The 72,089-nt window shown below is 42.8% G+C and overlaps 1 protein-coding gene across 1 annotated transcript; it reads right to left on the reverse strand.

The window, feature by feature from the left end:
* Window positions 1-27,838: 27,838 nt before the first annotated feature.
* Window positions 27,839-53,482, reverse strand: EPYC (epiphycan). The gene is made up of 6 exons (XM_056847089.1): window positions 53,315-53,482; window positions 35,056-35,209; window positions 32,581-32,739; window positions 32,106-32,308; window positions 29,692-29,787; window positions 27,839-28,099 (listed from the first exon to the last, which is right to left on the reverse strand). Exons 1-6 carry the CDS (start codon window positions 53,480-53,482, stop codon window positions 27,929-27,931), a joined length of 951 nt encoding a protein of 316 aa, XP_056703067.1. The 3' UTR covers window positions 27,839-27,928.
* Window positions 53,483-72,089: the final 18,607 nt, after the last annotated feature.

Genomic DNA, 72,089 nt, shown 5'->3' on the forward strand with positions numbered 1-72,089 from the left:
GCATAAGTAATGCAGTAGTTATAAGGACCAGGTGTGTATGTATGTAAAGTGCTGTCAAGTTGCAGCCACTTATGGAGACCCCTTATGGGGTTTTCAAGGCAAGAGGTGGTTTGCCATTGCCTTCCTCTGCATAGCAACCCTGGACTTCCTTGGTGGTCTCCCACCCAAATACTAACCAGGGCTGACCCTGCTTAGCTTCTGAGATCTGATGAGATCTGATGGCTAGCCTGGGCCATCCGGGTCAGAGCAAGGACCAGGTAGGGCTGAAATATTTCATTATTAGGTGTATAGTAAACATGGAAATTGTATACACATAAAAGACACTACCATACAGCCCCAATGGAGCCATTAAATTCCCCTGAGATCAGCTTATGAGCAAATTGTACAGTTAACTTTTTATGCTGAAATATCAATTAAATACTATCTTCCCAAAGACGGTGCTGTATGGGCAATGCAATCTCATCTGATAAGTTTAGAAACAAGTGCAAATATTTTCAGTTTTTTCATGATATCCATGTGAGGGGGATCTCTGCTTTCCCCTGCAGGATCTTCCATTTCCCCTGAAAAGTCCACACAGATTTGAGTTTGTGATTATTGTAGTTATTCTATGTGAATTATCCTTTTTAAACCTGCAGACACCTTCAGAATGCTGACAACCTGACCTCACCCACTTTCTAAAAATCCTTGGTGGGAGGCAAGAAAGATGCCAGTGGGTGCCATGGCTTCATGGGCAACACTTTGGGGGATCCCTGTTCTAGAAAATAAAGGGGAAAATGATATATAACTCATGGTGCCACTGAAATTTACACCCAATGTGGTTGCAATATGATCTTCAACTTCTTCTACCACTTGCCTGTTGTGTGCAATGCCTCCCCCCCCCCCGAAATATTCTCTGGCTCAGATAATATATCTATGCCCGCCCACATCTCTTTAAAAACTCATGGGTTGTTCTCTCTCTTTCTCTCTCTCTCTCTCTCCTCCCCCCCCCCCCCGTCATGGTGTGTTGCATATGAAGTAAACAGAGTTACTTCATGTACTTGGTAGTGATGTTCACAGTGGACACTGGGAAATGAAGTTTCCCAGCATGCCTATAGGTAAGGGGTGCCTCAGTCAGTGATGGAACAGGTAAGGTGCCAGGGCAGGAAGAAAAAGGCAGGGAAGGCCTTCAAGCTGACTCACCAACCTGCACACCGCCACAGCAGGTACACTGGGTTAGGGATGGAGAAAGCTTTAAGGAAAGCTTGGAGCTCCCTGTGACAACATCAGGAGCCCTATGGGGTCCCAAGCTCCTCCAACCACCCAGTGCTAATAATAAATGTCAGAATAAACAGCTTGGTTTTGTTCTGAGTTTATTTCTGAGGAGAGCTTGAATGGGGGAAGGTGTCTTCTACTGGCTTTAGATAGGGCTGGGCAAAGATGAAAGTTCAGGGATGTCCAGGTAAGTGTCATGATCTATCTGCATCAGCTGCACATGCATGTTTCCTTTGCTACACTATGTGCACTTACAAAAATTGAATGAAGCCATGATTAAATTTGTATAACCTTCTCCATGGAATTTTATCTCTGTTCTACAGAATGAGAATTGTCCAGCAGCAACTGTTACACTAACCCTGTGTCCTGACTCCCTTGTGGGAAGACTGCATGCCATTTTTATTGTTATTTGAAAAGCAGACGTTTGGCAGGTATACCAGTTACAGTGCTGCAGCGATAGAAGTAAGTCTCTCCTGTGCCACACAACTATTTAAACAGAGAAGCCGTCTTTGAGTCAAGAACTGTTGACCTAGCCTTGTTGAGGTTTGACCTCGGTACGCTACATTCCCTTCTCAAGCATCTTCAAGTATTAATTGTTTTTGAAATTTCAAGTTCAGTTCAGGTAATATTCAAATCAATGCATGTTTTGCAAATGACTCCAGCACCCTTAGCTGCTTAACAAGCTTCTTGAGAAAGTTCAGCAATGACTCAGATTTCATTTTGTTCACTTGACATCAATCATGGGGAAAAGATCAAGTTGTTTGTGTACAAGGAGAAAAAGGTGATAGGCAGGATAATCATGTGACCCTAGCTACTATGTCTGGGTTAATGCCAGTGCAATGTAGCTGTGGTTCTTCATTTGCCAGACAACGAAGAAAACAATAGAGGCACAAACAAAAACTAGCATAGCAACATCAGCTTGGAGTCCCAAAGCATTCTTTACCATTCTGCTGTGAACCCCAAGTAAGATGTTGCATACTAATGCCCCCATGTTACCTGTAAATAGAAGTCATAAGTCACTGCATACAACCAAGCAAATGGATAAGACTACAGCACCTCTCCCAGGGCTAGGGTTGCCAACCTCCAGGTAGTAGATGGAGATCTGCCACTATTACAGATGATCTCCAGACAATAGAGATCAGTTCACCTGGAGAATATGGCCGCTTTGGCAATTGGACTCTATGGCATCGAAGTCCCTCCCCATACCAAACCCTGACCACCTCAAGCTCTGCCCCCAAAATTGCCAGGTATTTCCCAACCCAGAGCTGGCAACCCTACCCATGGCACTGTGGGTACAAGGCCTGCTCAGAGAGTTCCCAGGAGAAATATTCAGTCCTGCTGTGGGAACAATATTTCCTTGTATTTTATGGGGCTTCTTGAGGCATTTATGGATGAGGAGAGATTTCCTTTCATGGTCTTGTGAAGCCAGGGGGCTGGGGAACAGACTCCCTTGAGCCAAACCCATAGCTTTTAAGAGGCATGTTGTGGATGGGATGAGGTTTAACACCACTCAGCACACAGCCGGAAGTAGTGGGGTCGTCCAAAAATGCTGATACCTAGGATGGGCTGCATGCTAAGGTCACATTTTGATGCTTTGTGTGGGGGCAATGCTCATCTGCTATAGGAAGTTGATTTGGAATTCTGTGTTACTCTGTGTGAACTTGCTTCATGTCCTGAAAGGAACAATGAGTCATAAGAGTTTTTCCAGCACTACTGGTCAGTGGACTGCTTTGTAGTCCCTCAAATAGGTGGCTGTGCCTTTGCTTAACAGTTACAAGGCAGGAGAAAGTGTGAGTTGCCAGCTAGCCAGTTCCCTGCTCAGGGTCTGTACTCCATCAGAAAAGACACTGGGTTTACTTCTGCTTCCAAACAAAAAAAGAAAACCTCAGTTTCCTTGGGACCAAGATTGGTATTAACAAGCTCTTAATACTATTTAAGGACCAAGATAAGCACAGAACACACACACAAGTCTGCATGTGTACTTACTATTCTCCAATTCAGCTGTTCCTTCTTAAAGCTGTTTCAACCAGACAAGGAAACATACACATTAAACTTGTGAGATTCAGTAGGAACAAGCCACATTATTTTCAATTAACAAGGTTATGGCATTAATAGAAAAACTAGAATTTCAGATAACTGTGTGTTACCCATTCATTGAATGACATTTCAGCCAAATGTGACATGAAACATTTAAGAAATAAGAGGCAACATTTAAGAAATAGGTTGTATCTTTTTTCTGTTGTGCTGGAAGGTTAATTATACATGTGTGGAAAGACACCTGTGCCGCTGTTATAAAAAGCAGATGTGGAAATGAATGGCATTTCATAGTTTAATTGCCTTTTTATAATGTAAATAGCCATGAGGTGGGAGCCAAGTCTGTTGTCTGCCTCAGAGGTGTTGACTGATAAACATCAAGGTGTGTGAGGATTAGAGTTGCCAACTTCCATGGAGAACCTGGAGTTCTAGAATTACAACTGATCTCCGGACTACTGAGATCAGTTCCCTGGGGAAAAAATGACAGTTTTGGAGGGTGGACTCTAGGTCAGGGGAAATCCTTCCCCAAATTCACCTCTCCACAGGAACCAAAATCTCCAGGAATTTCCCAGGCCAGAGCTGGCAACTCTAGGAGAATTCACCATTCATCTAGGAAGAAATAGCATGAAATTACATAGCCTGCAAGAGCGGGAAAACAGAAGGAACCCTGCCAGAAGTAATGCAAGGGAAAGTGTCAGTACCTTACTTAGATACCCCCTCTTTGATAACTTAGATCCAGGGCCTAATTTTTTTGACTCTGTATAGGGTTGCCAGGTCACTCAGCCAGCTCAGGAGCGGGGATTATACGCACACACCGACATAATTACATTACTTCCAGTTTACACCCAGAAGCGCCACATCGCAACAGGCCGCTTTAGGGAGTTTGAGTGGTAAAGCGGTCCATTGCGATGCAGCACTTTCAGGTGTAAACCAGAAGTGATGTAATCACATTGGTGCAGGCATGATACCCGCCCCAGCTCCGGCCAAAAACCTCCCGCCAGAGGGGGGACCTGGCAACCCTAACTCCATATCTAAAATCTCACTATTGTGGCTTCATATCTTAAAAATAAATGCTTAAAAAAAAAAAAAAAGAACTGAGGCATGACTGCCCAAATGGACTCAGCCACAAGTCATACAGGTACAGAGCAACAAAATTCCCTGTGTGTTTTCTAAGGTGAAAACTCAGGCCAACTCAGACATCTCTTCAGATTTAATAATCTTTTCCCCTTTTCATTCTTGAGGAGGAAGAATTGTGGCAATCAAGCCCCCATCTGGAATGCCCACACCCTAAACATTTTGTGGTACATGTGATAGAAGGTACATGTGGCACTCTTTCACCGTGCAAGAACAATAGCTACCTGGCAAGGGCAGGGTTTCACATTTAAACTTTCACTTAATAATTCCAGAGGGATAATTGTGTAATACTGTTGCAAAGACAAATAAACAGGAGTCCTGTGGCAACTTATTTGGATTTTATGTAATTACATGTCACCCTGTATCCCCTACATTTCATGGCTCTCTGACCCGGCTATTGGTTGGCTTGTTTTTCATACTCCTACATAAAATGAATGCATAGTGACTGAATCTGAGGAAGTAGGCTCTAGTTAACCAAAGTTTATATGGGAATAAAATTTTGTTGCTCTTTCAGGTGCCACAAGACTCCAGTTTATTTTCTCTGACTTAAATATGCACACATATTTTAAACTCAGACACTTGAGTATGTGAGTGAGACTCCATTGCTCTGCTTATGGTTGCCAGGTCACCCCTGGCCACCAGCAGGGGGTGCAGAGTAGAGTTGCGAGATCCAACTTGGGAAATTCCTGGAGATTTGGGGATGGAGTCTGTGGAAGACAGGATCTCAGTGGGGTATAATGCCATAGAGTCCACCCTCCAAAACACCCATTCTCTCCAGGGGAATTGATCTCTGCAGTCTGGAGATCCCCAGGTCTAGGGTCGCCAGGTCCCTCTTCACCACAGGTGGGAGGTTTTTCGGGTGGGGCCTGAGGAAGGTGGGGTCAGCAGGAGATCTCCAGCGACTGCCTGGAGGTTGGCAACCCTACCCAGGTCCCACCTGGAGGCTGGCATCCCTAGCTCAGCTCCTCAAATATTCTTAGCTTCCCTAAAGCCCCGGTCACTCAGTGGGCTTCCTAAGCTTTTCAGGGAACAGAAAGTTGGCTGTTCACAGTGCCCATTTCCTTCTTATGCAGAAGTGAATGGCATCTGATCACTTCCATGCAAGAAAATGAGAAGGCCAGGTTGGCAAGACTGCAGAAGGAAGGACGATTGTTGGGTACAATCTCTCACCCTTTTCACCGCGCTGATGGGTATTTAATTAGTTTTGAATTGAAATACATTTTCAATTAAAATGCAGATATTTTACAAGATTCATTATTGAACTCTAAATGTCATACTTCAAAAACTCAAATGCTAAATATCCGTTAACACATCTGACTATTCCCTGGAGTTATATGCCAAGCCTAAGTGTGTAGTGTGCCTATTTATTTATTTTTTAAAGCTTTGGTTATACACTGCAGCTCTCATTGCTAAAAAGAGGTGCCGGATGTAAGCCTCTCACAGAATGATTTGTAGGCATTCAGTTTTAAGGAACACGTACTGCCCACATGATCTGAATCATTATCTAAAATCCTAAAAGCACCCCCCCCCCAGGAGTAAAGCCCACTGGATAAAATGGGGCTTGCTTTTAAGTCATCCTACTTAGGATTGCTGTCATTGTTGATTATTTCACAGGTTCTGGAGCTGTGTGCAAAAATGTAAAACCAGTATCGTGGCTAAGCTCTGGCTGAAGTTAAGCCTGAAGTGTAACGTATTTGTATTTTCCATTCTGGTTTTGCTTTAGTACACACTTTGATGTGGTCTATCTTTCTCTTTGGACAGTGCATATTTATATATACCTGATACATTCTCTGTCCACTTTATGCATGTAATGGAATGTTGCTAATTACTCTTGAACATGCACAGCACGGCGATAGATTCAGACTAATACTTCCATGGGCACAAGGAGTTCCACTAGGGTTGCCAACCTCCAGGTACTAGCTGCAGATCTCCTGATATTACAACTGATCTCCAGCTGATAGAGATCAGTTCACCTGGAGAAAATGGATGCTTTGGCCATTGGATTCTATGGCATCGAAGTCCCTCCCCTCCTCAAACCCTGCCCTCCTCAGGCTCTGCCCCCCAAATCTCAGGTATTTCCCAACCCGGAGCTGGCAACCATAAGTTCCACTCATGGAGTGTGATTCCCTCCCTCCAGGAACAGGATTTGGGAGGCATTTCAGGCTGCTGCAGGGGTGGGTAGGAGGGAAAATCATACCCCATGGATAGAAATCATGGCACCCACAGAAACATTTGACTGGATCCAAGCCACTGTTTATATATTTTAGCAGCTACAGATTAACAATGTCTACACTTTTGAAATTTTTGTTTGTGTATAATCTGCCCTCTTTGCCATTCTTTCTGCAACCATGGCATGAGCTCTTCAAATTCCGGGAAGGACTCTTTTTTTTTTTTAAAGGTAAATTTTAAAACGTTTTCCTTTGTACCTCACTTATTTTTTATGATCAGTTGTAAAAGTCTCTAGAGTCTTATACAAAACATGTTGACAGATTGAAACCAGCCAAACCTAATTCTCTATTCTGGAGGACTCATTACAGTCAGCATTCTTAGTGATTGTTAATGGAGACAGAAAGAGCTAATTTAGGCCACAATTACATTCACACTTACCTGGGAGTAAATTCTTTTGAACTCAATGGGATTTACTTTTGACTGGATCTTTTAAGGATTCCTCCCTCAGCAAATTTATGAACTATATCATGTTATATAGCTAAGTGGTTCTTGACTGAAAATTATTATTTAGATGAAAATTACTTGAGTTAATCAGAAGTGGCCAAGTAGTTGCCATTACAGGGCAAGAAATAAGTTGAGGAGAGTTAAAGGGATGTGACGAATTATGACTGGAAGCCCAAATGTCCTCTGATGAACATAACATTCTTCCCTTCGCAGACAGAGATTTTCTTGCTCCACACTCATTTATATTGCATGCTTCTGTGCATGGGTCGCTGCCCTTCAAGAGTGGTTCTTGGGGGATGATGATGAAAAAGAAAAGTTGGTTTTTATATGCTGCTTGTATCTATCTTTAAGGAGTCTCAAAGCAGCTTATAATCGCCTTCCCTTCTTCTCCCCACAACAGACACCTTGTGAGGTAGGTGGGACTGAGAGAGTTCTGAGAGAACTGTGACTAGCCCAAGGTCACCCAGCAGGCTTCAAGTGTAGGAATGGGGAAAGAAACCTGGTTCACCAGATTAGAGTCCACCACTCATGTGGAGGAGTGGGGAATCAAACCCAGTTCTCTAGATAAGAGTCTATTGCTCTTAACCACTACATTACGCTGGATGTGAAGATTCCCAGTGTGGGCAAGGGAGAAAGTCCCCATATCCATTCAGAAGTCCCATGCATGGCCTTTTGTATTCCAGGCTATATAAATTTTAAGTGGTGTTGCTCATTAAGTAGGATATTTGTATTTAAACAGGATTTATAGAAATCAGATTATAAATTTCCCAGTCAGGCAGCATTCCAGAGTTTTAAGGAATAAAGGGCTTCTATTGAAGCAATCAGTACCTGCCCTGCTGAGAGCTGGTTTAGTGGAATTTTCCATCTCTATACTGGACTCAGCTAATTTGAAATTAAAAACAGCGAATTATTTGAAAATAATCACCCTAATGCTTGTGAGCTCTTAAGATCTAACACAAACTTATTCTATCAACCAGGAATAAAGTATATAAGCACATTGTTAGCCTTCCATGTAAGATTAACAGAAATGATTTTCTTTCTTTGAAAAAAACTTTTTAAGATCCTGAACAATTGATGTTACGAACTTCTAGCATTAACACAGTGGGGGGGGGGGAATCTTTTCTTACTGTTTGATTTAAAATGGAAAACTTAGTTACTTAACATGACTCAAATTCTGTGTTGGATCCAGCCAGCTTTTTCACTCAATCCTGCCTAATTCCCCTCTTTACCCATCCCGCTTGACTTTTGTCCGTAGCAGTTCCAACCCTACATTGTGTGCGTGCATGTGTTTATTGTGGTCTCAAGTCACAGCTGACTTATGGCGACCCCGGCAAGGGGCTTGCAAGGCAAGTGAGAAGCAGAGGTGGTTTGCCATTGCCTTCATATACAGAGTCTTCCTTGGAGGGCTTCCTTCCAAGTACTGACCCTACTTAGCTTCTGAGATCTGACGAGATAGGTTATATCATGCTGCCTTCCCTCCCCATCCATACATTAGCTATTGCTAATGCCGGCATACATATTTTTTGTTGTTGCTTGATTTATGTACTTATAGCTTTTCTCCCCTACTGGAATCCAAACTGGTTTACAATAGAATCTTCCTTATAAAAGATTATCTCCCTTACAACAGATTCTTCATAACAACAACCCTGTGAATTAGGTTAGTCTGAGGAAGAGTGACATACCCAAGGGTCACCCAAAAACCATCCATGGCTGAGTCGGGATTCACAACTGGGTCTTCTAGATCCTAGGGCTGTCAATTCGGTTCGGCCCGAACTGAAAATCAGCCGAATTTCCCTTGATTCGGCGGTTTTTAGTTTGGACGGATCCGAACTCAAAACTGGCGGGCAACCGGGGGGGCCGAATTCAGCGAGTTTGGGAGTTCGGCGAATAAATTCGGCCAATTCGGCCGTCAGTAAGCAGCATAACCGTCAGTAAGCAGCATTCTCCTCCCCCGGCCAATCGGTGGCCAAGCTGGGTCTTCTTCTGGCCAATCAGTCAGGATTGAGTGCTGGAGGAATCAGCTGATGTGCGGCCGGCCGGGGAAAGAGAGAGAGAGAGGGAAATCCTCATGTGTGTGTGAGGGGGTGCTTGTGCACATTCGCTCCTTTCCGTGGCTGCAGGGGGCGCATTTTTTGGGGTACCGACCCCAAACTTTCAGGGGATATTCAGACAGGTTTTTTTAAGAGACCACCCAAGTTTTGTAAACATTGGGTCAGGGGGTCCCGAGATATGGGCTCCCCCCCTTTTTTCTTTCCATGGCTGCAGAGGGCGCATTTTTGGGTGTGCCGACCCCAAACGTTCAGCGGAGCATCAGACTAGGCTTCTTAAGATACCCCCCAAGTTTTGTAAACATTGGGTCAGGGCCCCCCGAGATATGGGCTCCACCCCTTTTTCCTCTCCCCCCTTTTCCATTTTCGTGGCTGCAGGGGGCGCTTTTTTGGGGGTTCAGCCCCCAAACTTTTGTCATAGCTTCAGAGAATCCCTCTTAAGAGACCACCCAAGTTTTGTAAAGATGGGTTCAGTGGGGGCTGAAATATTGGCTCCCCCCCCTTTTCTCTTTCCATGGCTGCAGGGGGCGCATTTTTGGGTGTGCCGATCCCAGACTTTCGGCGGAGCTTCAGTCAAGGCTTTTTAAGAGACCACCCAAGTTTTGTAAACATTGGGTCAGGGCCCCCCGAGATATGGGCTTTCCCCTTTCCCCTATTGGGATGAATGGATCACCCTCGAGAGATGCATACATATGGATCTTATATTGGATACAAATGGAATCATATTGGATTACCCAGCCTCCCAGCCCCTCCTGCTGGAACAGAAGACAGCCACAGTAAGACCCCTTTGGGGGCTTTAATCTATATTTTTTCTTTTCTGTGTGTGTGTGGGGGGGAAAGCAGAGTCTGTGTGTGTGTGTGGGGAGGGAGCAGTTTCTGTGGGTGGGGGGGGGAAGCCAAAGGGGGCTTTTGCCGGTTCTGCCTGGGGTGTGTGTTCCCCCTCCAGTCTCTCTCTCCCTGGTTTGAGGGGGGGGCTTCATTTTTATTCTTCAGGTTTTTCCTCATTCATAAGATCAGTTAGGTTATTGATGCTTGCTCAAAACTGGTTTTCAAATGGTGACTTAAAGAATGCATCTGCCTGGTCCCAAGTCCAATGCAAAAGGAGACATTCCACCCCCTCCTGCTCATTATGCATAGCTAGCTGCCTCTGTCCCTTTCCATGGTATGCAAACTCCCAGGTGTCAGGTGTTGCTATGCACTGTTGCAAAGGTTTTGCATTGCGTGCTTGTGTTGCTTTGCAGTTGTATTGTTTTGCAAAATTCTTCACACCTGCCCCGCCCTTTGCATATTTGCAAAGGGGTTGCTCTGCAGTTGTGTTGCTTTGCAAAGTTCTTAGCACCTGCCCCGCCCTTGCTCTCATCAGCTGTTTGTCGGGCCGGGAACTTTGTGCGTGGGCGGCAAGCTCTGCGGAGAGATCCACATTAAGGGTGGGGGGGACCCCTTTCAGGGCCCATATCTCAGCCCCCCCTGACCCAATCTTTACAAAACTTGGGGAGTCTTTCAATATACGTCCTTTGAAGCTCTGCTGAAAGTTTGGGACCTCTAAGCCCAAAAATGCCCCCCCCAGAGCCGCGGAAAGGCGCGGTTGTGTTTTTAATGGCTTTATTCGGCCGAATTTCTTTCCCGAACTTTGAATTCCCGCCGAATTGAACGGATCCGAAGTGGGGGAGTTCGGACTTCGGCACGTACCGAACCCACAAGGGCCAAATTCGGCCGAATCCGAACTGTACCGAATTTTTTTTTTTTGACAGCCCTACTAGATCCTAATCTGACACTCTAACCGCTACACTTCACTGGCTTTATTAGAATAAATAGAGAGAATTAGGCGCCTCAAAAATGCACAGTTGATATCTGTGAAGCTTAGACAATGCAGCACAGGATGCCTTAGAAGGAAGGGCTGTGGCTCAGTGGTAGAGTATCTTCATGGTATGCAGAAGGTTCCAGGTTCAATTCCCAGCATTTCCAGTTAAAGGGACTAGGCAAGTAGGTGGTGCAAAAGACCTTTCTCTGCCTGAGACCCTGGAGAGCCTCTGCCTGTCTGAGTAGACAATACTGACTTTGATGGACCAAGGGTCTGATTCAGTATAAGGCAGCTTCATGTGTTCATGTGTTAAAGTCACATAGAGAAAAGCTGGATTGTTAAAACAACAAAATGATGCCTTTGGTCTGTCCCTGCTCCAGAATGTTTGGTGGGGATATCTGGCCCTAGAACAAAGGTACCTGGCTTTTTAATCTTTCTAATAACTAAGCCAGGGATAGGAATGCTGGAAAGAAGGAATTAATAAGACCTTTTTCCTTTGTATCTCCTCCACATATTGTAGAGCTGTCTCATCCTGTGGCTTCATACCACTTGAGTCCCTCCCCTTCATCAGGTTCCATTCTTAATGAGTGAGTTGGCAATAAGAATTAGTTATGAACTCTCTGCTAATAATATAATTTAGGGTTTCTAGCTCTGGTATGGGAAATTCCTGGAGATTTGGAGGTTGGGTCTGGAAATGATGGGATTTACAGAAGAGTTCAGCAGGGTATAATGCCATAGAGTCCACCTTCCAAAGCAGGCATCCCCCCACGGAGAACTAATCAGTAGACTGGATAGGGTTGCCAACCTCCTGGTGCTGGCTGGAGATCTCCCAGAATTACAACTGATCTCTAGGCAACAGAGATCAGTTCCCCTGGAAGAAATGGCAGCTTTGGAGGATGGACTCTATGGCATCATACCCCAATGAAGTCCCTCCCCTCCCCAAATTCTGCCTTCTCCAGGCTCCTCTCTCAAACCTTCAGGAATTTCCCAAGTCAGAGCTGGCATTCAGGGTTTGGTACACCATTAAAAGAAAAGTGATGTTAATGTGTTATTCTACTACTGAACAGTGGGTTTCTTCCATGCCATATTTTTAAAGAAATACTTCATCCATCTGACAGCCCAAATCTACAAAACCTTCTTTCCAGGCATCACAGGATTCTTCCTTTGTTTTTGGTGCAACAGACTAAAGGAGCCAGCCGAAGGAGTTCTATTTGGGAATAAGTCCCATTTTATTCAGTGGGGCTTATTCCAAAGAAAAGTGTTCTTAGGATTGCACCTCATAGAGCTATCCCACTGGAACCATTTGTAGGTTTGGTTTAAAGACATTACTGTTTCTCTTTGAGTTTAATTGCCGGAAGCATCCCCAGATTGTAGTAGGTCCTTACCATTCTATCACAAAGGATGTATATGTGGCAGTGAAACTCCTCTGTTGAGCCTTCCTAGCCACATATCCATGTTTCAAATGGTTTAGTGCATTTAGCTTGTATTATCTTAGTTGATATCTCCTTAAACTTTCTAATATTTGTACAATTTATTCAAACATTTCTGATATTTGCTATGACACGTCTTCCTACCAGATAAAAATGGCTGTGTGAATCTATATTATTTAAAGAATTATCTTTGGGGATGGAAAAAAATCTACCTTGTTAAATTATTGAAGTATGAAATGAATTGCCTTCACTTCATATTATTTTGAAATTATTTTAGAATTGCACTCCTAATCCTACCCTCTCACTTAAATTTCACCTAATCCCTTCTTTCTGTAGCCCATGAGAGAACCCCCCTTTTTAGAACAGCTTACACAGATGCTGAGCTCTTGCAGGAATTCTGAACAGAGAGTCAGATCCTCTATAACTTGTTTTCAACTAAGTTAAATATCATAATCCTGCATTCAAAGCCAGGCACTTTTAAATTCATTTCTGCATTTAAATCATTCATGAAATGATGGCACATGCCTTTCTGAATACAGAGGCAACATGCAATACTATTGCTGCAACTATGCTTCATTAATACATGAACATTGGTCCCCAAACCCTGGAAAAATAGAGGCTGTATGTGTTTGCAACAATTCTATCCTTCTTCTGATAGAAAAATCATAAATTCTTTGCCACGTATGATTCTTGCATGAAAATGTAGAACCATTTCACAGCAGTATAAGTGACAAAGAAGCAAGGCATTTTATCAGGCCCTTTCTGGAGTCTATCTTCCTGGAGCTCCAGTTAGTGTGATGCAGGTATGACCTTCCTTCCCTCCAACCTCTGCCTTTCCCCCCTGAAGACCAGAAATTTCTTGTGTCCATTTGACCTAGGTTTAATGTTTCAACACCAAGACACTGCAGATACTCTGGCCTGGCTCAGGGGAATTGTCAGAGAAAGGGAGGAGGAGAAGTAGAGGTGACAAAGAAGGGACAATTGATGGGGTGAGGGCAAAAGAGGGGGGAGAAAAAAGATATAAAGAGGAGAGAAAGAAAGGGGTAGATTGCCAGAGAAGTTGAGAGGGGAGAAATAGAGAGGGAAATTGATAGAGACTGAGAGGCTGAGAAAGCGGGGAAGAGAGAAGGAAACAAAGGTGGGGGAATATGATACACCCCCACACAAGAGAAAGTGGCAAGAGAAAGTGCTTCATCATAACATCAAAGCCCTACATTTGTCAGCTTTGGTTTATTCAGATGGTCTGGTTCAAAGAGTCCTTGCAGAAACTAGAAAGCCTTTGACTAGGAAATTGTACTTAGGAAAAAAATGAACAGTTTTTGTAATTGGACACTTCAGAAGAATATTAACCCTAATCCTGTTCTTTGGGTTCAGCAGTTGTGTATTTTTTATCCCTGGGAAATATTGAATTGGCTACCACTTCAACTCATATAGCCAGTGAAGTATAACCTCTTCAGTATGATCCACTATACCTAAAGTTTCTCAGAGACAAAGTAGTTTTACGAACCCTTTTAAGATCCCCACCCCCTAAATTTCAAGCCCATCAAGACCTTGCTTTATTGGTACTTTCCCTTGAACATAACGACAATAAGGACAATTTTACACACATTAGATATTAGGAGATCATCACTGTTTTATCTAAGTAGAACAGCTGAGCTTAGAAAAAAAATCCACACCTGTTCCTTTGTTAGAGAGGGAAACAGAAGGGGACACAGGGCTTCAGTATAGTTCCTTTCCTGTTGGATCATTCTCCTTAAGATTTGCTGTGAACCAATAAAAGTAGATTTCTGGCTGTTACGTTCCCATTTGACCAGGGGGCACAAGCATCCCTGTCTGCCTTTCATCCTTGAAACTGATTGTTAGTTGGGAGTGGAGGGATAACTCTTTCAAGTGTCATTTTTTGCATTCTCAATTGTCTGCTGTACCATTATTATCCTTAGAGCTAAACAATACCAGAATAACACAAATGCAGTAGCAGGGACAGTTCCAGGTTTTGAAGGGCCCTGGGCAGAAAGTGCTCAGGGCCCTTCTCCTCTCTGCCCACCATCATCCCCCCCACTCATACCTCCCTTCTTCCCACATGCTCCCCACCTGCCTCCTCATTCTCCCACCCACCACCTGCACTTACTGCTACCCTCTCTGCCTGCAGCTGGGAATTCTGGTGGCAAAGGGACTGCAAGCGAGAGGGTGGAGAAGGGTTAGGCTTACCAGGTCCTCCCTCTGCTCCAATGGGAGGTTTTTGGGGTGGAGGTGAGGTGAGATCGTGTGCGTGGCTGCGCCAACACGATCGCGTCACTTCTGGTTTACACCCAGAAATGCCGTGTTGCAAGGGGCCTTTGCCACTCAAACTGGAAGAGCCACAAACTGGAAGTGCCACATCACAAGGGGCCTTTGCCACTCAAACTACCACTCAAACTCCCAGTTTGTGTGGTAAAAGGCCCCTTGCGATGCATTTACCCTCGGAAGTGCCACATTGCAACAGGCATTTTACCACTCAAACTGGGAGTTTGAGTGGTAAATGGTACCGTGTGATGTGGCGCTTCCGGGTGTAAACGGGAAGTGACGTGGCACCCAGGGCAGGCGGGCATGCATGCGTTGCCTGCCAACCCTCAGTGGTCGGCTGGCAGCCAGGTGGTGTGGAAGGGTTTTGCCCGCCACCCCCTGGCACTTGGCAACCCTAGGAAGGGTGCACAGGAAGGTGGCATGGGAGGCACACTGGAATTGAGGCAGTGGTAGTGGGCCTCACCAGAAGCCCTGGACCCTGGCAGCTGTCCCACATCAGGGTATAGGGTTGCCAACCTCCAGGAACTAACTGGAGTTCTGCTATTACAACTGATCTCCAGTCAATAGAGATCAGTTTCCCTGGAGAAAATGGTGCTTTGGCAATTGGACTCTATGGCTCCACCCCAAAAACCTGCCGGTGGTGAAGAGGGACCTGGCAACCCTATCAGGGTATGATGATACCAGCCCTGTGTAGTAATATTTAAAAAAAAAACATTTTCTAGCAACTTCAGGGGGTAATCAATACTGTGGAAATGGCACAGGCTCCCCCTGTGCTATGGTTGTGATCAAACGTTGTCATCCTGTGGGCTGCTATAACTATTTAAAAACGGGGAGGAGCAGACATGGCTGTCTTGTGTTTTTTAGTTCTTAGACAACCATGTTAATTATCCCAAAGTTTTCAAGGACACATTGTATGACAATTCCCCATTACCACCACTGTTTTAGACCAATGAAAAAGTTCTTTTGCTGAAATGTACCACTTCACTCTTAGACTGCAGATATTCATCTAATCTGTCCGAGGTATACAAAGAACTGTTTGTAAAGTTATATCTAAATTGAGCAGTCTGACTTATTTATTCTTTGAAAATAGTGCCACCAAGTGGTTGAGTTCATACTATATGCATTGGGTGCATACTAAATAGCATTGTGAATATTCCTCTATGTGAATTAAGAATATACATTATTCTTATTCTAGCAATACATGTCGTTTTATATGAACACTGTCAATGTAATAGAATCCAGAGATTAATTTCTTTATCATTTATATGAAAAAGATGTTATATTATGTACTGGTAGTATGAATTCCAAAACAGCCCGAACAGCAACAGATACCACATCATCATAGTGTGAATAACAGAAGTCTGGCCCAAATGAGGAGAATGAAAAGTGACCAAACTCTGGGGAAACATATGTAAATTGGCAAGAAGGGACACAAACAAAGAATGTGAGAAAAATATTGCTAAAACCACTAAGACAAACAACAAAAATGTAAATGACTATATCAGAAACAAACAACCCCCCACCCTCAAAAAAAACCTGACAGTAGGTCAAAGCCTGTCTTGTGGTTTTCACAAAAAACTGACAAGAAGTTTATCACATGACATATGAATGAAAGGATTACTTAATAGAAGATACAAAGACTGCAAAGCAGCCAAAGGAATTCTGTCCATCACTGCAGAAGATTCAAGTCCATGTCTGAACTGCTCCTTTTTTCAAGGAAGCCATTTCAGATTGCAAAGTGCATGCTGTTGGAACTTGAAAAGGTTTTTACCCCTCAGAGTCCCTTATGTTATTATACCAAATTGCCAGATATAGTACAAACTTCAATAGGTTTTGATGATGGTACCATAATGATAATAATAGAACCCTCATCAATCATTCCAATTTACCTGAATGGGCACCAGTTCAGAGTTTCTACAGCCCCCCTAGGGTCAGCTGAAAGTGTGGGACAGAGCTGAAAGCTTCTGCATATTGGTGACAACACAGTCCAAATTTTGAAACTATTACCTTTTTTCAGTAAATAACTGATAGAAGAAGAAGAGTTGGTTTTTATATGCCAACTTTCTCTACCACTTAAGGAAGAAACAAACCGGCTTACAATCACCTTCCTCTCCCCACAATAGACACCCTGTGAGGTAGGTGGGGCTGAGAGAGAGTGACTAGCCCAAGGTCACCCAGCTGGCTTCATGTGTAGGAGTGGGGAAACGAACCCAGTTCACCAGATTAGTGTCCGCCACTCATGTGGAGGAGTGGGGAATCAAACCCAGTGCTCCAGATCAGAGTCCACTGCTCCAATCCACCGCTCTTAAACACTACACCATCTTCTCACGGTCATGCTTTCAACATATTTGTTCAATTTTAAGACCTTTACTTTTTTATCTTACATTTTTATCACATATCTGGAATGAGAAACATGAAAGATTAGGAAATTATAGGCTGCTCTAGATGTCTAAAATTACTGCTCAGCATCTATGACACCACCTTGGAAAATAACAGTGGATACCTTTGGTGATCAGGCAAAGTTAATTTGACGTGCTGAAAATTTTTACAGGTCTTGCTCAGCAGCTGTCATGAAAATGATTCTTGGGTGAGAATTCCAATCTAGCCTCTGGAGAGACTTTGAATTTTTTTGAATATAATAAGAAGGATTCTAATTTACTAAAAGTGTCACTTTCCTAACAGTTCAATTTGGATCTGTTTCACTATTTATATTTTCCGTGAAGGACTTGGGAAAAAAAACTTATCTGTTTTCCAAACATTGTCTTCTAGCGCAAGTGTTTGCCCTCATCATCACATCTTGATTCACTGGCCTGGGAAGGACTCTCCTTCTATATAATCAGGGGCACTGCTCTTCTGAGGTATTTTAGTTATTGGGCATGAGATGGAAGGAGCACATGTGTACCCACTACACAAGGGAGAATTTTAATGGTCTGGACATGCTCCCTCTTGTCTGCCTTCACTCTGAGAGGGATGCTTCTTCGTTTGAGGAATGCAAACCGTGAGAATTGCAGCCCAGTTAGAAGTAGGGTTGTCAGGTCATCCCTGGCCACTTGCAGGGGATGGGGGGGGGTACGGTTGCCAGATCCAGGTTGGGAAACCCCTCGAGATTTGGGGATGGACCCTGGGGAGAACAGGAACCTCAGTGGGGTACAATTTCACAGACTCCCCTCTCCAAAGCATCCATGATCTCCAGGGGAACTTATCTCTGTAGTCTGGAAATGAGCTGTAATTCCAAGGAATGACCAGGTCCCATCTAGAGGCTGGCATCCCTAGTTTGAAGAGGGAAAAGGTTAGGACTGGAAATTGTGTTAATATCAAGTACTCTTTGGTTAATTTTTAAAAAATGTATTTACTTTATTTATATCCCACCTTTCTTCCCTAACGGGGACTCAAAGCAATTTACATCATTCTCCTCTCCTCCACTTTATCCTCACAGCAACCCTGAGGGGTAGGTTAAGCTGAGTGGTTGGCCCAAGGTCACATAGTAAGCATCCCTGGCAGAGTGAGGATTTGAACCTGGGTCTCCCAGATCCTAGTGCAACACTCTAATCACTACACTATGCTGGCTCTCAGTTTGGCAGGCTCCTTTGAGTGGAGGGTACAATCCCTGAGAATTTCAGGTTTTATGTGTATAGATGCTGTACAGAAAACCCTATGTATAAGCCTTGTAAAATATTTATTATTAGAATCTTTCTGGCCTGTCTTCCGCTGACCCAGGAACACTGCCTTCTAGAGGAAGGTGACTTCTACACAGGCTGGTGGAGGGGTTGCTTAGCCACAGGAGAGAAAGGCAGGGTTAGATTTGCCTGGGACAACAAATGGTTTCCTTCGGTCACAGAAGTATGAGGCATACATTCTGCAAGTAGTGGAGAATTAGGGGTGAAAGAAGGCATTCTAGGGAAGGAAACCCCTTTGGAAGAAGGAGAATAGTGACAGAGGAGGAGTTATTTTCTGGTGTGGGCTTGAGATTTACCATGTTCATGGGACTTCTGTTGTGAAAGAAAAATAACAATTTTTAAAGTCCACAGAGAAGGGAGATTTTTTTCAGACCTCTCCTGGGCTTTGTGAGTCAGAGCCAGAGAAGAGAAAAAGGAAATTGTGAGTTAGAAGGGAAGGAATAGTGCGGAGAAGAAAATGAGATGCCCCCTCAAGCCCTTGTGGGTTCCCCTTTTGCTCAGTATATTCTACTATTCACCTGCTTTGTTGAAACTTCCAGTTCTCCAACCTTTGTTTACCTGCTTTTTAAGTAAAAACTATTTGTTTCGGTGCAGTTCGGGTTCTTCAAAGGTGAGCATCCAAACCCTGCGATGACTTACCGGGACTTTTTGTTGAGATAGATTACGATAAATTGTGATCTTGTGGATCATAAATTAGACACACGCACACAAAGTTCAAGACACATTGCTTTCTTTCAGTAAATATAGAGGTTTACTATATCAAAAAGAGGATCAACTTGGAATATAAATTAATAACTCATATCTACAATTCGTTTCCTAAACTCTTGCCAGCACGTGGCTAACAGGGTCTAAGGCTTAAAACACAGTAAAGAATATAGTTAGCATTATCTACTCGAAGAAGAAGTGAAAAGAAGTAAGTCTCTTCTTAACCAAAACGGCAGTTCAACTGAAGCTTCCAGGATCACACCAGAACATCACGTGACCAATAGCTCTTGATCTGACCAATCAACACTTGCCAATTGGCTAGCCCCATCCCCCTGTGTCAACGTAAATGAAACGCAAACATTTAACTCTTTTTGTAATCCTGGCAGAGACAAAACTCGTATACTAATTCCCAACATTTTTAAAGTCTAAAAGTATTATAAATGTATGGAGCGCAGTTTGGTTGGACCGGCCATTATAGCCACTGAAGAATTTTCTGGAGGGCTGATGGCCTGCACCCCCCCCCCTGTGGGGTAGTCCAGCCCAGGGAAGAGGGGCTGCACCCAACCAGGGGATGGCAGCTCCTGATCTGTTCAAGCCATGTGCAGATGCACCCTGTCCAGAAAAGCCAGGCGCAGCATATACATGGCTGCAGGAGGTGCCCACAGAATAAAGTGCAGGGCTGGCTGGCTGGCCCTCCCTCCTTTGATTCCTCCTTTGTGGGGTGTGTGGCCTGGGGGCCTGGTGGGCAGGGCCCTTATCTAGGGCCATATTTCTTCCCAGTCTGCCCTAGGAGGTCAGGGTTTCAAACAAGGGGCAAAATCCTTTTTTCCCCATCCATATCTTCTTGAGTGTACACAGATTTATTGTCTGACTGTGATCCTAAGCACTTTGAACAGGATGTCACTTCCATTGACATGGTAAACTCCTAAACTAAAGCTTGAGGATGCAATCAATAACACTGCTTTCGAGTAAATGCCCCAAAGATTGCCATAATCCATTTTCTGTAATGAAAAACAGGAAATGGAGATCGATTTTCTATTTGTAGAAACGTTACTGAATACAAAAGCTATAACTCTTCTACATGGAGCTATTTATTCTCTTTTACATTTTATTTTCCTTGTGGATTCCAGACTTAAATTCTTCAAGCCAATGTGAAATTAAGATACATTGATCAGTCTGACGACGAGTGAAAATGAGACAGTGAGTTAGGTGGGTGAATGAAGCTTGTACAGTAGCTCAGGCTAAAATATCTTTGAAGTATTTTATCACTAATGGTTCAACTAATTGTAGTTCCCTCTTTCAGGGAAAAACTAAATAAAAATTCCATCATCTATTATGGTCTATGGTTTTTTGTTTTTGTTTTTTTGTAGACAGAGCAAAGCCACATGAGATTATTGTTACCCAAGGCTAAGGAGGACAAGATAGCACAGCAATGGGAGAACTTTAATACCTCACCTCCAGCATGGCGCCTAATGCGGTCAGCACATAGATGGATGCTGCTAAGAGATCCTATAGATCATACCTATCAAGTCCCATATGGCATCATAGATCATAGAATCATCGAGTTGGAAGGGACCACCAGGGTCATCTAGTCCAACCCCCAAAATAATCGAAGTATTTAAAGAACTGCTCTCCTATAGTCCTGTCCTGACACTTTGCTCATCATAAAAAGTTCTTCGTGTCCCTCCATCTTCAGAGATAAAGGTGGCCACAAAGAGTAAGGCCATTTAAGTGGCTGCCTCTCCTACTCATCCACTGACTTTACCTGAATCAGTGGATATCTTCCAGCATCAGGCCAATCCTTTTTGATTGCAGCTGATTTCCCCTGGATTATGTTTTCCCTCGTTGTACTTTATTAGTTCTGTCTGATTTGAGTAGGGTTGGCAACATCCAGGTGGGACCTGGAGTTCTCCCCGAATTATTCTGATCTCCAGATCCATTCTCTAGGTAGAAATGGCAGCTTTAGCAGGTGGACTCTAAAGCATCACATCCCTGCTGAACTCCCTCCCCAACCTCTGCCCTGCCTAGACACTGCTCCCAAATCTCCAGGAATCTCCCAAGTTGGAGCTGGATACCCAAGTTTTGAGATGCAATTGTTTTAGTGGACTTCCATGCTTATTACTGGCTAATTACGGGATTGTTTTTAGTTATTTTACTATATTGTAAATCACCACAGGAGTCATGTAAACATAAATTAATAAGTATGAGGAAGACATTTCCCCCATACCACTTAGTCATCTTTTACTCTTCCAATGTTTGTGTTGATAGTAGGATGGAGTATGCATTCCCCAGTGACTGCAGTGGCTCCAGACTGTGTGTTTGTGTGACTGGGATGGGGTAGTAGGTTTAAAGAGCTACACTGCAACCCTATGGGAATAAATGCCACTGTTCACAATAGAAATCCTGAGGGAATATGCCCAGCATTAATCTCATAATCAGAAATAAAACTTTCAGGAATGATTGCTCTCTATGGAGCTTAAGCATACAGAGCTTTCTCCAGATTGTTCCCCAAATCAATTGTCCCTATTTAACTAAATTTAGCCATGTTACAGTCTCAATGAAATTTCAATGGAACTTCAGCAGGACTAACTTTAGATGGCCAATTTGTGCACAATAGCACTTAATTCACTTTGTAAATCAGTTCAGTGACCCTGAATAATATCTTCCTGAGAATGTCAACAAGTGAATTACTAGCCAGCCAGGAGACTTAGATGTGAGAGCAGAAAACACATTTATTTAAGGATCTGGACATCAAAGTATATCCTAAAGCACTGATGAATCCAAACGTTGGATTTCTGTGTGGTCCTGACTTCTATAGTTCTTATATATGTATTGCTCACATGAAATGTTATGGTGACATTCTGGATCAACATGCTCACTGGTTTGGCTTCTCCAGCTGCTCTCACCTTCTCTGACCTCATCATCACCTGTGAAAATACCCCTTTCTGGGGTCATAGCAGAAATGGTGGCCATACAACTGGTACTTGCAGCTTCAATATCACAATAATTATGTTCTATGGATAGCTGCTGCTCTGATTTATCTTTATCTCTTCTTTTTGCAGCTGCTTTCTTCTCTTCCTGGCGCATGTCCTGATAGACTTGATGGATGATGAACTGTGTGGTGTTCCTAGGGGCACGCATTCCTGGTGCTCTCCAGCCACACAGATTCATGGGGCGCAGCCTTCCCTTGATAGCCGCACACATAAATGCCAGCAATCGCTGTCTCCTGAAGAACCGCTTCCGGCTAGAGTAGCAGCGGTGGCGGCATTGCCAGGTCCCACGGCATCTATGGAACCCCTGGCGATGTCCAGTACACCAACACTTGGTCTGCTTCTTCCTGTGTGATCTCTTCCAGAAGCCTCTCTTTTTCTTCCACTGTTTCACAGAGTGGTGAGTTTGGGGCTGCTGCACTTTAGTATTACTATGCCAGCCATGAGACATTCTGTTTCTTCCTACATTTGGGACCATCAGAGGCCATTGACTGTTATAACCTTGTTGCCTACAAAGCTGCTGATAACATAGTAATCCCTGTCTCCACATCTCAGTGAGCAATAACTGGGAATCCTGTTTTGCAAACGACTTTCTCCCTTGGTACTTACAGCCTTCCCAGGTGTTTTCCCTAATGCAACAGCCACAGCCTTTGCTTTTCACTTCGTGTAATGTGGTTTGCTCCAGCTGTCTCTAACTAGATGGGCACCTCCTCTTGATCTTCTAGAGAGCTTTTCCTCTTCTGCAATTATTCACTCCTCCCTTGTGGCTGTGGTGCCTATTCACTGCCACTGTTAGTAACACAATGAGGCCCTCGGTGTGAGATGCTGTTTGGACCCAGATTCAATAGGTCATACCACCGGAGGTGGTGACATCCGTTTCTCTTGGGAGTCCTGTACACATTGAATAAAGCATCACAGTCACCCAGGGCAACAAAGAACCAATCATAAAGAAATGGGCGGGGCTGTGACTGGACATTCTACTGGACATTTTCATACTTGAGTTGGTCTGTGTTCTCTTGGGGAGAGGTTATTAAATCAACTGTACTCTTTCCCTTAGGCCCTACACACCTACCATAGTTGCCACAGAGGTGAACACGGTTCATCTAGAGATAGCTTAAGCCAAATACTAGCTTCAGATAGGCCAACCCAGTGTAATCACTGAAATCCTAAGCTATGCCCCAGGAATCCGTTATGACTTCTGCCCGAGGCACTGTCAAAGCTACGTGATGGAGCCATGACCCCTCCTTCTAGCATATAAAACCCAGGCCAATAATCAGTGTGAATGCCAATTCTCGCTCTTGCTGTTTAAACTACCCATCCTGGCTTTCAAAATATTTCATCAATCTCAGCAACTATTACTAATTCTATTTTTCAGAACTGAAGACTGGAAAACAAGCCTGTCTACTTAATTTCCCAATCACAAACACAAGGAGAGTGCAAATGGTTTCAAGAACTTACACATAATCTTCTCTGTCTACTGTGTGTTCTGGGTATAAAGATAATACCTAAAATGATTCTTGGCCTGAGATCAAAATGCCTAAACCTATAAAATGAGTGAATGCTATATTATTTCCCGATTTTAAGTAGCATGCCCTGTTGTTTCCATACATTTCTGGATATTTTATACTTACCCTAATTTTATGGCTAAAGACCACCATTTTACAAATGTTTGCATTCAACCATAGTCAAAGATTCAGTTTTGAACTGGTAGAGTGTGCCCTAAAAGTGGATATGATGATGTGGTTAATTCATTATACAGTGCTGATCAAACTATGAATTATGCAACATTGTGTGTAACCAAGCCTCAATATCCCTTCTGTCTGGCGTAAAACCAGTTTGGATGGCATTCAAGCAGTGTTTCCCTGTATAGTATTCCAACTATGTTTGACCTCACACTTTTTTAACATGGGGGGAGAAAAATAAGGTGGGGGAATTTGGAGCAGAAAAGCAGGGTTAAACACCTTCTCCCATCCCTGCTTTCTGTTTTCAATTGGTCCTTTCCCAAACGGATTTTTCTTCTGTTAAAGGCTGCTCAGTTTGATTACAGATGCCAGCATGTAAAGTTCAATTGGATTCTAAGAAGAAGTGTGTGATTATGGGGGGGAGGAAAGTCCTCTATATAGAAAGCCAAGTTTGAGGGCACATGAGACCATTATGCACGCACCACTTCCCCAAGCACTGAGAAATTCCAGGGGCCGTTGTTTCCCATTGGAGAAGAGAGCTGTGGGGACATGTTTGTAGTTTTTGCTTTATTTACAAATATACAAATAGGGCACACATGGAAGCAACGAAACACTCCTAGAGGACCACAGATCCGCTAAACCAGATCAAATTGCAGATCAGGAGATCCTGCCCCTCCCTGTTGCTGCAGCCAGGTCACAGTGCTGTCTCTCTGCTTCTCTGACTCTTCTAGAATCTAAACGGCTATTTCATCCCCCACACACCAGCCCCTTCCTTTCAGTTGGGGGGGGGGAGTCACCTCCTGTGAGCCCTGATGGGTGCTTAGTCAGAGCTGTTTCATAATACTTAAATCTCACTGAGGAGATATCTACAATTGTTAAGAAAGCACCATTCTTTTGACATAGGTGCTACTCCTCACCTGCATAGGGTTTCCAACTTCCAGGTACTAGCTGGAGATCTCCTGCTATTACAACTGATCTCCAGCCAATAGAGATCTGTTACCCCGGAAAAAATGGCTGTTTTGGCAATTGGACTCTATGACATTGAAGTTCCTCCCCTCCCCAAACCCAGCCTTCCTCAGGCTCTGCCCCAAAAACCTCCCGCCAGTGTTGAAGAGGGACCTGGCAACCCTTTACCTGCAACATGTCACTTTAGGCCAAGCCCACAGAACAGACTAATTCACAGTAGCCCTACTCCAAACAATATAGTAGCCTAAGAACCCTTAGTATTTAGTGCTGCGTCTTTTGGTTGCAGCTAGAATGCTATTAATAGCTACAAATTGGAAGCAGTGCATTTTGCCAAGTTTGGAAATTTGGTTGCTGAAAATGTAGTTTGTAATGATTACGGACAAAATGTCAGTGTTGAAACAGGACTATAATAAGAACAATACACAGAAACTTTTTGTTCAGTGTTGCAGTATCTTTATTGATTTATGTATGGAATCAGTTAAAAAGGCAATATTGAATAATGTTGGGTCTGGGGGAAAAATGAGCAGATGTTATGTTTATATTCAAAGGGAAGGACTGCAGGAATGGTGATTTATATAATGGAGGAAATTTTTTGTGCATGAAGTATGAATTTTGTATCAGGCTGTGGCCTGTAATATTGGTATATTTTAATAATAATTTCCCAATAATTTCTATGAGACTGTAAATAGGCTCTCGTCTAAGGCACAATAAGGGGTAAAACCTGTTTCCTGAGGTAGGTTACGAGGGGCAGGTAGCATGTTTAGCCCACACTCAAATAGAGGACACCCTTTTACCATAGAAGTGAAAGGCTCCAAAAAATAAAGCACTACATGTTGCGCCTGATAACTTAATGTATTTCATTGTACATACTGCAAATGCCAATTTACCATTCCAATTTATGCTTGAATTTAACATTCAGAACTTTCATGGTTAAATAAAATAATGTTATCGTATATGATTCTTATCTGCAAGACTGAGAAGAGGGATCATTTACAAAGAAAAAGAATCCTCTTCCTGCCTCTAAGTGCAGGAGCTGTCACATATTTAGAATGAGGCAATGGAGCCCACCTTGCCGTTATCTTACTCTCCTGACAATTTAAGGAAGCTAAAGGACATACCAATTCTGTATAACTGATGTATTGGAACTTCAGTTAGAATTAAAAGTCTAGTGTGATAAGATCACCATCTCTCTTTCTAAAAGCACAGGAAATGTGAGGGTTTTTTTGGGAGGGGGGAAGGCATTTGCAAGATATTACTATCCTTTAACACATGGTGGCAGTAGCTTTCTGTAAAATGATGAAAAATATGAGCAAATGATCAAGAACAATCAAAGCACTTTATAATATTTGTATACAACCTCCCCCCAGATGTTGGCTGATATCCCAAGGCCTGCTCCCCACCCTGCCCCAAAGAAGAGAGACAAGACTTGTTCATCAGCATAAGTGCTGAGAGCTGATTAAGGAGAGGTGAATATGTTCACTTCGGTGCTATTTTCTACCCTAAGTGTGCAGGTGCAGTTTTAATTCTCCTTATGTACAGAGAACACATCTAAGAGCATTATATCTGTCAACACCCACGCAATGTATCTAATAAACTAACTAGAGCCAAGTAAACATTTTGACAGTCCTCCGAAAGTGGCCTCTTGTTTGTGGCCATTTTTTGAAAAGCACTGGAAAAGGCATGGGGTTGATTATGTGCAGGGCAAAATGAATGCTCCCTTGTGTCCTTGACAACCAGGGCGAAGCTTCCTGTTTTGTAGCTCAGTGCTGCTGCAATGAAATCAGCACAACAAAATGGAATATTTGTCATATACGGAATATGAATAAATATCAGAAAACACATCCAAGTGCGGATATCTATTGGACTGCACATATTTGAAATGCATCGAAAAAGAACCTATCACATTACTCTTAGTGGCAAGAGCATCCAAACACATAGTCTGGAGTGATTAACGCTGAATTGGGGCTTTAGAATTATGGTTATGCTTTGATTGTCTTCATTGATATCAACATGTAGCACCAAATCTGATTGACTACATAACTCAATCACACTGGGATGGGTCCAACAGAAAACCCTGTGGAAGGAGTTAGTGAAACAGGTCTTTCCCCAGCTTCCCCTCTCCAAAGGTCTTTCCCAATACCAGTTGTGTAAGATCCTACATCTGAAGATGACAGAAACTTAAAGTGCCATCCTAAGCAGAGTTATAACTGTTCAGAATGGCACTGAGAATCTGGGACATCCTGTAAATTAAGCATATGCTCTATCACTGAACCAGGGCCTACTTATTTCAAGAAATTAAGATTGTGGAGCAACAGTTACTGGGACACTGAAGAGCCTTGCAGCAGGTTCTAGATAATGGAGTGCTAGAGGGAACTGAATGTGCATAAAAGGACAATACTAAACTATGGGAACAATTATTAGGTTGTCTCCCATAGCAAGCATACCCTAAGGAATGGTGCTTCATATTTTAACACTTTCTCCCATGTTGATATCAAAATAAGTAAATAAAATACTCTGCCCAATTTCTAGAGTACTATCACTATTCATTCTCTTCTATGTTATCTGATAAATATTCAACACTTGAAACCATTTCACAAAATTGTTTTATTGTTGCACTAAGAGAACTGGTTAAGCAGAGATACAGAAAGCAGCGACTGGTGTTATTTACTATTATATGGCCCAGTTATTACTACAAAAGCATGGATATGCATAGTGTACATTTATATATGTGTGTGTATAAGAAACACATTTTCTCTCTGGTGCAAAACAATGTTCAGCATTTTACAATGAATGACCTGATCATATATGACACAAAAAGTATAGATAAGACTGGCACATATCAGGAATGGAAAATCTAGTTAAAATCCAAGATAGCATGAATCAGTTACTATTTACATACAGTTCTTATAAATTTGCCACTATCATTAATGTAGATAAAATTGCAAAAAGGAATAATAAACACCCAACTTTAATATTTCTGTTTACTAACCTCTTTTCTCATACTCACCAGCTACTCTGCACTCATTTTTATCTGCTGTGGATGGATACCACAAAGAAGCATTGTGGTCTTCACTAGAAAATGATCTTATATTAAGCATTGCACACTATGGATTGTGGTTACTTGCTCCATATTTTACATTAATGAACCATATTCCATATTTACGAGCTTTTAAAGTAGTATGTTTCCAAAAGCAATGACATGCTCATTTTCAAAAGAAGCAATTTTGCATGATATTTGTGATTACTGTCCAGGCTTAAAAAAGGCTTCCAACCGGCAAACGTGGTAGGCACATATAGGCATAAGGGGTTTTGCTCAGATTAATGGGGTTGCCATCTAACCTGATGTCTTCAAGAGTTTTACGGATGTAAGAATAATCTTTCATTTTGCAGAAAGTATCTTCGTGCATTTCTTGTATGTTGTTGTTCTAAAAAGAAAACAGGAACATATGTGAAGACTCCATGGTGATAAGCACCTAGTTCATGTCATCTTTTTTTTTCTTCAGTGAAGCCCAGCATTCCAATTTTCCTTATCATAGAATCATAGAGTTGGAAGGAACCACCAGGGTCATCTAGTCCAACCCCCTGCACAGTGCAGAAAATTCCAAACTTCCTCCCCCCTCCACACCCCCAGTGACCCATACTCCACGCCCAGAAGATGGCCAAGGTCCCCTCCCTTATGCCATCCAAAGCTGATATAACTCTCCATTGCTACAATTGTAGCGGGTCAGATAACTGAGCAACAAAACACTTGCCCTGCCACCTGAGGCATACACTCTTGAGGCATTTGAGGTATCTACACAATTCCTTGAGTTGCCTCTGAAAAGGTGCAGAACACGATGTGTGACTTCAGAGACCGCAAATGAGAAAATAATGAATGAACATATTCGTGCACAAGCTTATGTAAAAGTTTCCCCTGACTTGGCCTCATCTCAAATAATATAATAAAAAAGGAACCAAATTTTGGTGGACCTGACCGTGTGATAGCTGAGACTGGTGCACACTATAGACAAGGGTTACATTGGAATGCAATGGTTTACAGTAAGTGATGCACAGCTGTACATGAGAGCTGGCATGGTGTTGTGGTTAATGTATATCTGGGAGACCAAGGTTAGAATCCCCACTTTATAGAAACTTGCTGGGTAACCTTGGGCCTGTCACTCTCTCACACACTAGGTTACTGAGAGGACAAAATGGAGGAGGGGAGAGTGCTGCAGTAATAGCGTTGCCAACCTCCAAGTACTAGCTGGAGTTCTCCTGCTATTACAACTGATCTCCAGCTGATAGAGATCAGTTCACCAGGAGAAAATGGCCACTTTGGCAATTGGACTATATGGCATTGAAGTCCCTCCCCTCCCCAAACCCTGCCCTTCTCAGGCTCCGGCCAAAAAACTTCCCACTGATGGTGAATAGGGACCTAGCAACCCTATGCAGTAAGCCAGTGTGGGTTCCCCACTAGGGAGAAAAGCAGGGGATAATTATCTAAATAAAATTCAGATTTCCAAATGAAAAGACACATTCACTCGAGAATATTTTCAAATTTGAACTGCATTATCATTTCTTTTTCACTTAGGGGGATCCAAATTACGCTTTTAGATACTATGTGACAAACAGAGTATTTACAAGTTAAACCTCAGTTTAAGCATTCATAATGTAATGAAGGAGCACTTCTAAGTACAATTAAATCAATGAATTGTTTTGCTTAGCTCTGTGTTTGAATGTGGCCATAAAGTAGTCTCAGGCATGGAAGCTGTTTAATGCTTTAAAGCCTGCCTTGCATAAGCAATTTTCTTCATTCTTATTCCAAATTCCCCCTTCATTTTCTCTCTGATTTTCAAGGTCTCCTCACCCTTAACAACATCCTCAATTGCTTTCTTCATATGTGAATGTGTCGAACATTTCACAGTCCCAATGTCTTTGAATAACAGCCACAAGGTGAATCTACCCTGCTACTTAGTATCCTGTACTCTTGCTAGTAATCTGTAACACAATCTATATTTTATGGGCAATTGTAATCTACCTGGAGATGAAGAGACTGGAGACTTTCAGGGAGTGGAAGTGGAATATGATCCAGGTTGTTATTAGTGATATAAAGATGGTGCAGGTCAATCATATCCTGGAGAAAATAAAAACAAAATTATTTCCAGAAATACTATGGTGATTTTATTTAGTCTTATTCTGAGCCAGACATGAGTACAAATACGTATTTATAGGTAACATTTTAAATATACCATTCCTATCAAAGTTTTGGTGAAGTCCCTAAAAATGTTAGGGCCACAGTTGCAGAAAAACGTCAGCACAGTGGGTTTGCTTTGCTGGCTTAGACAGCTGTCTTTTGGTGTTAGAAAACAATGCTGGTCAATTTTGGAGGGTCTGTATTATGGGTTGGGTGGAAACCTTGTCCCCATTTAGGTATGCTAATGAAGGGAAACAGTGAGATAACGCTGCAGAGTTCAGGTTTTGTAGGGGGCTGTTTGCAAAAAAGGATTAGTGCTGAGGCTATCATGTGCGTCAGGCTTCTGGCTGGCTGTGATGAGGAAAATGACAACCATAACAATAAATACTGTTGAAATGGATGGCATACCAGGTTCCAGACAGTTCCTGTTAAACCCAGAACCCAGTGCCCTCAGAGCTAGGAGCACCAACTCTTCATCAGGTGGGTGCCCAAGATTGCCCCTTGGAGGGATCAACCATCCATATTGACATGCAGTTCCTTCAGCCACCCAGTTCCATAGCCAGACTGGCTGGACACTAGAGCTGTGCACCTTTTTTTGGGGGGGGGGGTATTTTTCAGGTTTGGATTTAATAAACCCGGAATTTTTTAAAAAATCCGAAAAGCCAAATCTAAAAAATTCAGCTTCCCCCCCCAAAAAAAAGCAAAACAAAAAAGCAAACAAACAACAGAATTTTTCAGGTTTAGTAAACCCGAACCCAAAAAATACACGCATACAAGCATACCTCAGAGATATTGCGGGTTCAGTTATAGAGCACACGATAAGGCAAATATCACAACAAAGTGAGTCACAAAAAATTGTTGGTTTCCAAGTACATATAAAAGTTATGTTTACACTATACTGTAGTCTATTTCGCATGGAATAGCATTATGTCTAAAACAATGTACTGTAATAAGAATGAAATAATTTGAAATATTGCGAGAATTGCCAAAATGGGACAAAGAGACATGAATTGAGTACATGCTGTTGGAAAAATGGCACCGATAGACTCGCTCAAAAACACAATATCTGCAAAATGCCATAAAGTGGAGTGCAATAAAATGGGGTATGCCTATACTGAGATTTTGCGGCAAGATACAAAAATATCGTAAATTAAGTAGGCCTTGAGAGAATGAACAGTGAATAGCAGCACAATAGGATTCCTACACTTTATTTATCTTGGAATGCGCTGAGGGAATTTGCAGTAAATAGATAAGCTGTGACGATATCATGGAAACTTTACAAGTACTCTAATTGCTAAAGGAGTGAAGCTCTGAACAACAGGATGTTCACAGGCAGTTCATCCTGTGAGGGAGGTGGAAATTCAATTGAGTTAGGATTAAATCCTGAAAAAGGGCCTGGGAATATGAGGATCAGGGTGCATGGGGTTAAGAACTGGAAATGTCAGCAGCAAATGGCTTTACTGGGTCGATATTATAATGTGGGGGGGGGGAACACAGTACATAGAACTCACTTTCCTGGTACCAAGCTGTATTTCAAACATAATCTTGAATTTTGACCTGAAAATACTTGCTGGTGTTAAACATACAAAAATAAACATAAGTGTACCCACAGGGCTCTGATACCAAAGTTGGTCACATTGTGGCAAAGTAAAGATAATTTTAAATTCTTTTTGCTGATATCCAGGGTTTAACTTAAACTTTTCTTTCTTATTTCTCAATTTCTCAAAGTATTTTCAGTATCTGAGGCAGCAAATCCAAAGTGCACTCGATTCATTTACACACACATACATGTGTTATAGTCCCATCAAGTTACTTTCAACTTATTTCGACCCTAAGAATTAATGACCTCCAAAACATCCTAATTAACAGCCTTGCCCAGGTCTTACAAACTGAAGGCCATGGCTTCCTTTATTGAGCCAGTCTATCTCATGCTAGATCTTTCTCTTTTCCTACTGCCTGCTTTCCTACACACACACACAAATGCCCTTGGATATGGAGCACAACCCACCAATATATTTTCCTGTTCAAGCATTGTTAAAATGAAGAAATCTGCATAGGAGCACTAGGTAAACTTTCAGCAAACCATGCAGCATAAGTTCACCTCTGTCTGGATTCCACTCTGCCATCCTCATTAGCACCCAAAGATCACTGCTGGATGAAGCTGCTTTCCCTTGCCTCGCAAGAGTACCATCTGGAGTTCTGTTGTGCTTCTTTGGCATAAATGTTTCAAGAAGTGAACAATCAAATTGCAAACTCACTTTGAAAGCTTCCTGTTTTATGCCTTTGCGACCGAGCCTGTTGTTACTAATATCAATGAATGTCAACGTTGGGGGTAATTCCGGCAGCTGCCTTATCTGGTTATCTCGGAGTATCAGTTCCTGAAGGTGAGGCAGACTCCTGAAGGCATCTTCATCAATTTGAGATATTAAATTAGAAGTCAAGTCAATCCTCTTTAAGCTGTCTGGCAGGGGAAAATTAATAACACAATATTATGATAATAAAATTAAAGAGAACTCTTGATTGTATTTCTGCCTACATAAAAAAAGAAATTAATAAAAGCTACCACCATTTATATAGACATAAAGAGTATTAATCTTCATTATTTAACAGGTTATTAATTTTCAGTCTAAAATGTATATTACCAAGCAGATTGTTCAAGATAAATAAATACTTCCATAGCATGTACTAAAATAAAAATGATAACCAGTTTTCAGTCAGCACTGTCATCCATACTTAGGTTAGCAAAGTCATCCCTGTTGACTTTTTTGATTCTATTATAGCGGGAGTAGAAATGGGTGGTTTGCTTGGGCAAGGGTGGAAGAGCTTCAAGTTCACGGTCATCACAGTACACAGAAGTACCCAGACAAGTGCACAGCAGGCAAGTTGGAAGGCCTAGAACATGGAATGGAAAAAATGACAATTTACTTTTGGACACAAATACACATATATTACACTCACCTGTAAATTGCACTCATCCAAATAATGGCCCTGTTTCAAAAAGTGTGGAATGAGATCTGAGTATACAGCTATTTATTTTGCTGTCAGCTCTGAAAACATACAAATACTCACAGACTGCAGATCAGCACTTTACAATCAGCCTTTTGAACTGCCAGGATACCCAATTTAAAATTTCAAAAAGCATTTTAAAAAAAAATCTATTTATTGTAATAGACTGATGGCAAACTTGAACTGCCAAGGCATCGAAGAGACATATAAAAGGTTAATAAGACAATTACACTGTTTGTAATTTTTAAATAACTACAGAATTTGCTGTAAAGTTCCTTGGGCACGCAGAACTATATTGCAAATGGGCTCCCATGTTCATTTCCATGTGAGGAATGCAATTTCAATCCCCCCCTTTTAAAAAAAGGCTTAATGTTGCTTACATTTAGTTATGAAGCATGCTTTTAGTTACGCCAACATGCTTTTTTGATGATTTTTGAGGAAATTGAACTTTTTTTCATAGAGACCTCAATTTCCTTAGAATTGTTTTAAATTATAACTTCTGACTCAGACAATGGTACCAAGAAATCTTTCTGTTACTGTTAACCTCTAAAGCTGGATGAAAGCTGTGGACTATTACTAGGGTTGCCAACCTGCAGGTACTAGCTGGAGATCTCCTGCTATTACAACTGATCTCCAGCTGAGAGAGATCAGTTCACCTGGAGAAAATGGCTGCTTTGGCAATTGGACTATGGCATTGAAGTCCCTCCCTTCCCCAAACCCCACCCTCCTGAGGCTCCATCCCCAAAACCTCCCGGTGGTGGTGAAGAGGGACCTGGCAACCCTATTACCTAGAATATCCCAACTGCCACTGAACAAACATAAGGTTTTTAGTAGCACATGTGTTAAAATAATTAGGGTATATGTTTCAATTTTCACATGTCTTTTTTCATAGAAAACACAGTAATAATTAATAGAAGTACCATCTACAGTGAATTTGAGAATGGTTTTTGAAAAGAAATGGGAGAAATATCAACATTTTATAGAAAAAGTAGAAAGGCATTGGAAAACAATTAATTGCTTTTGAATAAAAGCTGATACTGCAATTGCATCTTTGGGACAGGCATATAAGAAGTTGGTAAACATAACATTACTAGTAAATGGCCCATGGGCCTTGACATTTTGGGGGAGGAGGAAGGCCAACCCTTTCTATAACCCAGTTCCCTATTCCTTTCATTCTAGCCTGTGTCCTCTTCCTCACTTTCCACTTCTTCTTTACTCTCTCCACCTCCAATTTCAACATCACCTTTCTTCCATCCCTTCTCTCTTTCTCCAGCTCTTCCTTTCCAATAGAGAGGCAGTCAACAGAGGCAGCAGGGGAAGTATCTAAGCTGGAGATCTCCTGCTCTTTCAACTGATCTCCAGCTGGTAGAGATCAATTCACCTGGAGAAAATGGCCGCTTTGGCAATTGGACTCTATAGCATTGAAGTCCCTCCCCTCCCAAACCCAGTCCTCCTCAGGCTCCATCCCCAAAAACCTCCTGCCAGTGGCAGAGAGGGACCTGGCAATCCTAGGTCTGATTCAGTATAAGGCGGCTTCATGTGTGTTCATGTGTGGATAGGAATGCAGAGTAAGGTCATACCAAGGGGGAACGGGAAAAGATAATTTAAACTCAGGACACAAGGAAGAAGCCCTCTTTCAAATGGAGCAGTCCTTTGGATGGACACAATCATTAAGGACTAAGATTTTATCTAGGGACTCCATCCTGTCTCCTACAGCCACTTGCCTCTCAACTGATTCAGAGCACCCTAAGTTGCACACCAGTTCCTTTGGGGAAAATACAACCTAATCAGAGGAGGTTGGAGCCAGGTAAATTTCTGTTGAGAGGAAGTTCAACAGTCTTGGTGCTATGACAGAGAAAACTCTGTCTTCGATGTTTCCAGAGCAGGACCTCTGAAGCGCCTCTTAACTGATGTGTATGATTATATGGTTGAGCAATCCTTTAAATAACCTTTAATATAACTAAGCTCTGCAGGCATGAGTTGCAGGCATTTCTGGAACTTTACTATAATGTGAATGTAATTATTCAATTCCTCATTGTAAAACTAAGAGCATTTAGTATGAGATAAAAAGATAAAGTGAAAATGCAGAAGATACCTGGAGGCCCACTGGGTAGCTAAAAGATCATGATGGTTGGAATTAACGCCCCCAAATCTGGCAGACCAAAGAGAATATAATTATGCCCCAATTTCCTTTTTACAAACCTTCATGTGTATGTGGACCAAGAACTCCAGGCCCATGAGGTGAAGAACCATCAATAAGTTTGGGTGTAGATGCTTCTTCTTCAGGTTCTTCTGGCAGTGGTAAAGGCACATAAATTTCTCGAGTTATAGATGGTAACACTGTTCCAATCTCTACCTAAAAAGAAAGAAACACGTACATATAAAGGGAATATTGTGGCATGAGATGTCTGCATTAAGAATGGTTTGCCATTAATTCATATTAAAAGCTTGACTTGCAGTTGGGGCAATGCTATGACTCTAAGAGATAGGAACGTAAATGAAATGCTCAGATTCATCAGTTCAATGGGGGTGGGGGTAGTTTTGAATAGCTTCTTTATACTGCAAGATGGATCTTCACTGTCCTGGTTTCTTTTGTGACTTTGGCTGTCCCCCTACTGGATTATTGTTGCTGTAATAATGGCTAGTGATATTTGTCTTTCCTCAGAGGCAGACTGAGTACATTCTTGTGATCTGTAAAAGCATTTTTAAAGTATGCTACTCTATACTGGGTTATGATGGATTGTTTTATAATGGAGATCGTGGTTTCACAAAGCAAATAATTGTAATTTTCTTAATAAGAGTTCTAGTCTTCCATATAATACTTAGCGACAAGGGCCATTTATTCACATGACCTGTGTATTAATAATTAAGTGCAGTCAAGTCACAACTGACTCATGGCAACCTTTTACAGGGGTTTCAAGTAGGGCTATCAATTCGGTTCGGCCCGAACTGAAACAGCCGAATTTCCCCTGATTTGGCGGTTTTTAGTTCGGGACGAACCAAACTCAAAAATGGAGGGAAACCTGGGGAGCCGAATTCAGCGAGTTCGGGGGTTCACGAATAAATTCGGCAAATTCGGGGCGTCAGTAAGCAGCATAACCGTCAGTAAGCAGCATTCTCCTCCCCGGGCCAATCGGTGGCCAAGCTGGGTCTTCTTCTGGCCAATCAGTCAGGATTGAGTACTGGAGGAATCAGCTGCTGCGCGGCCCGGCTGGGGAGAGAGAGTGAGAGAAATCCTCATGGGGGGTGCTTGTGCACTTTCGCTCCTTTCTGTGGCTGCAGGGGGCACATTTTTGGGGGTAGAGACCCCAAACTTTCAGCATAGCTTCAGATGAGCCTTCTTAAGAGACCCCCCAAGTTTTGTAAACATTGGGTCAGGGGGTCCCGAGATATGGGCTCCACCCCTTTTCCCTCCCCCCTTTTCCATTTCCATGGCTTCAGGGGGGGTGCTTTTTTGGGGGTGCAGCCCCCAAACTTTCAGCATAGCTTCAGACGAGCCTTCTTAAGAAACCCCCCAAGTTTTGTAAAGATGGGTTCAGTGGAGGCAGAAATATGGGCTCCCCCTTTTCTCTTTCTGTGGCTGCAGGGGGTGCATTTTTGGGGGTGCAGCCCCCAAACATTCAGCATAGCTTCAGACGAGCCTTCGTAAGAGACCCCCCAAGTTTTGTAAACATTGGGTCAGGGGGTCCCGAGATATGGGCTTTCCCCTTTTCCCTATTGGGATGAATGGATCACCCGATACTGTACGCATCTCCAGAGCGGCAAAACCTCCCGTGCTTAAATGGAATCATATTGGATTACCCAGTCCTCCCAGCCCCTCCTGATGGAACAGAAGACAGCCACAGTAAGACCCCTTTGGGGGCTTTAATCTATAATTTTTCTCCTGTGTGTGTGTGGGGGGGGGAAAGCAGAGTCTGTGTGTGTGTGGGGAGGGAGCAGTTTCTGTGGGTGGGGGGGGAAGCCAAAGGGGGCTTTTGCCGGTTCTGCCTGGGGTGTGTGTGCCCCCTCGAGTCTCTCTCTCCCTGGTTTGAGGGGGGGCTTCAGTTGTGTGTCCTCAGGTTTTCCCTCATTCATAAGATCGGTTAGGTCTAGTTTGATGCTTGCTCAAAACTGGTTTTCAAATGGTTACTTAAAGAATGCATTTGCCTGGTCCCGGGTCTGATGCAAAAGGGGAAATTCCACCCCCTCCTGCTCATTATGCATAGCTAGCTGCCTCTGTCCCTTTCCATGGTTTGCAAACTCCCAGGTGTCAGGTGTTGCTTTGCATGGTTGCAAAGGTGTTGCTTTGCAGTTGTGGGTGTTGCTTTGCAGTTGTGTTGCTTTGCAGTGTTGCTTTGCAGTTCTGTTGCTTTGCAAACTTCTTAGCACCTGCCCCGCCCTTGCTCTCAGCTGTTTGTCGGGGCTGGGAGCTTTGTGCATGGGCGGCAAGCTCTGCTCAGAGATGCACATTAAGGGTGGGGGCCCTTTTGGGGTCCATATCTCAGCCCCCCCTGACCCAATCTTTACAAAACTTGGGGGGTCTTGCAAGAAGGGTCCTTTGAAGCTCCGCTGAAAGTTTTGGACCTCTACCCAAAAAAATGCCCCCCCTGGAGCCGCGGAAATGCACGGTTGTGTTTTTAATGGCTGTATTCAGCAGAATTTTTTTCCCGAACTTTGAATTCGCACCGAATTGCACGGACCCGAAGTGGGGGAATTCGGACATTGGCATATCCTGAATCCAGACGGGCCGAATTCGGCCGAATCCAAACTATACCGAATTTTTTTTTCAACAGCCCTAGTTCCAAGGCAACAGGCAAACAGAGGTGGCTTGCTACAGCCTTCCTCTGCATAGCAACCCAGGTCTTCCTTGGTGGTTTCCCATCCAAGTACTAACCATGGCCAATCCTGCACGCTTTGACAAGCTTTGGCTAGTCTGGTCTATTCAGGCTGCTAATTTGTGTATTACATAACTTTTATTTATATAACCCTAGCATTGTAATCCATTGTAAAAAAAATCTTACCCAGCATCGACTGGTGAGCTCCCGTTCTAAAATGCAAAATTCTTCATTAAAGAATTAATAACTCTTCAAAAATACTCTTCCGCTTGCTACACTACTTTTCTTTCTCCATGTAATGATTATACTCTTGAATCATATTTGTACAATAGGCAGGGCTGGACTCTGGATCTCTCTTCAGTTCTTAGTTGGATTCTTCTCCCATACAACCATGCCATTTTCTGACAACAAACACCATACTTATGTAGACTGTGTTATTCAGTTACATTTACATAAACTCATTATCTACCTTGATTTTTTTTAATTTTCTGAAGAGCTCAGGAAAAAGTAAATTGACCTCTTCACCTCTGTTGATCCGAACAGCTACCCAGTGAGGCAGATTAAGGCAGAGTGAGAGGCCCTGCCCAAAAGTGAGCTTTGTGGCCATGTGGGGATTTCATTCCAGGTCTCTGAGGTCTTAGCCTAACACTCTAAACCTAACATCATACCGGTTCTCTCTTTGTGTTACTATCATTGTTACAGCACATGGCTAACATAATTAGCCCAAGATCTAGAAAAGGGGGCTTTGGGCTTGAATTTCTGAAACTGCAGCTCTATGAGCTGCATGGCAAACTATTTCTTTGACTGTCAGTGCCATCCTAAGCACAGTTGACTTCAACTGATTTAGAAGGGTATAACTCTGCTTGGGATTGCACTGTGCAGAAACTTCTGAAAGCAATTTGTGATGTGGCCCTGTTCAAGTTAAAAAAAAAATTCCACTTAGCACACCTGTGGCTTTGGAGTCACAAAAATTCGCTCTTTGGAACTTTGGTTTACATATATACGAAAAAGACAATCCCAATAAGAGATGGGGGGGTCACAATCCTGTTCCACCACTAGATGGCACATATGCTCCAGAGCACAATGTTACAGTTCATTGTCCATTTTCCACATGTCTAAAGCAGACACATGTCTCAGTCACTTCATTTAGCAAGAACAGATTTTGCATACAAGTTTGATTGGTGAAGCTTTCTTTCTCACCAATGCTACATTAACCAATCTGGATAAATGTGGCAATCAATTCTATACAAAGGAAGGATGCTGTGAAAATTGAGTTTGTTCAGAATATGGTATTGCATACAGATATAGAGTTGGTGAGAGAAAGTCGACTTTTAATAAATACTATGATTGTCAAACTTTTTCAAGTATCTAAGGCACTGGTTCCCAACCGGGGGTCCGTGGACCCCCAGGGGTCCGCGAGAACTAAATTAAGGTCTGCGAAACAAAGTTATAAACTCATAATAAATTAATATTTTCAATTAAAAGTTCTCTATTATAAAAATATATATTCAAATATTATTCTAAGTTTAATGTTTAACTACAGTTATGATTAAAGTTTATTTTCAAATTCTCTGAATTTTTATTTTGAACCTTGGGGTCCCTGCACCGAACAAAAAAGTCCTAGTGGTCCCTGGTCAAAAAAAGGTTGGGAACCACTGATCTAAGGGGATTAACGCATGGGCAGAATGTTCTTGGTTCGCTCCTCCCTTATCTCACAATATTTTATTCCGAGACTGGATAGTCAAACGCATGACGCTAGTCCATCCCACTATAAGTTCGAAGCAAGTAGCTTCTGGAGGCTCCCCGTGCGTTTGAGCCACCCATATAATGTGGGATAGTAGTGGAGTGACCGCCGTGTCATTGCCCAAGGATTGGCTGAGGGGTTATCCAATCAAAGGCCGATTCTCCCCCTTTTTTTTCTTGGGACACCAGCGTTCCGGTATACCATCGTGACGGTGTGAAGCACCCCCCCTACAGGGCTGGTCAGGGGGGTGTCTGTCTGGCCTGGAGGGGGTTGGGGCTTGAAGCACCTCTTCAGCCTCAGACCAGTCCGAGGGAGAGTCTGAGCTTTCCTCTCCCTCGGAGGCTACCCGGGTGGCTCTATGCTCAGCCAGCCTGGGTCACAGCCTGCTTCCTCCCTGGCTACTCTTCAGGCCAGAGAAGCTCCGCCCCTTCCACCCTCTGCCCTCCCCCCGGAAGTCCATAAAAGGAACTCTCCTTCCCCATCACGTCACTTCCCTTCCTAGCCAGCAGCGCGGCTTGCACCTGCCCTGCCCTTGCTCACCAGCAGCTCAGCTGTTAGTCGGGGCTGGGAGCTTGAACAAAAGGAGGTTAGTAGCGAGCTAGTCATGTGATTACACGCACGCCGGCGTTCCAGTAATGTAGCGAAATAAAAAAAGTAGCAGTTTAGCACTGAAAAGATTGCTAGAAACCAGGGATTGCTTAACCTGGTTTTTTTTTTTTTTTTTTGCTTAAATCATGCCTAAGGTGGGTCCGATGTGCTGCCCTCAGACGGTCATGTGTTTAGACCACGGGAATTCGCTACTTTTAAGGCACAAAGGCAAGACAAATTGGCCATGCGTTAAACCCCTAAATGTCTGAAAACTTTCTGTAGTTGTGTCTGCAGGACACAACAATGTAAATATTCAGAATCAACAATATTCCAACAATAAATGGGAATGTTGCTTGAAAAGTATTGAAGACTTAGAGCTAAATAGTGAGGTTTGGGCCATGGGCAAGTCATTTCCAGTCATCTTGACCTACCACTTCTATATTTCTGAAGCTCAAACAAGAGAAAAAGTAAGGTACCAATGTAATAATAATGCTTACTTATGATTATTTTATTATAACCTGCTTTTCTCCCTAATAGGATACAAAACAGCTTATCACCTCCCTTCCTCCACTGTATCCTCACCACAACAATCTTATGAGGTAGGTTAGGCTGGGAAATTGTCATGTGCCCAGAGTCACCCGGTGAGCTTCCATGACAGCGGACCAGGCCCTAGCCCAACACTTTAACCACTACACCATGTCAGCTCTCAATAATATTTCATTGGGTGGTTCTAACTTTGGACAAAGCTATATACTATGTCCGACACATGCTGGGTCATGGGTGTGCAACCAGACTCACAGTCAAACATACATTGGGGAACTCACCTTAAAAAGGGTTCATTTGCTTGATAGGGGTTGCCAACCTCCAGATACTGGCTGGAGATCTCCTGCTATTACAACTGATCTCCAGCCAATCTCCAAACTTCACAATGATTGTCTATGGAAGGGGGGGTCACTCCTTTTGAACCCATACAATCGGACCCCCTGACCCAATCTTCACCAAACTTTGGGGTTTGTGCAAGGACAGTCCCTTCAAGCTATGCTGTGAATTTGGGGGGTCTGCCTTGAAAAATGATTCCCCCAGGACCAAATTTTTTAAGGAAACCCAAAAATAAACCGAATGCCCAGATTTACTTGTATGGGTATTTGGCATATTTCAGGTTTCCCGAAAAAAATCAGGCCCAATGAACCTGAACCCGAAATAGACCAAAAATGTTTTGCACAACCCTACTGAATGGCAGATCTAAAATATAGCAACCAAATTCACCCCACCTGTTTAAAAAAAAAACAAAAACATCTTGAGTTGAATTCCATATAAGAAGCTTCAGAAATCCGTACCATACTTTTATGCTTCTATAAGCTTCAACAGGTGTGATAGGTATCTTGCAGCTTTCAGTGCTGGCAAACTCCTCAGAAGTTCACGTCTAACAATAATGTGGAAGGAATATTTAGATTCACTTGGCTCAACTCAAAGCACTTATATTTTAAATGCTGTTTTAATGTCTTGAGGGGACCCTTCTTGCAAGAACCCCCAAGTTTTGTAAAGATTGAGTCAGAGGGTCCTGGGCATGAGCCCGGCTGCTGTGCGGTCCGGGGAGAGAAAGAAAGAGTGTCTTTGTGTGTGAGAGAGAGATCCCCATGGCAGCCGAGACCCCCAGGCCGGAGTAATGGTACGGCCCAACTGCTGAGACCCTTCTTGCAAGAACCCCCAAGTTTTGTAAAGATTGTGTCAGAGAGTCCCGAGATATGCCCCCCCCATCTGCCCATTGGGATAAATGGGAGCAGGCGATCCTTAATGTGAATCTCTACAGAGCACCCCTCCTTTGGCTCCCCCCCCTCACACACACACACAGTAGAAGCCAGTCCATGGCTTCTAAGAGCAGATGTAACTATGCCAAAAGTGCATCCAACAACACTCAAAGCGTAAGTAAACAGCGTAACTAGCATGGGTAACGTATCTTTTCATTTCAACACAGCCAAAGTGCATCTCATAAGGCTACTAGCGACCCGCGCAAATTGCATGTTTTCAGGATTGATAGATTTCATGCTGCTGGATTCAAATCTTCCACAGCAACAATCACACTCGCAAAGAGGAGATCAAGCCCCCCCCCTGGCACAGGCAACACCCCCAAATCATACTGGCAAGGAGGAGATCAAGCCCCCCCCCAGCAGAACAGCCCTCCCCCCCAACCAGAAGACACAAATTCCAAATGAAGGAGAAGAACAGCCCAGCCAGAGGGAGACTCACTAACATGGGATGCACTAAAACGAATGACAGGCTAGCCCATTAGACAACAGAAGTGGCTGCACAGTCCATTGGAAACAATAGCAGCCAGCCGAGAGAGACTCACTGACCCACAGTTAACTCCAGACAAAGTTGGCAACTGATGAAAACAGCAGAAAGCACAGTCCCACACAGAGGCAATCAAACCCACCTCACTTTGGCTTTCCCCCTCACACACACACAGAATCTGCTTCCCCCCAACACACAGGAAAAAAGTTATAGATAAAAGCCCCAAAATGGGTCAAACTGTGGATGTCTTCTCTTCCAGCAGAAGCAGGGGGGTCAGGAAGAGTAATCCATACTGATTCCAGCAAGCAGCAGGAGCTGCTCAGGATCTCTCATGACTCTCTGGCCATTTGTGCATGGGAGGTTTTGCCTTGGATTTGCCACTCTGTAGAGATGCACATTAAGGATCGCCTGCTCCCATTCATCCCAATGGGCAGATGGTGGGGACCCCATATCTCAGGACCCCCTGACCCAATCTTTACAAAACCTGGGGGTTCTTGCAAGAATGGTCCCCTCAAGCTACCCTGAAAGTTTGGGACCTCTACCTCCAAAAATCCCCCCGGAGCCGTGGAATGCCGCCAATGTGCTTTAAGTGGCTTTCTTCCTGTGGGCGATTTTGGGGGGAACCCCTTACGGGCCCCATATCTTGGGACCCTCTGACCCAATCTTTACAAAACTTGGGGGTCCTTACAAGAAGGGTCCCCTCAAGCTACCCTGAAAGTTTGGGACGTCTACCTCCAAATATGCCCCCCGGAGCCGCAGAATGCCGCCAATGTGCTTTAAGTGGTTTTATTCCTGTGGGTGATTTTGGGGGGGACCCCTTCCAGGTCCCATATCTCGGGACCCTTTGACCCAATCTTTACAAAACTTGGGGGTTCTTGCAAGAAGGGTCTCGGCAGTTGGGCCATACCATTACCCCGGCCCGGGGGTCTGGCTGCCTCGGCAGTTGGGAGAAGGCTGTTGTGGTTGCCTTGGCAGTTGGGCCGTACCATTACCCCGGCCCGGGGATCTGGTTGCCTTGGCAGTTGGGCTATACCATTACCCTGGCCCGGGGGTCTGGTTGCCTTGGCAGTTGGGCCGTACCATTACCTCGGCCCGGGGATCTGACTGAAAGGCAAGCCGACAAAAAAATGTGCACACACCCCCACACAGGGATCTCTCTCACATACACAGATGCTCTTTCTTTCTCTCCCCGGGCCACGTAGTGGCTGGGCTCACGCACTCACCCGCGACTGATTGGCCAGAAGAAGACCCAGCTTGGCCACCGATTGGCTGCAGGAGAATGCTCCTTCAGGGGCACCGAATTTGTACGAATTTATTCGGCGTCCGCCCAAACTCGCCAAGTTTGGCTCGTCGTTTTCCCGCCTTTTTTGACTTTGGTTCTATCCAAAGTAGAAACCGCCGAATTGGGGGAAATTCAGCTGTTTTTCAGTTTGGGATGAACCGAATCGACAGCCCTACCTGGGATGCCAGTCCAGGGGAGGAGCCGCCTTTAGGCGGCCTCCTAAGCTCTTTCAGGCTGAGAATGCCCCCTTTCCCCTCACCTCGATGTACACCACCATTTTAGGTGGCATATCCCCGTGGAACCCTATGGAGTGGTTCCACAGGGCTTGAGGGTAAGAGCAGCATTTTGGCTTTGTGGGGAGGGGGTTGAATCCTCCTTTGAAGGAGGCATGGCAGCACTGCCTCCAGCCACCGGCTCCACCCTTCCCCTCGGGAATGGGCTGCCCTTATGCTAAGTTGGTTAACACATGGAGCGAATGGGAAGCCACAGGCATCAGACCCTCCTGGGTAGGGGGGTAGTGGTAAACCTCTTAATTTATTCCAGACCAGCACCAAAGTTTGAATTACCTATGTCCAGGTCTTCTGTATGAAGTTGAACAATAAAAGGTTCAAGTTTACTGCTTGTGACCAAAGGCTCTTACAAAAAGTGGACTAACATCACTATAAAATCATGTAACAATCTTTGATAACATTTACGTTTACATTACAGCCATTTAATTTTGCTTTCATAACCATGAAGCTACTGAGGAAACAATTCATGGAATATCTGTATCTGATGAGATGTCACTTCAGTTCCTGTCCCTCTAGGGTGGCAAGAGAAAGGACAGAGACATGTGGATTATAACAACACATTGTTCCCATCTGTCATTTTAAAAAGGGAGACGGTTCATGAAAAATGGACTTGGGGACAAATCAAAAGAAGACCTAAAGAGCACAGGAAATCAAGGCAGATGTTTTCTGCATGGTGGAAGCCTAGAGGGAGGGATATGTTCCAGACATATGGGCCCAGCGTTAGTATCAGGCCAAAGTGTTAGCATATGCATGTTGCACATGGCAGCCTATTAACTGGAGTGGTAGGCATCCTGAACAAGCTATTTTTGATCAGCTCAGTATTGGAAAATATTACTGTTTCAACCAGAGATTTTGAGCAGCAACACTTTCATTGTAGTATATTTATAAAACATCGTACAGATGGACAGGGATCAAAAAAGAGAAAGGTAATATTTATACCCTTTCTGGGTTTTGTAAAAGGGTCTATAGTGGTACTTTATATGTAGACTATTAAGTAGTACTTGTGTTTCATTGGTATTTTTTTCTTTATCCATGTTAAACAGCTACATTTATATCAAAGCTTTAGCATCTTTGGGGCAGTGTACCCATAAAATCAGGTTCCTCCTTGTTCTTACTGCAGCATCATACCTGTAGCAATAGCACAACGCCCACATCCCTCTTTAAAGAGGAACATGATTCTACTGAAGAAAAACAGCAAACAGAAGGGTTCATGGTTGTCATCTGAAGAGTGCACCCTCCTCACAAGTTGTGCACCACTTCCACCATATGGGAATCCTTATAATGTCTATTCTGTGGGCAAGGGCCTTAGTTACTCCTTGGGAATGCAGTGCAACTCCAATACAATCCTTCCAAAATGAAACTCTGCAGAAGCCTTTGCAAAGCATGACAATCAATGCTATTATTCCTGTCCATTGCATCTCAAACGTCACAAGTAAAACAGTTGCAAGAATGTTGCTTAGTCTTAGTCTTGTGGACATAAATCCAATAGCAACTGGTTAAAATACAGTTAAATATCCTACTATGCAGTAACATACTGAGGACATGTGGCCTATTGGTAAAACATCTGCTTTTCATTAGTATTTTCCTAAGCCATGCACTATTCCTCCTTTTTATATATTTGATCCATCAAACAAGACCTTAACAACACAAAGATGTTTCTGGTTTAGTAAATGAACAAAATGGCTCTTTATCTTACACATATTTGTTTGTTCTTGGCAACACTTTAATGATCAGGTATTTGATATGGACAGGAAAAAACAACATATCTGATTTTAAAAAAATTTCCCTTCCTTTTTTTGTGTTCATTTCCATTATTAGTCTAAGCCAGAATTTCTTCAAATAATGTGAGTTTAGAGAAAACCCTGTGGAACTCTCCATTGAGTTGCACGGGGCTACACCTGGCTTTTTGCAGGCATAAGTTGGTGCCTGCACAAAGGGGCATTCCTGAGCTGAAAGGGCTTAGGGAGCTAACTAAAGTCAGCTCCGCCCCCGGGAACACCTACTTTGATGCCAGCACGAGGCCTTGCTCTGAAAAAATGCTGCTGGCGAGGCTGCGCCAGCGCCTGCAGCTTACACTGCCACATGGCTCCCCATACCCAGCATAAATGGCTGAGGATTGCACTGAATGTTGGAGCATGGAGCATGGCATCATAGCTACACAGAGTGAATGCAGAAGAGAACCAAAAGTTGCATTCTTCCATAGACAAAGCATTTTCACATGCTGCTTCTAACTGGCAACCCAATGTAATTTGTAGGGACTTTGCTCTTCCCTGTTCTCAAGGATCTTGAGCAGAGTTTATAAATAATTGCCTCTTTTCAGATTCATGGCATACACTCTGTCCTCCTCCTTAGGCCACTGAAGCACACAAAAGAGGGAAATGACATATGGTTTAGTTATGAGATTCGAATCTGATATTAAAGTATGTCACATTAGACATATGCTTGTCACCCAATTAGAGAATCACCCAATTCGAATAGATGTTCTTATTAGACTTGAATGTGCTATTCCTGAATTGCAGAAAGATGCACTCAGAGACCTAATGCTTGGCAGGCATTGTGCAACCTCAAGAAAGCCATGGAAATGCTTTCTCCATGACTCCTAAATTGCAGGATAATGGAAATGTGTACCCAATGAAGTTAAAACCTCCTCCCTTTTCTTCCCTCATTGGAAGTGTCATTGCAATATGATCTGATAGAAAGTAGTGGCGGAGTCTGATTAGGTTATGAAATATAATTTTGCAATTGCTTTCTGTTGAAATCAGTATGTTTTGATTTAAGTTGGATCTAATTGTTTTCTTATTGATCATCATATGGAGTTAGGGAACTTACTGATTTGCTATAGAGGATTTTTTTAAACTGTCGACTGTGCATTAATTATGCTTATCAAGATGTGTAGAGCCGTTCTTCACACATGAACTTGCCAGACTCTGAGGCGCCAGCCTGCTAATCGGCTATTTCCGCCAGTCCTCAGCAACGCGGACCTTCTGAACCTGAAAACTGATTGACAGCTCGGCTCTCACAAATGCCTGGAGGATGGAGTGACCCCTTTGTGGGCCCATAAAATTGGGCCTCCTATCCCAAACTCCCCCAAACTTTGGTGTCTATTTAAGGAGAGTCCCTTGCCGCTACACTACAAATTTGGTGACTCTACCTCAAAAAATGCCCACCCCCCGAGAGCCTTGAAAATAAATCCCATAACTATAATGGATCCATTTGGGGGGGGGGGGGAGAACCCAGAAATAAACCCAAATACTCATTTACCAGTATGGGTATTTGGCTTATTTCAGTTTACCCCAAAAAAACCTGGGGCCAATAAACCTGAACCCAAAACTTACCTGATGTGTTTTTTGTTTTTTGCACACCCCTAATCAGGAGCTCTCTTAGCCAATCGCCACTGAAGACAAGCCCCAAAGCAGGAATTTCTAAGGCCCGTGTCTGCTTTTCTGGGAAGATTTAGGGACACCCCCCCACAGGAACTCCTTAAATAGTAGTAATTAAAGTGGATGCCCAGCAGGAAGATGTGTGTCTCAAAGCAGTTGGGATGATTGATTCATCACATCCAAGCACACACACGCTTTTTTTTTTTTTTTTTGGGAAAAATTAAAAATATTTACAAAGATTGCAGTGATTGGGTGGTGGTGGTAGTTTTCTGCTAAGGAAACCTTCCATACTTTGTGAAAGTGTAATGTCTTCTGCCTTATTGTATTAATATTCAATCACAATAAAACAGTTGGAAGCTGAAGATTCAAAGCAGGTTGTTTTATTGGCCAATACACAAGATGCTGGTGAAAACTGCCTAAAGCACAGAGCAATTTCCACGCACATCAAAGGATTGCAAGCATGGATATAGACTTTGATGATGGGTGGTTACAGAAGCATAATACACACGTAAGACTGAACTGTCCAATAAACCTTTTGGACGTATAAGCAATTATTTGCATATCCAATAGAAAATGCTCTTCAAGGCGTTGCCTAATGGTTAATGAGAAGACACAACTTCACATTCCAGAATGACACTTCTTGTCTTAAATCAAAGCTCCAGGCTTAATTAAGGAACCTGCCTGTACTAAGAGGGAATGATCTCACCTAGTCAGCTACCTGCAAATAGTTGCAGGTCACTCTGATCCAATTCCCTTACAGTAGGAAATGTCTGTTGACCAAAGAATACAGGTTACCCATAATGCAAAGTGATTCTAGATCTGTACATAAGAATATATATATGTGTGTGTGTGTTATGCTATGTGAATATGCATATATGTGACAGCATATATGTTTTCTCTATAAACTAAGTTAATTAGGGCACTACAAAAGGAGACAGTAGACTACAACAAGGAAGGATGGCAAATGCAGCTTTTAACATTAAAGTTAAAAAATGTGGTCATTCACTATAACAGTACATAAACTGAATGTAGCCAGAACTTTTTTTTTTTTATGCCAGCAGCCGGCTCTCTCCTGCCAGGCTGCCACCACTCCCTCCAATAGGAAGCTACAGAGAGAAGTGTGCTGAGGGGCACACAATTAGGGGTGTGTAAAACTGAGTCCCTTTCTCCATTGGACTTGAAACTTAGGAGACCTTTAGATCAGAGGGAGGACTATGTTCTGGGGAAATGTGGTGACATTGTCTTTAAAAACAGCAACATCAGACCCTCAAATGGGTTGCTCCACTGAAAATAATGGCCCCAAAATTCCAGAACCCAGAAACACACAAACCATGCATTTGAATCCAGAACTGGTACTGTCCTACCCCAAAATCAAGAATAAATGGTAAAATGTTAACTCTAACATTATAACAAAATTTTTCTTGAAGTACACCCCTACTGGCACACCTATTTGTTCCAGAAGGAGTTTTATGTAGTTATATTTACACTGATTCCTATTGTTAATTTGTTTTGACATATTGCACTTAATATTTAACTCTGAATAGGTTCATTTTGTGACTGTAAGTTGCCTTTAGTGTTTTTTTTATTAAAAAAAAAACAAAGAAACTGGCAGAGGATATATTACCTAAATAAGTCATAATGCTTTTAAATGTAATGTCTATTGAAGGCCCAGTTATATATTACAAGTGAAACTGCAAAAATAAAATATTATCACAACAATTAATAATTGCAAACATTTTTGCAATTATTAATTGCAGTGATAAATTACAATTGCCTATCACATTATACACTCCTTTCCATTCAACTTTACTCAGCTAAGTGGACATTTTTTCAAAGTGGATATTATTTCAAAGCAGGCTGCTATTTTGGTTTTGCTGGTGAAATGGAATTTTATTTTGAAATGGTTTCATGTGCGGTTTCTCTTAAGTGCCTGTTGACCTACTCTGGTAAAACCTCCAATCTGAGACCCAGAAAGTCTCAACAGTTACATATTCATATAATACCTCTTGAAAATTTAAATTATTCGGTGACAGCAGACACTATGTAAACAAGTTCTAACCTGACTGCAGAAATTAGCCTCTCTGGTTGATGGTCATGGAAGCTTATTTTTCTTCCCTGGCACTCAGTTTTTCCCCTATTAGCTTTGGCAACAGAAACCACAGACTAATGGGGAGCTGTGTCATCCAAAAGGAAGCGTATTGACCAGCATTCCAACATTACAGATTTTGGTAATGTATCTTCTGAGTAATGTTTTTAATTGTTAAAATAGCTGTTCCTTTACATTCACTGTAATGTATAAATGCAAACTTGGTTCATTTACTTGTCAATGTAATATATAAACAATCAAGTCAGTTAGACTCAAGTAACTCATAGTCACATGATTTCCCCCCCCCCAGATCAAGCTAGCACAACAGTTGAGGTCATCCCCCACAATCACTCAGCTCAGATGGCTGCTGGAAGTGCTGTAAACAGTCATTTGGGTTACGGTTGCCTCTTCTCCACCGGTGGGAGGTTTGGGGGCGGAGCTTGAGGGCGGGGTTTGGGGAGGGGACTTCAATGCCATAGAGTTTAATTGCCAAAGCAGCCTTTTCTCCTAGTGAACTAATCTCTATCGGCAGGAGATAAGTTGTAATAGCAGGAGATCTCCAGTTAGTATCTGGAGGCAACCCTAATTTGGATGAATCTGAGTCAGAACTGAATTGGCTGGTTTTATTTCATAAAAGTTTTGGGGGAAAACCCAACAAATACCAACATTATTTCTTCCTCTTCCCTGCTCTTGACTTTTCTGGACTCATATAGTAGGGAGAAGGCTCCTGCTTGAAACAGGGCAGAAAGTAATAGCACCAGGGTCCTCACAAAAGTGTCCATTGATTTCCATGCATGTATTCCACCTGTACCCCCAAATTCTGAGTTCATCTTCTTGCTCAAATAAAAGCTTTCAACAATCGTTCAAACATGGAAATTAAGTGAAATTTATGCACCATGACATAATTGGTATCAATGACTGCTTTTATATTTTGTGATGTAGAACTGATTTTTTTTTAAAAAAATATATGAATTGTATATATTTTGCCTGGAATGATTGTTCAGCAAATGATTGTGTTTAAGTCAGCGTTTTGATCAGAGTGATGATACTAGGATTTCCATTCCCTTTTAATATTCTAAATATGCAAAATCTCAGAAGCCTGAGTATTTATTTCCAAATTACCCCAACTCAAGTCTCATTTCGAAGATTATTTCTGAGAAAGATTAATAACTCCTCTGCTTTCACTGATTAGCATTTATTCTTGGATAGCCAACTCCCTTACCCACCATCTTTGTTCTTTAATTTTATCTCATTAATCTAAGGACTGCTTCTATGAGAATAAACACAGGGTATTTCTAAGATAAACTGAGACTTGATCTGATACAGCACATAAAACGTTAAGCTGCAACTTATAAAGTATTTTGTGGAACTGTGAGCTTTTGAAAGAACTAGCTTACTTCACCAGAATCAGGCACAGATAATGTGATGGGTTAAAGGACAGTGAATGAAAACCACAAGTGAAGTCACTTGTTTTTATTTAAATATTTATATGTTATTTTCTCCCAAATGGGTACCCAAAGAAGCATCATTCTCTACTCCTCCTCCAATGACCCTGTGAGGTAACCTAGGCTAAGAGTAAGTGACTGGCCAAACGTCACCCAGCAAACTTCCATGGTAGAGTGGGGATTTGAACCAGAATCTCCAAGGTCCTTGCCCTACACTTTAACAAGTATGTCCCACTGGTTCTAAGGTAAAACAATTTACTTCAGTTTTCTTACAGGAGGTAAGACAACTAAGGTGCATTAATTTTCTATTATTTTACTTCAATTGTTAAAGTTCAAAGGAGGAAGTTTCACACTCTGTTTCAACCCATGTCTTTGTTCCCAAGTTTATACTCCTGACCAGCACTTCAAATTCTATTTCATCCGTTTTGGGACCAAGTCAAAGGTGTGAAAGCGGAATTCCTTCACCACTCCATTCTGTGGGTATGTATTTCATCATGCTTTCTGCCCAGAATGCTATTTTGGCAGTCTTCATGTCTCTTGCTTTGAATGTGATGCATTAACAATGTCCCTTCTCCAATCATTTTCTAGCAGCAACAGGCTAATGTGGGTAAATTTCTGGAATATGTCTGCTACGCTACACCCAATAAGAGAGAAATGCTTATGACACAAAAAAATACTACATTTTCAAGCTGAACTCAAAGACATATAAAACCTTTAACGCAAATGAACAGAGTCAGCTAAAATTGTACTCCTTCCTAATCCCTTTCTCCTGCTGGACCTAACCATATCTTCCTTGTTCTTGTGTTTATTTTCTTTGCACATTTCCTTTTTCCTGTTGTCTCTGCTCTGAAACTGCTGCATAAATTATCTCTCTACTTGAATGACATCTTTTCTTTGCTTAAGGCTCTTCTCAACAATAAGCTCCCTTGGGATGGAAGTCTTTCAAAAAAAAACTTTCAAGTTCCTGGAATTTGAAGTTACAGGAGAAATGAAAGCCAGACATTCACCTCAGCTGTACATTTATACAGAATAGTACATAACTTCCAAAACATTCACCTCTAGTAATATTGCCTTTGAATAATTAAAATTAATCCACACTTCAATTCAGAGCTGCTAATTTCCCATTTAAAAGGATTATAGTGATACCAGAATGCAGTTTACAAGAGGTGAGGCTGAATTTCTTCTGTACAATGCAGACCTATACAAAATGTAAACACTCCTTCGCACCTGAGAGATGGCTCAAACATATATTTTCAGAGAGATGGGGTACATAATATATTCATACAAAACTACTGACTTGGATAAATGTGAGATTTATTTAATGTATTTAATGCTTTAAATAATGTTGAGAAATATTTTATGCTTTAAATAACCTTTAAAAAACCTTGAAAAATACCTGAGCTTCTCTTGTATCTAATGTAAGAAACATGTTCTTAGAGGGCATCAAATTCATGCTCACATCAGTTGCTTTGCATGAATGGGCCAAGTGTAATTTTCTTCTCCATATCCTCAGTCATAAAGAAGAACTTTCAAAAAGTTGTGAACCTACACTGATGCTGGCATTGCCAACTTCCAGGTGGGACCTGGATATCTCCTAGAATTATAACTGATCCCAGTCTACAGTTCCCCTGAAGATAATGGCTGCTTTCTACAGTTCCCCTGAAGATAATGGCTGCTTTAAAGGGTGCACTCTGTCATTATACCCAGCTGAGATCCCTCCCCTCCATAAATCCCACTGTCCCCAAGCTTCACCCCTAAAATCTCCAGGAATTTCCCAACTGAGAATTGGCAACCCTAACTGAAGCTACATTTTTGATTCAGTACAACAGAAATGGAACTGATTGTTAGCTTCTGCATGCTGTTATACATTTTACTAAAGCTGGAGATTATAAATCTTTTTCTGGATTTTAGGCTTGCTTAAATTTGAGAAGAATTGCTTACTATCTGTTTGTATTCTCCAGAGGGTTGCAATCTAACTTAGTCATGATGAGAATACATATGTGGTCAATTAAAGGCGATGAGATTTAACACACATTTTGATTTAAAGCACTTTGCTGACCATCCCTGTGAGTGTCTTTGAAATGATGTGGAATTGCGTCTTCCTTTTGTCATGACCAAAACTGGCTATTTTTGCTTATATAACTGGATTGCTAGTTCCATTTTAAAGTTATGTTTTACAGAACAACCACTAGAGTTGTGGGGTTACCAATCTCCCAGTGGGGCCTGTTCTTTGAAATGATATTGAAAAATATATATTTAGAGATAAGGTTACCAGTCTTCAGGTGGTAGCTGGAGATCTCCCGGAATTACAACTGGTCTCCAGGTAAAATAGATCAGTTCCCCTGCAGAAAATGGTTGTTTCATAAGGGGAATTGTAAGGGGAATTCTATGGCATTATACCCCACTGAGGTCTCTCCCCTCCCCAAATCCCGACTTCCCCAGGCTCCACCCCAAAAATATCCAGAAATTTCACAATCCAGAGCTTGCAACCCTATTTATAGATTGCACAGTACAGGAAGTCAAATATACCACTGAATTACCTGTGCCTGATCAACCGACAGATTTTCATCATAGTCATATAGGTTATCCAGATCTTCTAAAGCAATGTCATATGTTTCAGAGTCATAAATTATGGAACTCATTGTAGGAGCAGCCACAATAATATCAAAGGTTATAAATCCCACAAAAATGCTTGCCAACAACTTCATTCTTCAATCTTGTTCTAGTAAAAGAAAGCAGAAAAATATGATTAAAATCTAGTGGGGAAATTATGTAATTTTAGATGTACAATATTTAACAATTTTAACTAGAACTCTGATAATTACAGAGTTTAAAAATAATTCTGTGTTTGCATAAAGCATAACCAGTCATTTAAGCTGACAAGTGAAAAGCAGGAGAAGGACAAAATTTCAGAGGCAAAGCATTTCTAAATCTTGGACAACTCCCGTTCCTGAACCTCTCTAGTGAATTTTTACAAGCCATGAAATAAAACAACATAACCAACAGACACAAGCAGTTGGCTTCATTTTACCAAGAGAAGTAATCTCTTTCCAAATTGTGTTACTATTAGAGTGGCCCAGTTTTCCACCTGTAGGGATGGATTTTGTTCCTTCTGATCAGGAGCCAGATGAAGTCTCCCCCTCCTGCCCCATAATTGTGGGAATAAAGGAGAGGCTGATTTTTAACTGTTCACTGCCTTTTGCTGCAAGGTGCCTTTAAAAGTTTAGCAGGCTCTCCTTGCCAGCAGTTTTTAACTTTCGCATTCATGGGAAGGGCGAACAGCCATGACCTCATCCCTGCCTGGCCATGCCACCAAAAGAGAAAAGGCTGGTCAATGACAAGGATTGCTGTGGGGTAAAGTGGGGAGAGTCTTGCCTTGCACAGTGCAGGCAAGAAGAGTCTCACCTCTGACAGGTGAAGCAAAATGAGCAGAGTTTGTACTTGCTTGGGGCTGGCCTGGGCAAGGCGGGGAGAGTCTCAGCTCAGGACTTGCCTGGGCAAGGGGAGGAGTAACATCTCATGACACAGGCTGGGCTGGGCAGGGTAAGGTCACTCTCACCTATGGTTGCCAACCTCCAGGTAATAGCAGAAGATCTCCTGCTATTACAACTGATCTCCAGCTGATAGAGATCAGTTCACCTTGAGAAAATGGCCACTTTGGCCATTGGACACTATGGCATTGAAGTCCCTCCCCTCCCCAAACCCTGCCCTCCTCAGGCACCCGCCGATGGTGAAGAGGGACCTAGCAACCCTACTGGTGGCCTTAATGGCAGTCCACCACTGCCTGGGTAGATGCACTCTACTGCTTTCCAGATATACATGGGCCCTACTCCTTTCCAGATGCATGTCTTTCAAGATTTGGAAACTATAGTTCATGGGTCCCCAATGTGGTGTCTGTGAGTGCCATGGTGTGCATAACACCTTTTCTGGTGCCTGCAAAGTATTTTTAGGAAGTGAGTGGGGCAGGGTAGGGCTTTTGCCCAGCAAGGCATCTGATTGGCTATTGGAGATTTGAATGGCTGTGCAGATTTTTTTTAATGTTGCTTTGGCAGCAGCTGCCACCACAGCACAGGATATACACCAAGCATGACTGAAGTTAAGCTGCAGCAGTTTTGTGGCTGGCTCCATCTTTTGTTGCTGTGCTCATCACACCATGTCAGAAATGTGCCAGCAAGCACCAAAAGGTTGGGGACCCCTGCCGTAGTTACTATTATTTGTCTCTGGTTTAGAATTTAGAATTTTAATTGCTAATGAGAAAAGAAATGGATAAATATGATTAACATTCTCCTAACTCTATTATTTTATCTCCCTATCTCTTCAATCTGTATGCAGAACATATCATAAGGAAAGCTGTATTAGATTTAGATGAAAGTGGAATGAAAATTGGGGGCAGGAACATTAAAAATTTCAGATATGCCGATGATACTACATTACTGGCAGAAAATAGCGAAGACTTGAAATGAGTACTGCTGAAAGTTAAAGGAGAAAGCGCCAAAACAGGACTATAGCTGAACATCAAAAAGACAAAAGAAATTACTACTGGAGAATTACTCAACTTTAAGGTGGACAATGAGGAAATTGAAATTGTTCAAGACTTTTTATTCCTTGGCTCCATCATCAACCAAAAGGGAGACTGCAACCAAGAAATCAGAAGGAGATTGAGACTAGGAAGGGCAGCCATGAAGGAGCATTGTGCAGGGGGTTGGACTAGGTGGTCCCTTCCAACTTTATGATTCTATGATTCTAAGATTCTTAAGTGTAAGAATGTGCTGCTGGTGGCCAAGATCAAGTTAATTCATGCTATGGTATTTCCCATAACTATGTATGGCTGTGGAAGTCTCTCCCGGTACAACTCCAGAGAGCATTGCACTCTGCTCATACCAACTTGTCGATGGTTCCTGGCCCAAAGAGTGTCCGGCTGTCCTCAACCAGGGCCAGGGCTTTTTTGGCCCTGGGACCAGCCTGGTGGAACTCCCTCTCTAACGAGTCAAGGGCCCTGCAGGACTTAATTCAGTTCCACAGGGCCTATAAGACTAAGATATTCTGCCAGGCCTATGGTTGAGGACAGGAACAGTTTTCCTCCCTTCCTGTTCCCCTGACTGCTTTCTATTAGATTTGGAATAGGGGGCCCTGACAGCCTTTTGGACTGGCCTTGGTCCCTCTGTGCTCCCAATGAGCACCATCTGCTTTTTAATCTAGAGATTGTCTGGTTTTAATTGGGATTTTTGTGTGTTTTTACTATGTTTTTTATGATGTTTTATCTGTTGTGAGTCCTGCACAATTGTGCATGTCCACTGCAAGGATTCATGGGAAACTGAGTTTTCAAGCAGGTGGCCATTACAGACTGTGAAAAGCAAGTAATTTTAAAATTCTCCCAGGGGGGCATTTTTCAAGGTAGAGTCACCAAATTCATAGCATAGCTGCAAGGGACTCTCCTTGCATGAACCCTAAAGTTTGGGACAGGGGGTCCAATTTTATGGGGTCTGGAAGGGGTACACTCCCTCCTCCAAAGGGAAGTATGGTAAAGTTTACAATGCTTCTCTATGAAGGAGGGGGGCAACCCCTTCTGGAAACCATAAAATCGGACCCCCTTATCCAATCTTCACCAAACTTTGGGGTACATGCAAGGAGAGTTCCTTGAAGCTCCCCTGAAAATTTGGGAACACTAACTCCAGACATGCCTGTCTCAGAGCTCATTAAGAATTCCCATAGGGAAAAGATTGGGGAAATCCGAAGCCGAAAAAAGCCAAATACCTATTTGACTGATTCAGCAACTGGCTATTCGGCTTCGGCTTTATTCCCAGGTTTTGGTACCTGGTAAAAATGAAACCAGAATATCGCTGAAACAGCTAATTTTGGGTTTATTTTCGGTATGGGTTTATCGATGTGTACAATCCTAGTTGGAAGCGGTGTGATGACACTTAACGTACACAACTCTATTATTCTAGTATGGATAAGGCTGCATGTAGGCTTTATGAAAAATATAATGTATGGCACAATCTACATCTCTGTGGGCAGTACAAAACAGCTGTTTAGAAACTCTGCTTATTGAAGGCGATAAGAAGATAGCCCATTCTGGGATGGACATCAGGACCCGTAGCTGTGATATCATGTTCTAAGGCTTGGAGGACATTAAGTGGGAGATATAAAGGGCAAAAATGCATGGTCGCTTTATCCTCCTTTAATCCCTGTTTTAGCCAGGATCGAACGCACATTAGGTGAAATGCATGCGTTCAGTCCTGGATAATACAGGGATTAAAGGAGGATAAAGCGACCATGCATTTTCGCCCATAGACTGTTGAATGTGATCCTGGGGAATCAGCAACCCATGCATTGTGGCTGGACTTAGAAGGCCATTGCATGGCTGAGCTACCCAATTCCCTTTCCTAATAAACTGACCAATCCTTGTAAGCACTACAGTGTACAAGCATGAGATGGTCCCTGGCACAGGATCCCCTAATAGGGTTGCTGGCGGGGGACTTACTGGGGGGGGGGAGGGCTTGCCAGTAACATAATGGCATCACTCGGTACACACTGATGTCATTCCCCGTGTGGCCAGAAATGATGACAGCATGTCACCAAGGACTCTCTCACACATTTGGGCAAAAACCTTTGGTTTAGAAGAAGAGTTGGTTTTTATACCCTGCTTTTCTCTACCTTTAAGGAGTTTGTACTATTGAGGAGCTTACAATCGCCTTCCCTTCCCCTCAACAGACACCTTGTGAGGTAGGTGGGGTTGAGAGAGTTCTGAGAGAACAGTGACTATCCCAAGGTCACCCAGCAGAGCTTTGTCCAAATGCTAGAGCATCCCTGGTGATGTGCTGACATCATTTCCAGATATACAGGGAGTGAGGTCAGCACATTGCCCGAATTTTCCAGCCAATATTCCCTCTGCTATTGAGCTGAGTGGCAATGGGAAGTACCTGCTGGCAGCTGGGGGTCCCAGCCCTCACCAGGGCGAATGACAACACTATCCCCCTAAGCACATGTATCCAGTTATAGTATGGCTGTGGGGAGTGATATGATGCAGTTATATGTTACAAATGTCTTAAAGCAGAGTAACTTGTGCACGTGTGGGACCAGGATGCTAAATAACTGCTGGAGATAACATGCAATGCAATCCTAAGCAGTTATACCTTCCTTAGTCTATTGACTACAATGGACTTAGAAGGGTATAACTCTGTTTAGGATTTTACTGACAGTCAGAGGGGGGATCCATGTCCACGATGCTCCAGTAGCCTGGATGCAGGTTCTGATTATCTGGCCTATGCAGTACTTTTGGATCTACAGAACTCTCGGATGCTGGATTGACTCCATTTGTGTCAATGAGAACATGCAGCGGCTGGGGATGGGGTGGCCGTGGCGGTGCCTCAGTGCCTCCAAAGAGATTTTGCCGCTGCAGCGGGGAGGGGGAGGGAGGACCTTTTTAAAAGAAAAGTTGAAAAGGTGGGGCAGCACCACTGTTGCTTAGTGGGGCATTAATGGGCTGAAAGGGGTTAGGAAGCTACCTACCAGCAGCTCCAGCCCCCAAAACACCCCAGGAATGCCTCCCAGGATGTGGCGCAAGGACTTGCACCAGCCAAACGTTGGCAGGAGGCCAAGCCAGTGTTCAAGAGCCGTGCTGCTGCGGCAGTCCAGGGGGGGTGGCATAAGTGCCCCAACACCAGCGTCTGTGCCAGCTTAGATGGTGCAAGTGGCAAGGACACTGGTGTAGGGGTCACAGCACCTCCTAAGCCCATTCGGCCCCCAACCTCAGGAATGGGCTGTAATTTTCTTTAAAACTTTGGCATATCCTGATTTTTTAAACATTTATATATGCCTTTGCAGACGCCAGTTATCGCTGTTCCTTATATCCTTATTTGCAGACAACTTCCACTGATGAACAGTGGAAGAACAGATTGGAAAAGTTTGCTTAAAGGTGTATAAAACTGAAGGATTAAATACTGATAATTTCACACATGGTTTTATTCATGTACAAACTGTTCTTAAAGAGCAGCACACTGTGCATGATATTAGAAATTCATGAGATGCCTTTTGAGGCTGCCTAGACTGAGACAAACTGATATTTTGCCTCTTGAAAGAAGGCCTTTGTGAAGTAGGTTTACACATGAAGGCATGAAATTCCAATGGGAATGGTGAATAGCACAAGGCTCTCATTTTTCTCTTATGTGGGGGTTCCTTTTAAAAAAACTAGCTAGTACACAGAATCTACAGGCAGCCCTCTTCGCCTTTATCCACGGGTTAATTGTATTGCACCTTTGCAGAACTTATTAATCTTCAACAACATTTAAGATTTTTTTGGTTTTGCTTAAAGCATTACTTTACTGATATGCTATACCAAGTGGATCAATTAGAGTGCACACACCTGTCAATGGCTTGAAATGTATATTTGCTAATGTTTAGAATACTTAGTAGAAGACTATTCTAAATTGATATTCTGAATATCTTTTAAAATTTATAATTCCAAAATATGTGGCATTTCTTGCTAGTTCATATCATGGCTAGAACTCTTACTACTACCGCTCACATTGCCAAGGACTTTTAGTTGTCTGAATGTCTGGACAACATTTATCTTGGCATTTTCACAAAGCACTTCTGAAATAGCTCATTACTGAACGAATGGTACAAATGGAAAGCTGAAACTGAGAGACTGTGCCCCTGACAGAGACCGGGATATGGGTTTCCCAGACCCAAGTACTAGTTTGTTGAATGATAGTATCTTGTTTACTAGAAAAAGAAAAGTATGGACAATACAGGGTAAAAAGTATATTAGGAAGCAGCCCTAAATCCATCAGCAGTTATTACTATAGTAGTATACACTGAAAGTATCCACAGGACTTAATGACATTTTTGTTACAGAAATAGAAATCTGAAATATATCTGGCTGGAAAAGTCTTCATCTTAAACAACAGTGACATACACCTGTATCTAGCTGTACACATTACATATAACCCTCTATATATGTCTTTAAATCCTCCTGCTCTCCTAAACCCTGCTTGTGAAACCTGTGAGTTTATGTTCCTATTTTATACACAAGATATTGGAACACACAGTAATTATATTGGCATCTCCAAGAGCTGTCAAATATTTTGATGGAAGTTATGTACTTTTCACAGGAATGCTCTCAGAAATAGCCAAGTAAAAAGCAAATACAAAGCCAAGTTTCATATTTATGGTACAATTCTATTATAAAGATTTAAACACATGCCTTTAAGCATTAGTTCTGTTTCCAGAATTCCAGTTTACTAATTAATGGGGGGAAAGAAACAGAAAACTTACCTTTGGCTCCTTCTTTCTCAAATGGCACAGAGTTATTCTGAATGCAGAGTTTCTGGTATTTGACCCTAACCAATGGCAGGGGGATGCCGGCTTGGTGGGAGGGTGGAACAGGAAGCTCAAATCCTGAGAAATTTCTTCCTACTTCAACACCTTCATATCACATATGCTGAAAGACATCAGCGTGCCAAAGCTAGTGCTGCAACTGGGTGCAATTCATTTTTGAAGGAAGATGTATTTTTTTAATGCAGTACTGCATCAGCCAATACATCATTTTCAGAAATTGCATATTCAAGAAAAGGTTTGAATCAGAAAAAAGTAGAAAATGTCTAAATTCACTGCATATATTGTGCATAATAAGATAGTGTTTTGTTGTTTATAAAATTATTATTAGTTTTCGTATCATGTCAGTTTGACTTTATAAAGTACTTTACAGTAATTTGCTCATCCATCTGGATGAGAACCCTGTGAGAAAGGTTAATATTCTCATTTGAGGCTAAGAGAAAATGATTTGCTCAAGGCCAGCCAAAGAGCTCACAGCTAAACCATCTGAACCCAATTATCCATACCTAAAAATTGCAACAAGGTTTTGTCTAATGGCGACAAGAATTTTTCCTCTTCACTAATGATTGTAATAACTAAACCTGACACAGTACATTCCACATACGATGTGCTCTTTAAGAGTGCCATAAATGTGGTAATTAACAGCAAAATATGGTGATCACAAATGGTAACTACTAAGTGGGGTTCTTTTGCAAATTTTATATATTTATTCATATCTTTGTTTATTTATTAATTTATTTAGATAATTTCTAGGTCACCATTTTGTATTCAAGGTTGCTTACATACCAAACAGATAAAATACAGTATAATAATAAAAATTATGTGAAATGGTTTCAGAGCAAGGCCATTGTACAACTCTTATATGATGCTGAAATCTAGGGCTGGGTTGATGGAATTGTCATGAACACACAGAATGCCCAAAACCTTTTTCTAAAGAGAATTTGGCCCTGCCTCAAGGTATTCCAGAAGTCATGCTGTGGGCTGAAGTTCATCTCCCCTCAGCGCTTGCGTGCATAGTGCCCTGATAAGCTATTTGCATAAGGAAAGGAAAGTTCCAACCAGCCAAATTTTATGGCAAATTGAAGGACATTGTGCTTCCCATTTTCAATGTAGTCCTCAGTTTTATTTCATTAAATTTATTTAAAATATTTCTGCATTGCATTTCCATCCAAATGCAGGCTAGGGGTTATAATGCACACAGCCTTACTGCTAAAGAAGCAAGTTAATGCTGCCACAAAAAATGCCGCCTCCATCTATGCCACAGTAACACTGAGCCTAGACTACTGTAATGTACTGTACATAGGTTTCCTCTCCAAGTCATTCAGGATCAGCAGCTAGACAGAGTGTGCATATTACACCAAAATTGCAGTCATTCCATTGGCTACCCATCAGCTACAGGGTTCAATTCAAGTTACAGGCCATCACATATAAAGCCCTTAATGGCCTTGGACTAGTCACCAGGGTTGCCAGAGTTGGCCTTGGCAACCAGCAGGAGAAGAAGAAGAGTTGGTTTTTATACCCTGATTTTCTCTGCCTTTTAAGGAGCTTACAATTGCCTTCCCATCCTCCCCCCACAACAGACACCTTGTGAGGTAGGTGAGGCTGAGAGAGTTTGGAGAGAACGGTGATTAGCCCAAGGTCACCCAGCAGGCTTACTGTGTAGGAGTGGGGAAACTAGGGCTGTTGAAAAAAAAATTCGGTATAGTTCGGATTCGACCGAATTCGGTTCATCTGGATTCGGGATATGCTGAAGTCTGAACTCCCCCGCTTCGGGTCCATGCAATTCGGCGTGAATTCAGAGTTCGGGGAAAAAATTCGGACGAATAAAGCCATTAAAAACACAACCGCGCCTTTCCGTGGCTCCGGGGGGGGGGCATTTTTGGGGGTAGAGGTCCCAAACTTTCAGTGGAGCTTCAAAGGACCCTTCTTGCAAGACCCCCCAAGTTTTGTAGAGATTGGGTCAGGGGGGGCTGAGATATGGGCCCCGAAAAAGGTTCCCCCACCCTTAATGTGCATCTCTGAGCAGAGCTTGCCAACCACGCACAAAGCTCCCAGCCCAACAAACAGCTGAGCTGCGGGGAGCAAAGGCGGGGCAGGTGCGAAGAAGTTTGCAAAGCAACACAACTGCAAAGCAACACAACCATGTAAAGCAACACCTGACACCTGGGAGTTTGCAAACCATGGAAAGGGACAGAGGCAGCTAGCTATGCATAATGGGCAGGGCAGGTGCGAAGAAGTTTGCAAAGCAACACAACTGCAAAGCAACAAAACCATGCAAAGCAACACGTTTGCAACCATGCAAAGCAACACCTGACACCTGGGAGTTTGCAAACCATGGAAAGGGACAGAGGCAGCTAGCTATGCATAATGAGCAGGAGGGGGTGGAATTTCCCCTTTTGCATCGGACTCAGGACCAGGCAAATGCATTCTTTAAGTTACCATTTGAAAAAAAGTTTTGAGCAAGCATCAAAATAGACCTAACCGATCTTATGAATGAGGGAAAACATGAGGACACACAACTGAAGCCCCCCCCCCTCAAACCAGGGACAGAGAAACTCGAGGGGGCACACACACCCCAGGCAGAACAGGCGAAAGCCCCCTTTGGCTTCCCCACCCACCCACAGAAACTGCTCCCTCCCCACACACACAGAGACTCTGCTTCCCCCCCACACACACACACACAGGAGAAAAATTATAGATTAAAGCCCCCAAAGGGGTCTTACTGTGGCTGTCTTCTGTTCCATCAGGAGGGGCTGGAGGGCTGGGTAATCCAATACAATTCTATTTAAGCACGGGAGGTTTTGCCTTGGATTTGCCGCTCTGGAGATGCATACAGGATCGGGTGATCCATTCATCCCAATAGGGAAAAGGGGAAAGACCATATCTCGGGACCCCCTGACCCAATGTTTACAAAACTTGGGGGGTCTCTTAAGAAGGCTCTTCTGAAGCTATGCTGAATGTTTGGGGGCTGCACCCCCAAAAATGCACCCCCTGCAGCCACAGAAAGAGAAAAGGGGGGAGCCCATATTTCTGCCCCCACTGAACCCATCTTTACAAAACTTGGGGGGTCTCTTAAGAAGGCTTGTCTGAAGCTATGCTGAAAGTTTGGGGGCTGCACCCCCAAAAAAGCACCCCCTGCAGCCACAGAAATGGAAAAGGGGGGAGGGAAAAGGGGTGGAGCCCATATCTCGGGACCCCCTGACCCAATGTTTACAAAGCATGGGGGGTCTCTTAAGAAGGCTTGTCTGAAGCTCCGCTGAAAGTTTGGGGTCTCTACCCCAAAAATGCACCCCCTGCAGCCATGGAAAGGAGTGAATGTGCACACTCACCCCCCCACGAGGATTTCTCTCTCTTTCTCTCCCCGGCCGGGCCGCGCAGCAGCTGATTCCTCCAGTACTCAATCCTGACTGATTGGCCAGAAGAAGACCCAGCTTGGCCACCGATTGGCCGGGGGAGAATGCTGCTTACTGACGGTTATGCTGCTGCACCCTGAATTTGCCGAATTTATTCATGAACTCCCGAACTCGCTGAATTCGGCTCCCCCGTTTTCCTGCCATTTTTGAGTTCGGTTTGTCCCGAACTAAAAATTGCCGAATCAGGGGAAATTCAGCTGTTTTTCAGTTCGGGCTGAACCGAATCAACAGCCCTAGGGGAAACAAACCCAGTTCACCAGATTAGAGTCCACCACTCATGTGGAGGAATGGGGAATCAACCCTGGTTCTCCAGATTAAAGTCCACTGCTCCTAACCACTACACCACACTGGTGGTGGGTGGGGCAGGGACGGGGGGTATCAGCAATGGTGAGGTGGCACTTCTGGAAAACCCAGAAGCATTGTCACATCTCTCTAGGAATTTCCAGAAACCAAAACATTTCTGGTGATCCCTAAAGAGGCATGATGTGTAGCCAACGACAATTTCAGGAAAAAATATTTCTCTTCCCAGCCACTGGAATGCTGGTGGGCCAGGCCCTTTGGGGAGCAGAAGATTTCTCACCCCCAGTGGGCACATGGAAACCCTAACTGGAATCCCCATATCTTCAGGACTGCCTCTCTTCCTATGCTCCACTTCAACAACTTTGCTGCTCTGAGCAGGGCCTTCTGCAGCTCAAGGGGGGTTCTTTTAAATTGTGGGACAAAATTGCAGCTGTCATACTTATGCTCAATGGTTGTAAATTAGGAGATAAGAGCTTCAGGTTACAGGTAGGGGAGGAATTCATCCCACAGTTTGGAAATGCTGAGGTTTAAAGGAAAGTGTGTCTTTCCTTTCAACTTAAAGCACTTATGCAACAGTTGACATAATATACTCATTAGGAGAAATTAAAAACAATGGACAAAATGCTAAGCGCTAAAAATGACAGGTGTAAAACAAGCATGAAACATGCTGTAATGGACAGGTCTCATTCTGCTTCTCTCATAGTGCAACCAATAAGAGCTGCTGGAATGCTGATGGGAGGATGAAAGCAACTAGGAGAGAAATCTGGCAGTGAAGAAAGTTCAGCTGGAAGCAGATTGGGAAAAACAATAGTTTGTAACTCAGAGTATTGGAAGGATGACGAGAGTTTGGTGTACTTTGTTTTATTTTTACAATTCCAGCATGTATCAAGATTTGCAGTCCTTCCCTAGGGAAATGTTTGTAACTGCACAAAAAACATTAAGTTGGGTACATACGCCTCAGTTTAAACTAGTGTACTATGACTTGAAATACAGTAGACTTGAAGTCATAGCAGGCTGGTTTAAAATCTGTTGCATTTGTATGATAGTACTGGGTCACTGGGTTGATCTATTTTATTTTTTGGTTATGACTTTGGTTTTGTTTTTCCTAATATTAGTGTAGCTTGGATATGAATCAACATCTAGCTTGGAAGACACATTGACATATCTCTCCTATGGGAAACATTTATCGTCCATTTCTAGGTGTTATTATCTCTTGTATTTAACATTGTTTGCTTCTAATGCAAAATTTATGACACAAATAGAATATAGGGGAGGGCTTTTGTAATTAAAATTGCAAAACAGCAAAATCAAAATTTTAGGAGTAGCTCAGAACATTGCCTTTAATTTTAAAAATAATCTCATGCTGACAGACTATTTCTGCAGTACCGGCTGACCGAGGGGAATCCATTTTAAAAACAACTGAAAATGCTGCTCTGGGGTTTTTCTTCTTAATGATCTGGGGTTTTTCTTCTTAAAGCAAGCTACAAAAAAATAGAATACTGGGATTTACAACCCCTAAACTAGTTATCACTTAGAAAAACTAAAATCACTGTTTCTGCCTTTGTTATGGCTCTTCTTGTCCTGTATGCTGTAAATTCAGCATATTAAAGGTCCTACAGCAAGTGAAGGAGGAAATAACTTTCTGGTGCATGAATCTTAATGAGGCCTATTACTCCTTCCATCACAGCTCTACATGGTTTACAAGTAGGGTTGCCAGGTCCCTCTTTGCTACTGGTGGGAGGCTTTGAGGGCGGAGCCTGAGGAGGGTGGGGTTTGGGGAGGGGCTTAAATGCCATAAAGCTAGGATTGCCAGGTCCCTCTTCACCACCGGCGGGAGGTTTTTGGGGCGGAGTCTGAGGAGGGCGGGGTTTGGGGAGGGACTTCAATGCCATAGAATCCAATTGCCAAAGCGGCCATTTTCTCCAGGTGAACTGATCTCTATCGGCTGGAGATCAGCTGTAATAGCAGGAGATCTCCAGCCACCATCTGGAGGTTGGCAACCCTACATAAAGCCCAATAGCCAAAGTGGCCATTTTCTCCAGGTGAACTGATCTCTATCAGCTGGAGATCACTTATAAAAGCAGGAGATCTCCAGCTAGTACCTGGAGGTTGGCAACCCTATTTACAAGCACCATACTTCTTTAGCCTAGCACCTGTGGCCACAGAGGTCAGGGTAGGGTTGCCAGCTCTGGATTTGGAAATATCTGGAGATATTAGGGGTGGAGTATTGGGAGGGTGGAATTTGGGGAGGGGAGGGACCTCATTAGGGTACAACGACATAGAGTCCACCCTCCAAAGCAGCCATGTGAATAGTGGAGAAGGAACTGCTGCAGCTCACGTTTTGAAGAGCTATTTTCAAGATTTCAATGAGGAAGGCTATTGAGATGTCAGCATTTAAAAAGAGAGAGTATAGGCATATGTGTGTGAGAGACAGAGGGATGGTGAAAGGAATGAAGGCAGTGAAACATGCAAAATATAATGTTCCTTACTCACAGCTGAAGATAGGTTTGCTGACCATTTACCCTTGGTGTATTGCAAATGGTTTTAATTAAGTTTTAGGTTATGTCCTGTAATTTTCTTTTTACTCTGATTTTAGGCCTTTTGAAGAAAATAATGTAGTTCTGAAGGGACAATGATAATTCAGAAAATAGACTAAATCATACATTGCAACTGTCAGAGTAAACAGCCTGATCCTAAGCATGTTTGCTCAGAAGTATTGTGCTCACTTAGTATTTGCCCTAGCTATTGAGTCACTGACTGTAGAGATTTTGGGAGTAAAATCAGGGAAGTCGTGGGTTCCAGGACTTACCTGGAGTCCAGTTTTGCTGAAGGAGGTGGAGGATGAGTGAGGGTGCAGCAGAATCGGTCGAGTGTGTGGTGGCTTCATTGCAGCCGTCTGTCCTGGCTCAGCAGTTGTCGCGCTTGCTGGGCCTGGGCCAGCCAAGCAGCTCCCTCCCTGTCAATTTGAATGGGCCTATGGGAGCGGCCGGTGCCAGAACAGTGTGGGGCATGCTGGGAATGGACCTGGAGGTAGTTTTCCCTCCGGTCCGTTTCTGCAACATTTAAATGGGGCCAGATCAGCTGCTTGCCTCAGTCCATTGCCGGCTTGCATCCCCACCCTCCCTTTATTGGAGAATTGCTAAAGCAGTTAAATTAATATTGTCGAAGGCTTTCATGGTCAGAGTTCATCGGTTCTTGTAGGTTATTAGGGCTGTGTGACCGTGGTCTTGGTATTTTCTTTCCTGACATTTCGCCAGCAGTTGTGGCAGGCATCTTCAGAGGAGTAACACTGAAGGACAGTGACACTGAGAGACACTGTCCTTCAGTGTTACTCCTCTGAAGATGCCTGCCACAGCTGCTGGCGAAATGTCAGGAAAGAAAATACCAAGACCACGGTCACACAGCCCGAATAACCTACAAGAACCAGTTAAATTAATGTTGATGTTAAACTATTATTGAATGTTTTTGAGCTTATTATTGTTGGTTGTTGAATTTACTTCTGTCACAACTCAGACAGGGTGCACATTGGGCTGGATTCATTTGTGAGGAAAGCAGTCTGTGTGCCCCTTTCCTCTGCCTTGAGGGGTAACAGTAAGGGACTTGGGGGGAGGCACGGGGTTAGACACGCCCAGCTCGGGGGCAGTCTGAGTTGCCTTCCCTCAGATGGCAAGGGAACTACCAAGTGGCTCATGCCCTGGTGATTCCTGGTATTGCCATCCCTAGCTACTTCTTGTGGGACTGCTGGGAATAGGGTATGCACATCAGGCCACATTGGAGTTGCCAGATGTTCAGGATTCAGCCCACATGTGCCACCAATGCTTTACAGCTGTTGAGAGTTAAATAAACAAGTTGTGGCTGTTAATCTCCAAGAAGATAGTGTTCAGTGTGGTTTGGGGGTAATTCAAAGACAGAGCCTTCTTGCCTGCTAGCCCTGGGTCAGCAAACACAGATTAAAGATCAGGCTTTATGGATTGCATTATGTTAAACATTTCTTACCCAATTTATTTAAAGTCTTATTTCACATTTTTGATCAAGGCAGTTTAATTTCAGCATACAAAGTGAATTATACAAAATCACAGTGCATGGGGTTAAATATGCAAAGAGAAATTAAAGGAGAAATTATCACATGTATTGGAAATCTACTTTGAAAAATACTTGGGGATTTAATGTCAGGAAGATATTGCCATGATGTCTTAATATAATCATATTGAAGTATTACTAGAGGTAACCAGACATAAATATTGGTCAAGCCTAATATTTTCATGGTTTAGCCTTATTAAACTGAACCTGGTACCCATAATATATCTTTTGCTTCTAAATATATTTTCCATTCTTCTAACCCTGATATGCCATGACCTGAATGGCCCAGGCTGGCCCAATCTCATCAGATCTTGGACGTTAAGCCGAGTTGGCCCTGGTTAGTATTTGGATAGGAGACCACCAAGGAAATCCAGGGTCACTATGCAGAGGCAGGCGCAATGGCAAACCATCTCTGATCATTTTTTGCCTTGAAAACTCTACAGGGTCGCCATAAATCAGTTGCAACTTGACAGCACTTTCCACCACCAACCCTAAGAGATGTGGCAGAAATGTATAAAGATATTTATGTGACTTGATCCGTCTCCAAAAATTGCAGTAAATTCCTTGTGTAAACATCACACTGATGGAGAGAGGGGTAGGATTGCCAGATATTAATTCATATTCATACACACTAATGTAGCAGCTGTGGTAGACTAGTATAAATTATGGAAGATAACTAGCAGAACATGAAGAATTGGGTCTCCTCATTAAAAAAAAGAACTGAAAACAAAACAAACAATAAATGAGTATTAATATCAGTGTCTAATATTATTAGATGCCCTGACCTGGATGGCCCAGGCTAGCCTGATCTCATCAGATCTCAGAAGCTAAGCAGGGTCAGCCCTGGTTAGTATTTGGATGGGAGACCACCAAGGAATACCAGGGTTGCTGTGCAGAGGAAGGCACTGGCAAACCACCTCTGTTAGTCTCTTGCCATGAAAACCCCAAAAGGGGTCGCCATAAGTCGGCTGCAACTTGACGGCACTTCACACACACACACACACACACACACAATATTATTAGACTTCACCTTATAAATAGTGACATCTGGTGTCCGTATCTTCTGATGCTAGTAGGGAATTGCTTACCATGATACAAGCATTTTAGTGATAGTTCAAATGAATTCAAATGAAGTGTGAATGTATTCTACATGCAATACTGCTTAACAAGAATGTACAATCTTCCAACCTTCCAGTCTTCTCCCCCCCCCAGTAATTACTTTCTCCTTGAAATAGAAGTTGCTTTGTTATATAAATGTAGCTCTTGCAAACTTTTCCTTTACACTTGCCAATGATAGATGATTTAATTCTTTCCAGAAACACAGTTGGTGTAATATAAATTTCTTGCATCTGGAGCATAAGGAACAAATGGGTATAGTCCTACAGTATTTGTTTGTTAAACTTGTTGCTGAATAATAATAGAACTTCAAGAATCCCTTCTCTAATTATCTGAGTTCTTTTAACATACTGTTAGAACTGTGATTTTTATTTATATTAATATATGCTTTATCTATAGTTCCTTTTCAAATAGTTTGTATGTCCTTCACCATTTCTGCTATTAATGCTTAAGAGTTGAAAAATTGAGAAACTGTTGTGGTCTCAACTCATTTTTGTTTCTGTTGGGATTATAGGCTTCCTTAATATGATATATAAAACCAATCTGATACTTGTAAATGCAGTGGGGTTGCCAGGCTAAGCAACCAGCGGGAGGGTTGGGTTGCAGACATGGTGGGATAGTGGTGGGATAGGCATGATGATGTCACTTTGGGGGAAAACCGAAGGGATAGCAGAAACTGTAGGGATCTCTGAAAACTCTGTGACAAAACAATACCGTTTCCAGCAATTTCTAGAGCTACCTGCCATCGCTTCCAGTCCCCCCCTGGAAATGACATCATCATACTCATGACAGCACCATTTCCCTCTGTTCCCCTCCCCCACTGGCAGTGGCCAGCAGTAGCTCAGGGCAAGGGTCTCTCCAACCTAAGGAATAGCATCTGTAAAATGCAGCCTTTGCATGGGGCAAATAATACCCCCTATGGGGCCATTTTGGATGCAGAAAATGGTGCAGGGAGGAAGGCTGAAGCTTCTCCTACCCCTGTGCTTCAGTCTGTGGCTCAGTGGTAGAGCATCAGCTTGGCATGCAGAAGGTCCCAGGTTCAATTCCCAGCATCTCCAGTTAAAGGGACTAGGCAAGTAGGTGATGAGAAAGACCTCTACCTGAGACCTTGGAGAGTAGGGCTGTTGAAAAAAAAATTCGGTAAAGTTCAGCTTTGGCAAAATTCGGCCCTTTTAAATTCGGGCCGTGCTGAAGTCCGAACTCCCCCGCTTTGGATCTGCTAAATTCGGCATGAGATCCGGAGTTCGGGGGAAAATCCCCCCCCCGTGGGGCTTCACGGGGCTTCCTTGAAGGCGTGTGTGGGGCTCTTTAAACAGATCTGCGCCTTCCAGATGGAAGTAAATAAATTAACAAGTGTCTAGAGTTGTCCTGTGATGACAGGAGTATATTCACTGGCCTAATACAAAAACAGAGAGGAGATAAGCTGGTTCCAGCAGCTGGGGGAGGGAGGCAGAAAAATGGAAATGAAGTTGTCTTTTAACACTTGTTTCCATTCTGTATTGTTCTTTGTAATATTCAAGGCACATCTCAGGTATCTTTGGTGAAGATTTTATTTGTTCAATTTGCTAGGTATGAAGGAGTAGATCCTGGTTGAGCTTGGAATATTGGTTGGATATCTGAGAATGTTACTTTCCCACAATTCCATGTATTAAAATTGTAGAACAAACCATTCTAAAACTATAGAACAAAGCCCTTGGGTAGTATAAATGGAAATGACCACCACGGGGGCCGGGGCCTGGGGAAATGGTTTCAGTGTTGGCAGGATTGGGAAAGATCTGGGCTTCCCCTTTTGCATGGCAGCCACCCGCCTGCAGGGATCTTTTGTAGTAAAGTAGGTTTGGAAAGACTGTAAAAAAGCTGGGGGGAGAGAGGAAAGTATATGAGAGCATCACAATGCTTTGTGGAAGCAGGAAAAAAACCCCACTTTGGATCTGCCACAAAGCAGGATCAAAACTGGTGTGGAAGAGTCCAGATTTGTTACGACATAAGAATTTATAGGCCAGAGCAACATGCATGTGACAGAGAGGGCTGTCCAGAATGGAGTTTTTAATGTTTTATATGATCTTCCTCCTCACTCTTCAAAAATTAAAAAACCAGGTATGGCTGGGGGGATTAATATATTTGGTTTAATCTAATTTCCAGAGGTATGATTCATAACTGGTTTTGGATGACAGGATCATTAGTTACTTCTGTGATTGACCGATGATCTCATTTAAGCTAACTCTTCTATTCACAGTGTGAGGCTGGGGAACATGCATAAATCTTGCTCTCAGAGGAAAAAAGCATGGCTCTGTCTGGTAACATGATGAAAACAGTCAGAGATCCACAGTCATTTAATAATATCATTGCCATATAAAGTTTGTTTCCCTAGAAATAAATCAAAGTAGTTACTATTAATCTAGAAATTCCCAATTAACACCCAAATTTATGTACTTATTTATGTACTTATGTATCCTAAGTACATAGGATCCAGTGATGTGGAAGTGGAAACCTAAATGGACTAACACAGTTCTGCTTATGCTGGGTCTTGTGCAACACCTACCACTTCCCTCCCTATATATTATACCACTCAGAAATTGGTTGCACAAGGTCTTGTGCAAGAGGAAACAAGTGGGAATATAAGAAGTTTGACATAGCATAAGCAGCTACCATAGTCTTTGTGCAACCAGAATTTTGCACTGGATCCAACCCATTATTTAATTAAAATATTATTTTGGGAAATACTGTTGAATAAAAAAATAATTTTTAAAAGTATAGCAAATACAGCATGCCCTAAAAGGCATTTATGGTCATTGAGGTGACACCCCTATCTTGATGGTAAGCAATAATAGGGATGGAAGAGGCCTGGATTTGTCTTTGGCTAAAACTCATATTCAACCCTATTGGTCTAACCCTTCTGATTCTAGCTGATAATCACTGCTCAACTTAGCAAAGTGCAATAGAGAAGATTCTCCAGAAACACGGCCTCTCTTCTCAAGCAGTATTGCCATTGGGACACCAAAAAGCCAAGGAAACAATCAGAGTCTCTTGGACCATGCCCTTCAGTCAGATAGGGCTCAGATTCATA

This window comes from Euleptes europaea, chromosome 3 (assembly GCF_029931775.1).
Source record: "Euleptes europaea isolate rEulEur1 chromosome 3, rEulEur1.hap1, whole genome shotgun sequence".
In the NCBI taxonomy this organism is placed as follows: Eukaryota; Metazoa; Chordata; class Lepidosauria; order Squamata; family Sphaerodactylidae; genus Euleptes; species Euleptes europaea.

Bases quoted from the DNA above. Each gene is read 5' to 3' on its own strand.
- EPYC (XM_056847089.1), bottom strand. From the start codon at position 53,482: ATGAAGTTGTTGGCAAGCATTTTTGTGGGATTTATAACCTTTGATATT. The intron at 35,210-53,314 runs GTAATTCAGTGG...CTTTCTTTTTAG, and splicing joins TGTCGGTTGATCAGGCACAG to GTAGAGATTGGAACAGTGTT. The intron at 28,100-29,691 runs GTAGATTACAAT...TTTTCTTTTTAG, and splicing joins TCCAGTCTCTTCATCTCCAG to AACAACAACATACAAGAAAT.